General features: G+C 38.4%; 3 protein-coding genes across 3 annotated transcripts in view; 1 reads left to right on the top strand and 2 right to left on the bottom strand.

The window, feature by feature from the left end:
* The window catches only part of arl6ip5b (ADP-ribosylation factor-like 6 interacting protein 5b), a 4455-nt gene extending 2776 nt beyond the window's left edge, over nt 1-1679 (bottom strand). Inside the window, exons 1-2 of the mRNA XM_051659901.1 lie at nt 1433-1679; nt 637-854 (exon numbers count right to left, since the gene is read on the bottom strand). Of these exons, the coding sequence (XP_051515861.1) occupies nt 637-854; nt 1433-1611 (397 nt within the window). The 5' untranslated portion in view covers nt 1612-1679. The remainder of the gene's footprint in view (nt 1-636; nt 855-1432) is intronic.
* An 8079-nt stretch (nt 1680-9758) lies between these two features.
* Nucleotides 9759-59407, top strand: LOC127418958 (protein AAR2 homolog). Its single transcript, XM_051659907.1, has 3 exons — nt 9759-9775; nt 56277-56498; nt 58884-59407. Exons 2-3 carry the CDS (start codon nt 56322-56324, stop codon nt 59049-59051), a joined length of 345 nt encoding a protein of 114 aa, XP_051515867.1. The 5' UTR covers nt 9759-9775; nt 56277-56321; the 3' UTR covers nt 59052-59407.
* On the bottom strand, nt 20524-49814 carry zgc:113278 (Translocating chain-associated membrane protein 1-like 1-like). The gene is made up of 11 exons (XM_051659862.1): nt 49565-49814; nt 48881-48941; nt 46595-46719; nt 43356-43472; nt 43218-43276; nt 38843-38927; nt 38662-38732; nt 37846-37950; nt 31442-31585; nt 29351-29508; nt 20524-25142 (listed from the first exon to the last, which is right to left on the bottom strand). Exons 1-11 carry the CDS (start codon nt 49682-49684, stop codon nt 25069-25071), a joined length of 1119 nt encoding a protein of 372 aa, XP_051515822.1. The 5' UTR covers nt 49685-49814; the 3' UTR covers nt 20524-25068.
* Nucleotides 59408-72089: the final 12682 nt, after the last annotated feature.

The following is a 72089-nucleotide window of genomic DNA, read 5'->3' on the forward strand; positions in this document are numbered from 1 at the left end:
GTGTTTTAAGTGATAAAATGGCCTGCCATTTAGCGCTTCCCCACCGGTGGGTCCGCAGAGTGAAGAAAGAGGCACATAAATAATTATATTAAATGCCACGGATCAATATTTACTGAATGATCCATTATTTTGTATGGGGGGGGGGTCAAAATGATTGATTTTGGAGAAAAACTACAAGTCAAAAAATGAACTTAGAAAGGTGTCAGGTGTCTATTACTAAAGTTGACACTGACATTATATACCAATGGTGTGAGTCCAAACATTGGATAAAACAACAACACTCAAAGATATCTTAATATCCTTTTAGATTCTGGTTCAAAACTAAATTTTCTTATGGTATGTTGATATTTAAGGTCCTGTATGATTAAATCCCAGAGATATTGAGTTCTCAGAATGGCTCCATGCAAAAAATGTTTAAATGTTTACATTTTTGCTATCAAAACATTCCTCTGTTTGTTTAAATGGCCCATTTAGTCTTACATCAGCATTAGTTCAGCCAATGAACTAATGTGATTTTGGTGGAGGACAATCTTTTTATATGACCAATGGAAGACGGAGGGAGGGAAACAGCGATTATGTTAGAGGTCCATTTGGTGGCGCAGAAATGACACACTTCAGCCTTCAGAAGGTACTCACAGAGCATGGGGAACGTAATACCAAAGATGAACACCATCACTCCTCCACACAGGGACAGCAGGAAGTAGCTGACACCCATCACGCCCATCACAAACAGACTGGGATTCTTTTTTTTGAAGTTCTTGATCATGGCCTTGTTTTCTCCAGCCCACACAGAGCCCATGAAGACCAGAGCCACGACGGCCCCACCGAGAAACATGCCCAGGGGGTTCAGAAACCTGCAAGTCCAAAGACATTATGAAGAAGAGTTCATTTAATGCACAACGACTTTAATCACTATTTATTTCACATCACAAATTTGCAGCAATTCAATGTTAAGTATGTTTTTGAGTTATTAAACGGGCTCGGGGTCTCTCAGGGGTTTGTGGCATACGTGGAAAACACTTAGTATCATCCAAATGTATCACCACCACAGTCAAGTTAACAGTTCAGTTGCTCATATGGCATGTGACTCATTGATTCCACACAGCTAAAAAAAAAAAGGGGCAAACATCCAGCAAAAGCAGGGCGGGTCCACATGCCACACATGAACCATTATTACAAGACATACTTCATATGCACGGCTGAGAACAAGCATGCCGGATTTGTCAGCTGTGCTATATAATATCGATTTGAAATAATGCAGTGGAATAAACAAGCACTACATTAAATGGAGGATGAGTTTGCCCTGTCCACAGTGGAGGCGAAATCCACGCCAGCCTTACTAAAGCTAACAAACAGAGCTACAATGCAAGAGATCACTTGATGTGTACATTAATAAATGTAAATAATTCAGCAATGAAAGCGCTTTACATACCCGACGATGAGAAACACCACGATGGCCGCAGCAAAGTAATTGGTCTGATAATAGAGTAGATTGCTGATGACTCTGTTATTCCATTTGCTGAGATCAGACACATCAGGCTTCGAGAATCGATCAACACCAGGGAAAAAATCACCCCAGGGTCTCAGCGGCGCGATCTCCATCCCTGCCATGATGCTTCCCGATCACTGACAGCTGCCCAGACAAACACTGGAACACAACAAGCGGCTGGAGCGGCACTTCGCATGATAGCTGATACCGAAGTAGGCGGGGTTTAGCGGGCCTGCAACGGATGATGAAAAAAGTCCCAAACGAGCCAATCACCTTTAGATACAGACATCGCCTGTCAATCAACTTGAGAACGCGCATAGTTATACAAGCCGGGAGAATAGCGTTTTAATAGCGTTGAAGAAGCGCAATTAACGATACCAATGTTGTCAGAATTTACTGCTGATTTGAAATATGTTCTTTGATCGTAAACTTGACAAATCATTTTGGAGATTTCGGCCTTTCCCCATTCCCCAAGTAGATCGGAGTTGTACGTGTATGCCGCTTGTTTACATTGAAAAATAGCTGCCCAGCCTGCCCGAGAGCTTTAAAAAGATGGCCGCTGAGTGGACTGACTTGCATTGAAAGAAACTTTGGTGTGCTCAGCGAAGGAAGCGGCCTTCTGAGCTGTCGAGCGCCTGCTGGAGGAAGACTCGTGTAAAACAGTTATTAGAAAGCAACATTTGAACAGGTGAAGCCAGATACAGTGAGAGGGCTGGAGTTATTTATTTATTTAAAAAATTTAAGAGCAACAACAATTACAGTAATAATAACACATTGATATTATTATTATTATTATTACTATTATTATGATTATTATTAACCAATTAAAATAAACTGTCTGTCAGATATGCTAGCAAGTGAGATCAAAACTGCTATTTGAAAATATTTATTTTAGAGGCTACAGTATAAGCTATCAGTCATCTAAGACAGAAGAGAATCATCAAAAGCCATCAAAAATCAAAGCCATCAGTTTTTAGTATTTATTCACCAGACTACTTACCAGACTAATTTATTAATAATATACAAAATATAAGTATTTAATTATCAATAGCATAATCATTTTTAAATGATTATTTGTTTATTATTATGTTACATTATTAATAAATGTACCTGTAAATATGTACAAATAACTTTTACTTTGATAGAAACTAGTACATTTAGACTACATTTTCATATACATTGAAAATATGGAGGTCAAAACTTAGTTTAGTCCTAAGCCTGGAAATTGAGTATTTATTTACTTTTAATTATTTATATTACAAAGGAAGGTTCTGACTTACAATGAATTAGACATTTTTAAGATCCTGCACTATTTCAAGGTCACATTGCAGTTAACTTTGTACAGATGGTCAGGTTTTCTAAAAGTCAGTGGCGGGCTGTGCATTATAAGTCTAGGGCTTCAGTGTGATTCATGCCATTAAGAAAACACAGTTTCACAATGAATAAGACACCCTATGCCTTTGGGCATCATACATTATGTTGCAGCTAACTAGAAATACCAACTTTTAAAACACGTCCACGCATGAAAGTCAGAACTTGAAAGGACACTTAATGCTCAAGCAAGCCTAATTTTAACTGCAGCATGACTGTTTTGTGAAATGAATGTCTCCCTAACAGACATTCAAAAATCATAATTTTTCATATGAATCTACCAAGGAGGTCTATAATACCTGGAAAAATCTATCTAATAATATTTGCGATTTAAATGTTGCATGCAATAAATTTTGTCTCGTCAGGGTACACGGTTATGCTGTGTTTCATTCAAGTTGGATGTGGGATATTCCTACTTGATATCTCCGACCATAAATGCATTCCATTCCCCGATATTCGGAACTGCAACGCTCCCATTAGCTTAGCAGGGGTTTGACTCTCATTAGAGATGTCTCCTAGCAACCCAGCTGATAAACAATGCTGCAGCACTAGCATTTGTGCTTCAGGTGTACGATTATCAGAAGAGATTATAATGTTTATACACCTGTTTCTGCAGGCGTTTGTTAAACAAGCTTTAATATCATGTAATGTGGAAACAAACTCATTTATCGATATTACATAATAAAGTGAATGTTTATCACTTACTTTGTATATCTCCCTGAGTGTCAACATGTTTGTGTGACATCATGCCCCTGCATCTCGGTGAAATCAGAGTTGAGAATTTCTGCATGAGCCTATAAGTTTTAATTCTGACTTCAAGATGCACTCCACTGCACTTTTCCTAGTAGGAAGTTGTAAAATCCGACTTTCCGAGTTGAATGGAACGCAGCACTACTTTTCAAAACTTGATCCGACACTGAATGCTCAAGCAGCCTAATTTACACTTAGAAAACTCCTGATGTTGCTATAAAAATGCACTTACTAATTTACCTGAAGTGAAAATCAGTCCTCCTTTCCTGTTTAATAAATTAAGCAATCACACGGTCATGCAGAACATCTCATGTTTGTAAATCCATAAGGATCTCTTTCTCAATGGCAATACCAGCAGTGATGACAGCCGACTTGTCAGCAAGATCTCATGCTTTTTGCTCTTGAATTACGTACATCACTTAAAGCGTGATTGCATCACTCAAGGCCAGCTAGAAGGCCTGGACTGGGACATATCCTAAAGATCACACCCACCAAGAACAAATAAATCAATCTGATTGGCTGATGAATCTCACAATCTGACTTTAGATGCCTATTCACTTACACTGTTGAGAGATTCTGTAGAAATTCTGAAGACCTGACGTGGGTGGAACTCAGACTCACGCGCTGCTTCAGGCATGTGATTTGTGAAACAGTTGTCACACTTTGCTTGTAAGCATCAAGGAATAAATTCTGATTGGATAAACTTTTCATTTTTCTCTATTTGTTTGTAGATTAATGAAGAGTGGAAAGTGATTAAAAATACATAGGCAAAAAGGTGATTGAGAATGTAAAAATATTTATTTATTTGGCATGTTAGGCTAGCAGAGTAGGCTTTGCTAGCCCTGAGAATTCGCCACTTAAAGCTCAACACAAGAAGCTCTGTGGAATATTCTCAAATCATGCAAGAGAACATGAGCATCAGGTTTTGTCCATGTCAGCTCCAGTGCATGCTGTCATTAACCATTGAGCATTGTTCGTTTGTGAGTCAAACTTAAGTTGTTTGCGAGTAAAAATGAACCTGAACATACATGAGTGTATATATATATATATATACTACCGGTCAAAAGTTTTGAAACACTTTACTGAAATGTTTCTCATGATCTTAAAATTCTTTTGATCTGAACATAAAGATATATTTCTATTTCTAAATGATTACTATTACAATTTATGCAAAGATGACAAAATTGAAATGTATTAAACATATACTTAATAACATAATTGAAATATATGTTATCAATATCTTTAAAATAATTAAATTAGGCAGCTTTGCTTAATTAAAGGGTTGCAAAAATAAGTACACCCTTGAATAAATTCAAATAGTGTGCAGTATTTTAGTACTTAGAAAGTCCACCAAAACTTTTAAATATTGCTCTGTCCCTTCTTGACATCAAGTGTACAAGTTCATGACATATTGTCATGTCTATCCTGTTCCACTCCTGGAGGATGACCTCCTTGAGTTCTCTGATGTACCAGTGGCTTTCGAAAAAATGTTAGGGCTGTTGTTTTGTTAAAAAAAAAAAGTGCCTGACTTTGTGGTGGGAAGAGAGGGTGGCATCTTCTCTTTTAAGATTAAAAACAAAACAAAACAACAACAACAACAACAAAAAACATCTGTGAGTTCATTATGTCATTGAAGAAGTACAATTCCCCCACACCTTCAGCACACCTAACTCCCCATATAAGAACTTTACCACCACTGTACATCACTGTGGATACCATGCACTTTCCACTGTACTCCCGTGTCATGCCATGCATTTTGGATTCCATCAGATCCAAAAACAAAAAATGACTTTGGGCTCATGAGACAAGCTTATAGATTCTCAAAGATCTGCACCTTTATCAGTATGGGCCTTGGCAAAAGCTAAACAAGCTTTTTATGCTTTGGGTTCAGCATTGCCTTCCTGCGTGGATGACAACCATGCATTCCACTTCTTTGCAGAGTGTTCTTACTGTGTGAGATGAAACGGTCACTCTAGTTTGGTTTCCCACAGCTTTTGCAAGCTCTGAGGTGAGTGCTTGGCAATTCTTTGCAAAAATCGCTCATCATGAGGTGAAGCTTACAGCGACTGTCTGAACATTTCAGCAATATTGTCACAAGTCAATTCTTTTTGAATTTCTGTCACTTTTGCTAGTGTGTTTTGAGCCAGTAACAATGATTTGCTAATAATCTTGTACCATTGTCCCCTTTTGTGCAATTAAATCATTTTCTTTTTTCATTTACTTGACAGTTCTCTCCCATGTGGTCCATTTGTTGTCAGCATCGAGTCTGAGAGTGATTCAATGGGATAAGTAAAACTTTTACACTTAAACTAGCTATGTCTATTTGAGTGTGATAGTTCAAAAGAATAATCTGCTGATCAATGTCCCTCATCTAGCACCAGAAAATATTTTATTACATTTTATATTATATCTTTCAGGAATGTGTACTCATTTTTTGAACATGGCCTTTTATCATTTTTATAAGAAAGTCATTTTTTTCTTGTTTAGTATTGACATGTTTCATTAGAGCTGCTTAAAATTTACATTATAAATGAACACCAGATATGTCTTATTTTTAAAGAAAAAGAGCTGAATTTGTTAGGTTTCAGAGGGGGTGTACTCATTTATGCTGTGCACTGTATGTATACAGTGGATATAAAAAGTCTACACACCCCTGTTAAAACAGCAGGTTTTTGTGATGTAAAAAATTAAACAAAGATAATTCATATCAGACTTTTTGCACCTTTAGTGTAAAAATTACAACCTATGCAATGCGTATTATTTATCTATGTGGGCTATGGGGCAGGGTGGCAAGACGCAAGCCTTTTCTGATGAAAAAACCATCCAAGCCCAGCTAAACTATGCAAAAACCTATATCCAGTCTCCCAAAACCATGTGGAAAAATTTGTTATGGTCTGAATGAAGAACTTTTGCCCAGAATTGTAAAAGATATGTTTGGTGCGAAAACAACACAGCACATCAGCAAAAGAACACCATACCCACGGTGAAGCATGGTGGTGGCAGCATCATGCTTTGGGGCTGCTTTTCTTCAGCTGGAACTGGGGCTTTGGTGAAGGTGGAGGGAATCATGAATAGCTCCAAGTACCAGTCAATTTTGGCACAGAACCTTCTGGCATCTGCTAGACAGCTGAAAATGAAGAGATCTTTCACCTTTCAGCATGACAATGATCCAAAGCACACATCCAAATCAACAAAAGAATTGCTTCAGCAAAAAAAGATTAATGTTTTGGAATGGCCCAGCCAGAGCCAAGACCTGAATCCTATAGAAAATCTGTGGGGGGACCTGAAGAGGGCCGTACACAGGAGATGCCCTCGCAATTTGACAGATCTGGAACGTTTCTGCAAAGAAGAGTGGGAAAATATTCCCAAGTCAAGATGTGCCAAGCTAACAAACTTATCATTCTGGCTCAATATGCCACCACAATGGATTTGAAATGATAATCAATCAAGATGTGATTGAAGTACAGACTGTTAGTTTAGGGTATGTTTACATGACAACGATGTACTAAACATGCATTTTCACTGCCTCATGTTTTCAATACTGTACATGGCATCACATCTCTGTCTATAGGCTATATACATAAGTGGTGGGTGAATGAATTGCAGGGTAAAGGTACATCAAATAAAATTAAGTAAATAAATAACATTTAAAATACAAATATATTTTCCCCATCTGAATCCATACATTAATTTCAAGATTTTCAAATTGCAGGTTCTGCCTACTGTACAATGTTCACACTCCATACAAAACACTCCAAATTAATAAATTGTTGATTATTGTTATTTGCACAGACACCAGTATTCATATTGATAATTATACATCTCAAATTGATGCCTATTAATCCATCATTCTTTATATAACACATAATACGTGTGCGCATGACGTCATCGTTTTCACAAATTCGCGTTTTTATATGTTTACACGGAGACAATAACGGCATCATTTTCAAAAACTTGCACTTTGAAACCCGTTTTCAAAAGTTTGCGTTTTCAGGCCCCAAAATGCTGTTGTCATGTAAACGAACAGCCAAATCACATAAAAAGTTTTCCGTTTTTAGTTGAAAACGTTGTCATGTAAACGGCCCCTTAATTTGAAGGTATTTATCCCTTCAAATTAAAGCTGATAGTCTGTACTTCAGTTATATATTGATTGCTTCATTTCAAAATCCATTGTGATGGCATACAGAGCCAAAATTATGAAACTTATGAGAGATATATATACACTGGCGGCTAAAAATTTGGAACAATGTACAGATTTTGCTGTTTTGGAAGGAAATTGGTACTTTAATTCACCAAATTGGCATTCAACTGTTTACAAAGTATAGTCAGGATATTACTGATGTAAAAAACAGCACCATCACTATTTGAAAAAAGTCATTTTTGATCAAATCTAGACAGGCCCCATTTCCAGCAGCCATCACTCCAACACCTTATCCTTGAGTAATCATGCTAAATTGCTCATTTGGTACTAGAAAATCACTTGCCATTATATCAAACACCGCTGAAAGCTATTTGGTTCATTAAAAGAAGCTTAACATTGTCTTTGTGTTTGTTTTTGAGTTGCCACAGTATGCAATAGACTGGCATGTCTTAAGGTCAATATTAGGTCAAAAATGGCACAAAAGATCTGCTAGACTGTAAGGTGCGTGAGAAGAGCCCGACAAAACAGTCACATCTATGGCAAGTGCTACAGGAAGTGTGGGATGAAATGTCACCTGAGTATCTGGACAAACTGACAGCTAGAATGCCAAGGATCTGCAAAGCTGTCATTGCTGGATTTTTTGATGAGAACTCTTTGAAGTAGTTTAAGACATTCAGAATTTTTTTTTTTTTTCAAATTGTAATAGTAATTTTTCACGTTATTAATGTCCTGACTATACATTGTGATCAGTTGAATGCCACTTTGGTAAATAAAAGTACCAATTTCTTTCCATAAGAGCAAAATCTGTACATTATTCCAAACTTTTGGCCACCAGTGTATATACATTTAAACTAAATTTTTTCAAAATTACTGACATTTATTCGTAGAAAACATTCCTTGTCTTAGGTCAGTTAGGATCACTACTTTATTTTAAGAATGTGAAATGTCAGAATAATAGTAGAGAGAAAGATTTCTTTCAGCTTTTATTTCTTTCATCACATTCCCAGTGGGTCAGAAGTTTACAAACACTTTGTTAGTATTTGGTAGCATTGCCTTTAAATTGTTTAACTTGGATCAAACTTTTTGGGTAGCCTTCCACAAGCTTCTCACAAAAGTTGCTGGAAATTTGGCCCAATTCTCCAGACAGAACTGATGTAACTGAGTCAGGTTTGTAGGCCTCCTTGCTAGCACACGCTTTTTCAGTTCTGCCCACAAATTTTCTCTCGGATTGAGGTCAGGGCTTTGTGATGGCCACTCCAGTACCTTGACTTTGTTGTCCTTAAGCCATTTTGCCACAACTTTGGAGGTATGTTTGGGGTCATTGTCCATTTGGAAGACCCATTTGCGACCGAGCTTTAACTTCGTGGCTGATGTCTTAAGATGTTGCTTCAATATATCCACATAAATTTCCTTCCACATATGCCATCTATTTTGTGAAGTGCACCAGTCCCTCCTGCAGCAAAGCACCCCCACAACATGATGCTACCACCCCCATGCTTCACGGTTGGGATGGTGTTCTTCGGCTTGCAAGCCTCACCCTTTTTCCTCCAAACATATCGATGGTCATTATGGCCAAACAGTTTGATATTTGTTTCATCAGACCAGAGGACATTTCACCAAAAAGTAAAATTTTTGTCCCCATGTGCACTTGCAAACTGTAGTCTGGCTTTTTTATGGCGGTTATGGAGCAGTGGCTTCTTCCTTGCTGAGCAGCCTTTCAGGTTATGTCGATATAGATCTCGTTTTACTGTGGATATAGATACTAGTCTACCTGTTTGTTTCCTCGAGCATCTTCACAAGGTACTTTGCTGTTGTTCTGGGATTGCTTTGCACTTCTCGCACTAAACTACATTTGTCTCTAGGAGACAGAATGCGTCTCATTCCTGAGATGAGGGCTGCGCGGTCCCATGGTGTTTATACTTGCGTACTGTTGTTTTTACAGATGAACATGGTGCCTTCAGGCATTTGGAAATTACTCCCAAGGATGAACTAGACTTGTGGAGGTCCACAATTACTTTTCTGAGGTCTTGGCTGATTTCTTTTGATTTTACCATGATGTCAAGCAAAGAGGCAATAAGTTTGAAAGTAGGCCTTAAAATGCATCCACAGGTACACCTCCAATTCAGTACACCACCTATCAGAAGCTAATTGGCTAAAGACTTGACATAATTTTCTGGAATTTTCCAAGCTGCTTAAAGGCACAGTTAACTTAGTGTATGTAAACTTCTGACCCACTGGAATTGAGATATAGTCCATTAAATGTGAAACAATCTGTCTGTAAACAATTGTTGGAAAAATTACTTGTGTCATGCACAAAGAAGATGATTTGCCAAAACTATAGTTTGCTAATTTTAAATCTGTGAAGTGGTTAAAATTAGTTTTAATGACTTCATCCTAAGTGTATGTAAACTTTTGACTCAACTGTATAATTTTTCTAAAGTAAAACACTAAAGTTGTGCATTTTGGGAGGACTGTATGGTATTTAGACCTTATTTAGCTCTAAATTACACCATTCATTTTCATATAAAATACGCTCATTTTGTGTTACCTTCACTTATGTAAAAACCTTCATTTCAGTAAACTGAAAGTGTCAAATCATCACAATTTGTCATGCATTCGGGGTCTCTGGTGACAACTGCTAGAATAAAAATGTAAAAATTACATGAAATGACATGTCCAATAGATGGCTTCAGAGCTCCTTGCAATGGCTGATCTCTATAAGCTCATGTTGTAAAAAATGTAATTTCTAGATATTATCACAAGTTATGATTTGGATATATATTTAGACATTATAAAAAACTCTTATTTGTCAAATTCTAGCATTTTTTTTTTTATAAACCAGTTGTGTTGAAGTGTCAGATTTTGCAATGATGCTCCAATATGCTGTGAAACCTGACCATGCTGCCATAATCAAAGCTTATTGTATTTCAAAGAAAAGACAGATTTATTATTTTGTTACCTGTCATTTATTTCAAACATCAAAATTACAGCATAAACTTTGTCACAGAGGGGTCAGACTCAGACTTTGACCTGTGTGGTATGTTTGGTATATATAGACAGGTTTGTCTACACCTGTGAGGGCCAAATTTCCTCATCAGAAAAAAAAAAAAAAAAAAATTCTTAAATGGGTCAGATGATGATTTTGAAATCTAGTGATGTGCACATGTTTGTGTGATGGTTAGACTTAAGTTTAGAGGTAGAGTTTGGAAATAGATAATATAATTTAACCTGATATTAAATCAATGGAAGCCTAAGAGATGTCCTTGCTAATAATTAAACAAGCCTGTGTGTGTGCATGTGTTTTCTGCATTGTGGATGTTTTTTAGTCTCACCCCTTCAATTATGTGATTGTGTTCTGCATTACAGTGCTGTGAAAAAGTATTTGCCCCCATCTTGATTCCTTCCATTTCTGTGTATATCTCATACTAAATTGTTTCAAAAATTCAGACAAAATCTAACATAAAAAAAGCAATCTGAGTAAACACAAAATAGTTATTTTTGTAATTAACATTTTTTATTGATTCCTACAGAACATATACAAGAGCAAAACATATATGGAATCAACATTTAAACCCCACAACCACCCCCTCCCTCCCATCCCCATTCCCCAACCCCGCCCTGACCCCCAACAAACATCCCTGTGGTTACATATGAGTATATACACATGATTATAGACACACACAAAAATAAAAGGATAAAAAAATTATAATAATTACATGTCCAGCAAGGTCAGATATCTGCCCCATTTCTCCATAAACAAATTCAATTTTCCTAGTCTTCTAAAAAACCCTGCTTCAAAGGCCACCACCCTCCCCATCTCCGAGCACCACTCCTGAAATGAGGGCGCTTCAGGCGACCTCCAACCCCTTAAAAGAATTTGTCTGACAATCATGACGCTAGTTAGGACGCTCTTTATGTGTCTATTCTCAACGTCGATGACTGCCCCATTGCCCAGAATACAGAGTCTGGGGCAAAATGAAAGCCCAATACATCACACACAAGACTCTGAACCTTCAACCAAATCTCCTGGATCTTAACCCCCCCCCCCCCCCAAAAAAAGACATGGGATATGCCTCCATCCTCTGATTGTCATCGCCAGCAGGTGGGTGTGTCTTTAAGACCAAGCCTATACAATCTAGAGGGGATCCAATAAAATCAATGTAAAATCTTGAATGGCATAAGGCACACCCTTGCATCTCTAGATGCAGACTTGATGTTTTTTAGAATCCTAGCCCACTCTCCCTCCAATAGCAAGTTTAAATCTTTCTCCCATAATCTCTTGAGAGAAGTTAAAGCTCCGTCCCCCAGGCTCTGAATTTGCAGGGAGTAATACACTGATACATCATGACCTTTTCCAAAAGCAGTAATCACCCCTCTCAGAGTATCTGCTGCTTTAGGGGGTGTATGCTACACCCAAAAATAGAACAGAGCAGGTGGCGCAGCTGTAAATATCTAAAGAACTGCGATCTGGGAATCCCAAAATGTTGAACCAGATTTTCAAAGGATCTCAACACTCCGCACTCATACAGGTCACCGAGTGTATTAACTTCCCTCACAATCTACTCTGACCAGCAGAAAGGGGACTTATTAATACATAATTTGGGGTTAAGCCATAAGCTCGAGGCAACAATTAAATAAATGTCTGAATTAAACACTCTGGACTCTTTTGTCCATACCGAGTGTAAATGCGAGATAACGGGGTGTAATTTAACTTCTCCAGTTAGTTTGATAGAAAGGCTTTGCAATGGCGAAATAGGGGCAAGAACTTCCTGTTCAATACAAAACCAGGGAGGAGCTTTCTCAGGCAGAAGCATCCAATGAGCCAAATGTCTGAGACCTAACGCATAATAATAAAACAAAATCTTGGGCAGGCCTAGCCCACCTTTATCAATCGGCCTATGCAGCTTACTGAAATGTAATCTGGGACGTTTTCCATTCCAAATGAAGGACTTTGCTATGCTATCAAATTGTTTGAAGTAAGAGAGGGGGACATCTATAGGGAGTGACTGTAGCAGGTAGTTGAATTTTGGAATACAATTCATTTTAATAACATTAACCTTCCCAATCATTGATAAATATAATGAAGCCCAACTGCCCACATCGCTCGAAAACCTTTTACTAAAGGGTCAAAATTAACTCTAACTAAATCACACAAATTTGCTGGGAATAAAATCCCAAATACTTAATGCCCTGTTTGGGCCACTGGAAGGCACCTGGCTGAAAAGCCATTATCTGGCAGTACGCTGTCAGAGCCAAAGCTTCGGTTTAGACCTATAAACTCTGTATCCCGAGAACTTAGAAAATGAATTAATAATTCTGTGGAGGCAAGGCATAGATCTAAAAGGGACAGAGACGAATACTAAAATATCATCTGCGTAAAGCAAAAGCTTATGCGCCACACCTCCCGCCATCACCCCTGGAAAATCATCCTCCTTTCTTATCATGGCTGCTAATGGTTCCAGGGCAAGACAGAACAATAATGGGGAAAGAGGGCAACCCTGACGGGTGCCCCTATCCAGAGTAAAATAACTGAAATTAATCCATTTGTTTATACCGCCGCTACCGGGTGTCTATAAAGTAATTTAATCCATCCAATAAACATATTCCCAAACCTGTACATTTCCAAAATCTTAAAAAGATAATCCCATTCTACCATATCTAACGCCTTTTCGGCGTCAAGTGAGATGGCCGCGACCGGAGTCTGATCATTCGCCACTGCCCACATGATATTGATGAAACGCCTAATGTTATCAGAAGAGCTGTGGCATGGAGGCCTGGGTAGCTCAGTGGTAAAAGACGCTGGCTACCACCCCTGAGTGTGCTGAGTGACTCCAGCCAGGTCTCCTAAGCAACCAAATTGGCCTGGTTGCTAGGGAGGGTAGAGTCACATGGGGTAACCTCCTCGTGGTTGCTATAATGTGGTTCGTTCTCGGTGGGGCATGTGGTAAGTTGAGCATGGATGCTGCAGTGGATGGCTGGAAGCCTCCACACATGCTATGTCTCCGTGGCAACATGGTCAACAAGCCACGTGATAAGATGCGCGGATTGACGGTCTCAGATGCGGAGGCAACTGAGATTCGTCCTCCACCACCCGGATTGAGGCGAATCACTACACGACCACGAGGGTTTAAAAGCACATTGGGAATTGGACATTCCAAATAAAAAAATTAAAAAAGAAGAGATGTGGCTCCGAATAAACCCCGCCTGATCTGTATGTATAAGAGATGTCATAACTTAATCGGTTAGCCAGACTTTTTGACTATATTACATCTAGCTGGATCAGGGAAATTGGAGGGTATCTCTTACACTCACTTGGATCTTTGTCCTTTTTAAGAATTAGACTGATCTGGGCTTGTGTCATGGTTGGTGGAAGTTTCCATTCTTTAATGATTCCGTATGAACTTCTAACAAACGTGGAGCCAGTTCTGTAGCATAAGATCTAAAAAAATTCAGCGGCAAAACCATCTGGCCCCGGAGCCTTGCCTGTAGGCAAGGCCTTAATTACCTCACTGAGCTCCTACAAGGTTATCTCAGAATCAAGAGAATTTTTTTGCTCAGTCGTCAGTTTAGGGAGTTCTAATGGTTCCACAAATTTTCTAACATCATCATTGGTAGACGAAGATGTGGAACTATAAAGATAAGATAGAATTCTTTAAAAGTATTATTAATATCAATGGCTGAGGTAAATATTTAACCACCAGCAGATTTCACTAAGGGAATGCTTGAAAAAGACTCTCTCTGTTTTATATATCTAGCCAAATGCTTCCCTGCTTTGTCCCCCGATTCAAAGTAAGACTATCTTGCCCTGAATAGCCAAACTCCACCTTCTGCAACAAAATAGTATTATATCTGTATTTCAATCGGGTCAATTCTCTGAGGCCATCAGATGACATTTGGCGCTTCAGCTCTTTTAATATTCCCTTCCAACTCCATGAGTTCTCGTGCTTTGTATTTTTTTGATGAATGAGGCATACTGTATGATCCGACCCCTAAGAACCGCTTTAAGTGCCTCCCAAGCCACGCCCACAGAGGATACTGAGGACCAGTTGGTCTCCATATAAACACTGATTTCAGCCTTTAACATTTGTTGGAATTCATGATATTGCAAAAGGGATACATTAAAGTGCCAACTATATGATTTATTTTTCTCCATATGTGGCAACACCTCTAAACACACCAGGGCGTGATCTGAGACTAATATGAAAAAAAAATCTATTCTAGAATAAATATTATGGACTGATGAAAAGAATGTATAGTCCCTACCAGATGGGTTCAAAAGCCTCCAAATATCTGCAAGACCAAGATTTGTACACATCCTGTGAAGCATCAATTTTGCTCTAGGGGGGCTTACACACTTCTGCTTCACTGTGATCAAGGACTGAGTCCATCAAAAGATTAATGCCTCCTCCCAATATTATATCCTGAGGGGTGCCAGCGGCTTGCAACATCCCTTCAAGATCTATAAAAAAAGCTCTGATCATCAACGTTAGGTGCATAAATATTAGCCAAAATCAAACTTTGCCCCTGAATTTCTGCTAAAACAATAATGACTCTTCCTAATTTATCATTAATCTGTTTGAGACATTTGAATTGTAGATGTTTACTTATCAGTGTAATGACTCCCCTGCTCTTATTTGAGCCAGCACTAAAGAAACATGTACACCCCATATCTTCCCAAATGTTTCAGCTTCCTGCGGGGAAAGATGCTTTTCTTGAAGAAACACTATATCATATTTCTTATGTTTAAGAAAAGAAATAACCTTCCTTCTTTTTATGGGGTGCCCCAACCCATTCACATTCCACGTGGAGAGAGACAATCCACTCATATTAACATTTGACATTTTTACATATTAGAAAAAATAGATTGTGTGTCAAGAACAAAATTATAAAGACCACATTCCAACATTAGAGCAACAAACAAACGTCCCCCGAAAAAAAAACAAAAAAAAAAAACAGAAAAAAGAAAAACGTGCGCATTAACTCCACGCACGACAGTGCCAACCAGCGTCTATCCCTCTAAATTCAAACAGTCCATGTACGCCTACGAGAGTCCCCACGACATCTTTGCCGTCGGATCGCTCAAGTCCGTATCAAGTCTTTATACAAATTTTGTGAGATAGAATTACACAACAGAAAATAAACAAACTCCAGCCAATAAGCGGAAAAAACACAAAAAAACCTGTAAATTGCCCCGAAGGTGTGTTCCTCCACAAAACAAGCTCCAGCTGCTAGCGGAACCAGCACACACACACACACACACACACACACACAAAAGGAGGCCATTCAATTCCTCGGGCAGTCAAATGAATGTTCAGTAAGCCGGTCCATTCGGTCATAACACGAGTGCAACACATGCCCTAATCACTCCAATGTCCTGCAAGAAATATTCCACAAAACAAACTCCAGCTGCTTGGCGGAACCAGCACAAAAAGAAACAAAAAAAGGCACTCAGTTTCCTCAGACAGTCAAGTGAATGTTCAATGAGTTGGTCCACTAGGCAGCAACATGAAAATCACCAATTTGCTTACTCATTCAATTGTCTTTATGAAGGACATAGCTTGCTGTGGGCATGTAAATATTTTGCGGCCCTCCTTAGTATCTATTCTCAGTTTGGGTGGGAACATCAGTGCAAAAGCGACCTTTCTTGTATTCCTTGAATCGATAACGTTTCTCTCTTGTCGAATTCGCAAAGTCTGGGAACAAGAAAATGCTGTGGTTCTTCCAAGAAAGCTTTCCTTTACTCCTCGCCTCATGTAACACAAGATCTTTATCGGATGATCTCAGAAATTTGGCCAGAATTGAACGGGCCTGTCTCCCTCAGCGGATCTCCGAGCCAGAACATTGAGCTTGTTCGATTTCCAGCTTATGGCCTGTTATGTCGAGCAGACTCGGGAAGAGCCCATCCAAGAATTTTACCATATCTCGGCCTTCTTCATGCTCAGGAATCGATCCGTTTCTCGACGTCCTACAATCTTGTAAACATCTCAGAGAATTTCGTCTCCATGGAAGTGATCGATCGAATTATTACAGCAAGATCCTCCAAGTGTGCAACAACCTTCATCAGCATTGCCGACACATTCATCAATTCATGCCAGATTTCTTTCAGTTCACCATCCGAATTGAGTCCGGGGCTTTCGGCCTGTTTCTCAGGGGAATCAGCCTGAGCATGTAAGTGTCTTTTAATATCTCCAGAGTCTGAGGATTTTGAATTCTTTGACATATTGTCTTCCTAAAACAATTAAGGATTAGGATGTATCGAATCTCACCGGTTTGACACAAATATGATTAAAACTAGCAAAGTGCACAGAGCTCGCCATTCACACGTCCGACCCTCGCATGGCGCCCATGAGACCCCCAAAATAGAGTTTTTAAATGATAATGTTATTTATTGAAGCAAAAAAGTTTTCCAATACCAACTGGACCTGTGTGAAAAAAGTATTTGCCCCTTAGTTACTAAATCCCCAAATCTATGAAACTGCATTCATAATGGGGTTCAGCTGGACTAGACACACCCTATGTCAAGGTTGAAAGAAATTCCAGAAATTTTGAGGGAAAAAAGTGACTGAAATACATCAGTCTGGGTAGGGTTACAAAGCTATTTCAAAGGCTCTGGGACTCTAAAGAACCCCAGTGAGAGCCATTATCTCCAAATGGAGAAAATTTGGGACAGTAGTGAACATTCCCAGAAGTGGCTGACCTTCCAAAATTCCTCCAAGAGCACAGCAACAACTCATCCAGGAAGTCACAAAAAAGCCAAGCCTCACCCACACTAATAAAGGTCACTATTCATGACTCCACTATCAGAAAGTCACTGGCCAAAAATGCCATCCATGGAAGAGTGGTGAGGCGAAAACTACTGCTAACCCAGAAGGCTCATCTGAATTTTGCCAAAACACACCTTGATGATCCTCAAAGCTTTTGGGGGAATGTTCTGTGGACTGATGAGTCAGAAGTGGAACAAAAGAACATCATACCAAGGTCAAGCATGGTGGTGGTAGTGTGATGGTATGGGGATTCTTTGCTGCTTCAGGGCCAGGGCGACTTAAAATAATTGAGGAAAAAAATTAATTCTGCTCTCTACCAGAAAATCCTAAAGGTAAACGTAGGGTCATCAATCCGTGAGTTGAAGCTCAAGTGCAACTGGATTATGCAGCAAGACAATGATCCAAAGCATAGGAGTTAGTCCACCACTGAATGGCTCAAAAGAAGCTAAATTAAAAGTTTGGAGTGGCCTAGTCAAAGTCCTGACTTGAACCCGATTGAGATGCTGTGGCAGGACCTTAAACAATCAGTTCATGCTCGAAAACCCTCCAGTGTGGCTGAACTAAAGCAGTTCTGCAAAGAAGAGTGGGCCAAAATTCCACCGCAGCGTTGTGAAAGACTGACCTCCAGTTATCAGAAGTGTTTAGTTGCAGTTGTTGCTGCTAAAGGTGGCACAACCAGCTATTAAGTTTAAGGGGTCAGTTAGTTTTCACATGGGTGATATAGGTGTTGGATAACATTTTTGCTTCAATAATAACAACAACAAAAAAAAAAAGATTTGAAAATTGTATTTTGTGTTTACTCAGGTTGCCTTTGTTTTATGTTATATCTCGTTTGAATATCTAAAATAATTTAGTATGAAAAATACACAAAAATAGAAGAAATCAGGGTTTTCACATCACTGTATGTCTGAATTATTTATTTTTATTTGACAAATAAAAAAATGCTCTGTGTTTTAGTCTTTCCCATTCATTTCCTATGTTGGTTCAAATTTGACCCGGGACAACAAGAGTATTACCTCACTCATCGAATTCAGTCCAATTTTTTGTGTGTGTTCACATGACAAATGTAGGAAAAGTAACCAAGTCTTGGACCACAGATGAAACATACCATTTTTATTAAAGAAACAAAATAAAAAATGGGTCAGAAATCACCCTCACAATTTAGATGATGCATTTTTAAAGGTAAATGTCAATATTATAACGTATTTAATATTATTATGTTATATTGTAAGGCAATACATTTTTAAAAGGTTTATGTCATAAAAACATTTTAAAACATTGTTTTTAATGTGGATTGATGGCAGCAGGCATCCTTCGGATCATTTGTGAGTCACTCTTAGGGATTTAGGAGTCCTCAGGAGGACTAAGGTGCTGTGGGTTTAGGAGCTACTTTAAGCGTTAAAACGCTACATGAATTAATCTTAGATGAGTCCTAAAATTAGGAGTGACACACCCCTAATTTTTACGAGTTTCCACGTTAGGAGCTACTTTTAGCTTTAAGATGTTTTGTGAATACGGGCCATATGCATAAAACTGGTCAGAAATGCTCTTAAGAATAGTCATAAGCTTTGACTTCAGTGTCAAAACATTCTTAGCAAAGAGTAGGACTTGTGTAAGAGTAGGAGCTTTTTATAAAGATGATAAAAGCAACTTTCAGAAGAGTCTAAGACTGATTCGTAAGTGCTGACTGAGGTGACACTTAAGTGTTGTGAAATAAGGACTACAATGATGTCAACCCAAAATGGCCGCCCTCAAACACTGAATCAGCCAATAGTGAGCCTGCAAGGGTAATATGACCCAGCTGGTAGGACACCATTCATTCATGATTCAATACAACACATTATAAAAACAATGTTTTGATAATGGGTTATTTTCTGTTGATTAATTATTTGAATTATTGTTTGGCCTATTTGAAGTAATAATGACTTGCTAATAATGTTTTGCAAAATGGGAATTGAAACTTGCATGACTTTGAGTTTATAATATTACAAATAAGAATAAATCAGTAAAATGTAAGTTATGAGCTGGGGTTAAACATCTCTCAAGCACCTTAAACTGCTAAATCTGTTAAAACACCTGACACCACACAAAACTATGATCTTATTAAATGTTTTATGTAGTGCTTGGGCTGGGCTCTTCAGATGTAGATCTGTACCATTTTTCAAACCAAGCAATACAATCACATTTAGTGCAAAAAAGATAAATATTTAAGTACTTTTTAACTATGAACCATCGCTTCTGGTAAGCTTTACAAGAGGGTGAAGTTCAAGCGGTCTGTTGTGTGACGTATTCGCGTTGCCATGTTACAGATGTAATCTCACGTTCTCCTCTCGGTTGAGACACCCAAGATAAGCACACTAACCAAAAGTGATCGTATCGCTTTAGAAGACATTAAGTTAACCGCTGGAGTTGTATCAATGGCATTTGTGCTAACTGTCTGTGATTTTTGGAACTTCAAAAGAGAAATCTCCATTCACTTGCATTTTAAGGACCTGTTGAGCTAAGATATTTTTCTTCAAATGTGTTCTGCTGAAGAAAGAAAGTCATACACACCTGGGATAGCATGAGGGTGAGTTAATCATGAGAGAACTTTCATTTTTGGGTGAACTATCCCTTTAATATCATTCAAATGGTGTTTTAGTATTGATGCACATCTCAAACAATGTAACTGGTGAAACCTCAGCAAACTCAAACCTGGCAGTGATAAAGTATAAAATCCTCCCATGACAAAGTTTAACTGTTGGGACAGGACCACAAACCATAAAATGACTTCAACACTGTGCAACAGCTATAAAATGCTTGGAAGCATGTGTATAAATAGTGAAACAAGCCACTTTTGTTTCTACTGAAATGTTAACTGTTTTTATTTTGTTCTAGATCATTTATTTGTATTCTTTCAAACTGCATTTATTCTTTCCCTGTGCAGTTTGCAGTCTTTTAGAAAATCCAATGTGACCATCAGGTGTTGCATTGATGTATTATGAACAAATGAACACAAATGCTCACACTAGGGTTAAGGAAAAGGTTTAATTAAAGGACAAACATACAAAAAGCATTACACAGACTTGCATAAATAAATATATTAACATATCTGAACAAAGGCAAGCATAAGAAAAGAAACAGTGCATGTACTATGTAAAAGAATGGTGGAAAATAACTTAATTTGTTTTGTGTATCTGTTGTGATATTTGAGAAGGCTTTGGTGAATCTTTTAATTTCACAAATATCTGAATGTATATGCTGATCAGACTCCAAATACCACTGTAAAAACTGATGTATTTTGTGAATTTAACAACTTAAAGGATTTTATATATTTACACACACACACACACACACGATGAACAATTAAGCCACATCATAAACACCACAGTTGTCTGTTTGAGTGTCTTTAAAGAGGAAACAAATGGGAGGGTGTGAAAAGGTTTTCATTTTCACTGTGTTTTTATCCTTCAAGGTTCCACACCTAAAAATGAAAAACAAAAACTAATAATACAGATTATCCTTGTTTAAATTACTCTTGTTTTCACCCGATTTAAATGATACACCACTGCAAATTGAAGATGTATCCCACTACAAGCTTTTTTTTTTTAAATGGTGCTGATCATTTCATCATTTGTAGTTCCACTTAACAACACACAAAATGGTAGAAAGTTTCCCCAACACAGTATAAAAATAATAAACCAATAAAAGCAGGAAAATATTTATATGCTCTAAATAATGTTAATCTCTTAACAGTTTTTCCAACACTATAAAAATAGTTTAAAAATCTGACATATTCAGTAGTGAATTACTCATATAACCTTCTACACATTTTCTATTTGTCTTTAGTTTGCCGAACATCATATAAGATTCATAATAAGATTCTTCTGTAAATGTTTCATTTAAAAAAATCCTGAGCCATGTGTGGCAGGAATGAACATTAACTCTAGTTTGTTCCGGTTTGATAAAACAATTCATTTTGGAGGGAAAAAAAACGAATGTCCTCTCTACGTAAACATGGATGATTTTACTCTTAGCTGAGGGGAGAGTCGTTCATTCAAACGTCAAAGATAACATTTTACAGAAGAACCAGCACCAACTTGAATCTCAGGAATCAGTTTTGCAATAAAACCAAAGCACTATGTTTTTAAATACATGGAAGATGTATCCGTAAGGGCATATGGAGGCTTTTCCATCATTTCAAAACATTTCATGTACTTCCATCACTAAACAGCAATTAGGCTACAGATACTTTTAAAACCCTGAATTGAGAGCGACCAAGAGGGTGAATTTCACAAAACCTGCCACAAACATCTCCAGGCCATATTTCAAGTAAACAAATAACAAAGAAGAGGCCATTAAGAACTTTTGCAGTGACATATTTTTCATGACATTTTATTACTGTAATGAGCATCTAATGTGAAAAAAAAAGAAAAAAAATATTCTTGGCACAAATTTGTAGAAAATTATAGTATATTTAATTATCCAAATATTTATATGTCATGGAGGTATTTGTTGTACTGCCTTTGAATTTATGCTTATCTAAATAAAACATAGCATTATAGTATTTTTTCTGTAATACAGTAAATTACTGTATTACAGTAATGAGAATCTAATGTGAAAAAATAAAATAAAAACTAAATCTCATTACCACAGTGGGAAAAAATAATGAACATATTTGTGAACTGCCTTCAAATTCATGCTTATTTAAATAATCATTATCATTAAATCATTGCATTACTGTATTTTTTATTTAATACAGTAAACTACCATCTAAAAAATGTAATTATTATTCTTTATTTTTTTCTTTTGATTTGTTGTGTAAAATATGACCTAGACATGTTTTTGTGAGTTGAAGCATTACATTATTTCAGTTACTATGAAAACTGAAAACTTTGCTCCAAAACGACTCCGCTTCAAATTGGGGTTCTTCTTGTTGTTCCAATTGTACCGAACAAAAGCAAACAATTAATTTGGATTTACCCAGTACTGCAATCAGATTCAGGCACTGGACCCTGAAACTGTACTGATAATAATGCACGACATATATTATATACAGGCAATACCAAAAGCATTGGGAGAGTGCAACAAGTCTCTTTCATACAGTTTGGTAACTGATACAAACCATAACAGACAGGCTTCACAAAACAATAGAAACTGGCAGTTTGGGTCTTGCTCACAAAAGAAACTTAAAACCTGAACATTTTAATGGACTCCATGCCTATGGTTTTATTTCTGCTATTAAGCAACAAACCATACAGTGAGGGGATTCTTTCACAGATTGCAACAAGCACACATATACATGGCCAATTCAACAGGGCAAAGGAATATCAAAATTAATCTCTCATCACTCACAGGAAAATAAACTCATAACAGAGACAGAAAAAAATCAACAGTGCTTTAACTGAGATAGATTGCAGCTTCTACGGTTCTCATTTTAAGAACACTTAAAGAAGAGTTGACTGGTTTCATGTGAACTGCATACACTGCAGCGGCCCATCCATACTGACAGACACAGACAGGCATGGACATCAGAAGTATAGATGATACATAACCGAGAGCAAACCACTCAAACTAAGAAGAAAGGCCACAAAGAATTTGTAGTAAAAACAGCTTATGCTCCATTATTTTTCACATAGGAAGAGCTTTTCAGAGTTTCCTAAACATCTCTTTAACTGTCAGAAACAGCAAACACTCCATATAAATTCACACAATTGCTCTCCTCGGTTGAAAACTTCTGCAGAATTTTTGCTAATTTGAAAGATTCCTCTTTTCCTTAAAGAGCTTTTTTTTTCTTTTTCTTTTTCATTTTTTTGGCTAAAAGCCAGGCTTCCTTTGCATGAAAGATAAAATTGTGTACCATTACACAACAATTAGCTCCAATGCTCATCACAGATTTACAACTGAAACCAACAGTGATATCACCATCAATGCTTATGGATTATATCAATAAAAACATAAGCACCAAACCTGGCCACTTAGGCTCTCTAATGGTCCTCTGTTAGCATGTGAACCCCTTTTGGGGGTTAAAATGAGGCAAAAAAAGGCAAATCAGACTTAAGGAAATTCATCATGCACAGCATCATCCAGGCCTGCCGGGGGAGCCCTTATACAACAAAATCTACTGCCACCACTGTTGCTAAAGAAAATATTTTCCTCAAACAGCATTCAAATGCAAACACCTAAATTAAGTTGTCCAAAATTCAATCATGCAGGGGGATTAAAAATGATTTTGCCAAAAGGTTCTCCTAAACGGCATTCAAACGAAATCGAACACCACAACAATAACCTAAAATCAAGTTGTCGGCATCATCCAAACCTGCAGAGGGAGCACTTGTCCAATTAGCTTGACCGCGACCACTGTCACTAAACTAGGACGGCAAAAGATTATCCTCAAACGACCATAAAATGAGACCCTAAAATCATCTCTGCTTCATCCAAGCCTGCAGGGGGAGCCCACACAACCAGCAAACCTTAGACAATCACATAAAAAGATTTGCCTCGAACAGCATTCAGATGCAATCGAACACCAAAAACAAGACAAATCAAGTTGTCAGCATCATCCAAACCGGTCTTTATGGAATTAGCACTACCTCGTCCGATGTCGATAAAAACTATGCTGCCAAAAATGTTCCTCAAACAGCATTAGAAGGCAAACACTGAAATGAGACCCTTCACAACTATCTCTACATAGACCATTGTCGCAACAGTTGCATAAAGACGCTCCTCAAACAGCATTCAAATGCAGTTAAACACCAAAACGAGACACTAAATTAAGTTGCTGGCATAATCCAATCCTGCAGGGGGGCCCTCGTCCAATTAGCTCCATCATGACCACCGTCACTAAAAACTATGCCGGCAAAAGATTCTCCTCGATTCAAACACAATCGAACACTGAAACCATACCTTAAAATCTTTGCTCTAACTCTCAATTTCTAAATGTAAAATTACACTGATGAGGTAATTTAAAAGCTACATGAAAACAAAACAGTTGTATAGCAGGTTATAGCTGTCTTTCGCCACTTCAGCTTCTTTGTGTTGACGTAATAGATTCTCACAGAGCTTCATAGTAGCTTAAAGGACTGAGGACCAAAAGGTTAACAATTTAAAAAGAACACTTTTCAAATGCTTCCATCCACACTAAGTGTTTCATACGAAGCATGGTGAAAATGCCGGATGGGGTGTAATAAGCATCAGGGCAAGACTTCAGGGGATAAAATGCTTAATCTTTGTATCAAGATGAACATGTGTGATGCCTGTGTATCTGGCATATAAAGCAGAGCAATATCCTCTTTTGAGCAATGATTTCTTTGAAGCATTCTCTGCAAATCATAAAAGGTTCTGAAAACCCCTCATTCTTACTATAAGTCACGGGCAAATGGACATAAGGAACATAAATCTATAGTGCTTTTTTAAAACAGAAAAAAACAGGAGAAAATTAAAAGTTGAACCATGCCGTACACGTAGATCCTTAATTTGTTTCTGTGGTTCTTTTCATTGTAATCAAATCCGTTTCATTGAGTTCAGAGTTGAAACGGAGTATTACAATCTGGGCAACTGTTGTCTCTTTGCTTTTATGATGCTTTTGATTTTCTTGCTCTTGGTGATGTCTTGTCATCTGGTTTCATGACTCCATTGACTGAACCCCCTGTCAATAAGAAAAGCTTTGTTAAAGATAACTTTTTTTAATACATTTTTCTTTAGTGGAACAATTGTGAAAACAATGAGAACGAGGCATGTCTGAATGAGGCATGACGTAATCAACAAGCGAACCTTTTGCCCTTGCCAGTCATGACCGCAACATGGCATACTGTTGATCGCTTGGTTTCTATTGAGAGCAACTGTTGGGTTCTAGAAGTAAAAATCCCATTCATTTTCTCATTTCTCATTCATTTTTAATGATAATTTAGAAACCTTTAAAGCAGACCTACTGTGAGCTCCAAGTTTGTTAAAGGGTCATGAAACCCCAAAACACATTATTTGTAAAAAAATTTTTTAGATGTGAACAGATACTGTATGTAAGGTTGCACATCACTGAAAACAATGATAGCACTTACTATGTCTGTTGTTAAGGGAAAAGTGGTTATTTTTTCGTTTTATTGAGCCATTTCGTTCTTCCGGTTTCAAAACGAAAGTTGAAGCAATGTCACAACAAATAGGTATATGCGTAAACTCAAGAGTTATGATTGGTAAGACAGCAAGTATTTACATCACTAGATTTTGAGAGTTTTCCCACTTTTTTGATGAGAAGGAGCACTTCTATCCAATCTCAGCGCTGCCTCATGCATGAGCTGGCATTACAGCAGAGAACTCAAACTCATCATGGACTTAACAGCTGTTCCGCAGACGCAAGACTTCAACAGCACTTGGGGAACAGACATGAGAACGGACTTTTATACTAAACACGTGGTCTCCATGATCGAAGTCACTCCACAAAACACACTGCAGGCCATCACCGGACCAGCATGGGTGTTTCTTGGCTGCAGTTGTGCTCCAAAACTCGCTGGTAGTGAGGGAGGGCTGTTACGAGTGCAGATTACATCGCTTCTCAGTGTTTCAAATAATGGACATTATAAGATTGATATCAGACTTCAGAATGGACAGTCCACAGTCCATAACTGCACCGAAGCGAGCATATTTGTTGGTCGGTCGGTGTATTTCAAGTGAATTTGTGGAGGCTCTTCTGTTTAGGCGCCGACCGATTGAGTCCTCTCGCCATGCATCTAAACAGAACAGGATAACACGACAGCTTGTTCTTTTAAGAACATTTGTATATACATATTACAGTAGACATACACCGATCAGCCACAACATTAAAACCACCTGCCTAATATTGTGTAGCTCCCCCTCGTGCCACCAAAACAGCGCCAACCTGCATCTCAGAATAGCATTCTGAGATAATATTCTTCTCACCACAATTGTACAGAGCGGTTATCTGAGTTACCGTAGACTTGGTCAATTCGAACCTGTCTGGCCATTCTCTGTTGACTACTCTCATCAACAAGGCGTTTCTGTCCACAGAACTACTGCTCACTGAATTTTTTTTGTTTTTGGCACCATTCTGAGTAAATTCTAGAGACTATTGTGCATGAAAATCCCAGAAGGTCAGCAGTTACAGAAATACTCAAACCAGCCCATCTGGCATCAACAATCATGCCATGGTCGAAATCACTGAGATCACGTTTGTTTTCCCCCATTCTGATGGTTGATGTGAACATTTACTGAAGCTCCTGCCCCTTATCTGCAAGATTTTATGCACTGCAGCCACATGATTGGCTGATTAGATAATCGCATGGATGATTGTTGGTGCCAGATGGGCAGGTTTGAGTATTTCTGTAACTGCTGATCTCCTGGGATTTTTTTTTTTTTTTACACACAACAGTCTCTAGAATTTACTCTGAATGGTGCCAAAAACATCCAGTGAGGGGCAGTCCTGTGGACGGAAATACCTTGTTGATGAGAGAGGTCAACAGAGAATGGCCAGACTGGTTCAAACAAAGTCTACGGTAACTCAGATAACCGCTGAAAAGAACCGCATCTCAGAATGCTATTCTGAGATGCGGGTTGTCGCTGTTTTGACGGCATGAGGGGGAGCTACACAATATTAGGCAGCTGGTTTTAATGTTGTGGCTGACTGGTGTATATATACAGTTGAAGTCAGAAGTTTACATACACTTAGGTTGAAGTCATTAAAACTCATTTATTAACCACTCCACAGATTTCATATTAGCAAATTATAGTTTTGGTATTAATATCGATATTAATATATCGATTGTGACATCTACTTTGTGCATGACAAGTTATTTTTCAAACAATTGTTTACAGACAGATTGTTTTAAATTTAATTGACTATATCACAATTTCAGTGGGTCAGAAGTTTAACTGTGCCTTTAAGCAGTTTGGAAATTCCAGAAAACAATGTCAAGCATTTAAGTAATTAGCCAATTAGCTTCTGGTAGGATGTGTACTGAATTGGAGGTGTACCTGTGGATTTATTTTAAGGCCTACCTTCAAACTCAGTGCCTCTTTGCTTGACATCATGGTAAAATCAAAAGAAATCAGCCAAGACCTCAGAAAAAAAAAAAATTGTGGACCTCCACAAGTCTAGTTCATCCTTGGGAGCAATTTCCAAATGCCTGAAACAATAGTACGCAAGTATAAACACCATGGGACCATGCAGCCATCATACCGCTCAGGTAGGACGCATTCTGTTTTCTAGAGATGAATGTAGTTTGGTGAGAAAAGTTCAAATCAATCCCAGAACAACAGCAAAGGACCTTGTGAAGATGCTGGAGGAAGCAGGTAGACAAGTGCACTTCACAAAATAGATGGCATCATGAGGAAGGAAAATTCTCTGGATTGAAGCAACATCTCAAGACATCAGCCAGAAAGTTAAAGCTCGGTCGCAAATGGGTCTTCCAAATGGACAATGCATACCTCCAAAATTGTGGCAAAATGGCTTAAGGACAACAAAGTCAAGGTTAGAATGTATTTGACAGTGGCCATCACAAAGCCTTGACCTCAATCTGATAGAAGTTTGTGGGCAGAACTGAAAAAGCATTTGCGAGCAGGGAGGCCTACAAACCTGATTCAGTTACACCAGTTCTGTCTGGAGGAAAATTCAAGCAACTTTTTGTGAGAAGCTTGTGGAAGGCTACCCAAAAAGTTTGATCCAAGTTAAACAATTTAAAGGCAATACTAACAAATACTAACAAAGTGTATGTAAACTTCTGACCCACTGGGAATGTGGTGAAAGAAATAAAAACTGAAATAAATCATTCTCTCTACTATTATTCTGACATTTCACATTCTTAAAATAAAGTAGTGATCCTAACTGACCTAAGACAGGGAATGTTTTCTACGATTAAATGTCAGGAATTGTGAAAAACTGAGTTTAAATGTATTTGGCTAAGGTGTATGTAAACTTATGACTTCAACTGTGTGTGTGTGTGTGTATGTGTATATATATATATATATATATATATATTATATAAAAAATATTCAGATAATTGAAATGCATTACATTATTGTGGCAGAGGAGTTAGGCATGGATAAGACAATACAAAAGGCGGCATTAAAATCCAATGTATTGTTTATTTGCATATTATTGAACATAAGCCAATCATTTGCATAGTTCACAGCAATCTATTTTGCAACTGAATTTGTCATTCAGTCAGAGATTTATTATGAGGGCTTGTCTAAGAACCCATCAATGTACACCGGAGTTAGACGGATGCTTGTGGAGCATCTCACTTTGGTTGCAACGCATCATAAACATACCATTTTTAGGTTGCTGTGTCAAGTTAACGTAGTGTAATACTTAGAAGAACATGTCTTTATTTTGGGTTTGTGTTTTGAAGGCGTCCTCATGTTGTGCTCTCTGCTGAAAGGTTGTTTTGTTCTCCGTATAAGCTGTGCATTGCCTACACAGCTGAATTTTCACCTACTGCCCCCTGTAGACAACAGGTGGTACTTCAAGCTTGACATTTTCAGGAATCTTCCTTACCACGGTCCGGGGACATGACCAATTGCGTTAATTTTTTTTAACACATTATTTTTTTATAAAATTAATCGCATTGAATTAACGCGTAAGTGTATGTCATGACCCCTTTAAATCAAAAGTTTGTAATGTTTTGATTCACCTCAGCTGTGCGGTTTGGTTCATGCCTTACAACTAAATAATTTGGAAAATAAATGCGAAAAATACTTGTGATTGTGTCATGTCGCACAACAGTTTTGTGTCTTGTTGCATTGCATCTGGTTAGGATACTGTTAAACTGCACACACAGAGGATATAATCTTTCTAAAATGATTTACTTTTAAATGCCAAAACTAAGACGTTCTGAAGAGACTCACCCCGAGAGTCCTTCTTGCTAGGTCTGCTTTTTGGGCTGATGGCTTTCTTCTTGCTGGCCTGGATTTGCGTTTGTTCTCTCCACTTCTTCAGCTGGAAGTTGATGAATTTCCACATCATCCAGGCCTGGGTCAGGCAGATGGCTGATAGACAGGTCATCCTAAGAGAGGAGGGCCCAGCAATCACAAATATTACTATTTAGTATTTGTCTACGTGGGGATGTCAAAAGTACAGCTTCTTTGGTACCAAGTCAGGACTAAAATAAAAAAAGATTTAAAGATATTTGGTTACTAACGAATATCCTTAGTAACCATCACCACAGTGCTGAACATGCCTGCTTTCTATACAGTGAATCACCAAATCCTCCTTTCTACCCTCTCTGTACTGGGAATCACTGGAACTGCACTTCGCAGGTTTGAGTTGTACCTCACTGGTAGATTCTTCAAGGTATCTTGAAGGGAACAAGTGTTTTAGGTCACATCAGCTAACCACTGGGTTGCTTCAGTGCTCAGCCCTCTTTCTTTCTCAATATACATTCATATACACAGCCTTTCCTACCACTTGTTTGCTGGTGACATGCAGCTCTACCTGCTACACACGTCTTGAGATCGCCAAGTTCTGTTGCACTCTGTTGTTTTTGTCATTTTATTTTTTTTCTTAAGATTTGAGAATATATAATGGCTAAACCTTTAGATTGTTTAATTTGAATTTAAAATGGAAAGCACTTTAGTTATAGGAATAGTTCACCTAAAAATGAAAATTCCCTCATGATTTACTCACCCTCATGCCATCCCAGATGTGTGTGACTTTCTGTCTTCAGCAGAAAACAAATGAAGATTTTTTAGAAGAATATTTCAGCTTCAGTGTGGACTGTAGGTCCATACAATGCAAGTGAATGGGTGCCAACATTTTGAAGCTCTAAAAATTAACAAGTCAGCATAAAAGTAATCTATATGACTCCAGTGGTTAAATCAATGTTTTCAGAAGTGATTTGATAGGTGTGGGTCAATTTTTACTATAAATTCTCCTCACTGATCAATGTCCACTTTAACTTTCACATTCGTGTTTTTGGTGATTCACATTCTTCATGGATACGCCCCCCTACCGGGCAGGGAGAAGAATTTCTAGCAAAAATTGACTTAAATATTGACCTGTTTTCTCACTCAGACCTATCATTTCACTACTGAAGATATGGATTTAACCACTGGAGTCTTATGGATTACTTTTATGCAGCCTTTGTGATTTTTGGAGCGGCAACATTTTGGCACCCATTCACTTGCATTGTATGGACCTACAGAGCTGAAATATTCTTCTTAAAATCTTAATTTATGTCCTGCAGAAGAACATCATACATATCTGATGGGATGAGGGTGAGTAAATGATGAGAGAATTTTCAATTTTGGGTGAACTATTCCTTTAAGAGCCAGGTATGTTCTTTGCAATAAACAAAGTAACATGGGGCTATTTGGTTTAGATTTATTCATGGCACCCTCATGGACTTAGGAGACAACATCAATTTAAAAGTCCGGTGACCAGTGAGGTCTTGTTGCTTTTTTCCCCTAATTGAAATAATGTCTTTAAAGTGCAAATATAACTCTAATAGCATTTAAGTGCACATTCAAAATTAGTTTCACAGCCCTGTTGACAGCCCTACTGGGAATGGTGTTTGATAACCAGCTTGACTTCACAGACCACATCATAGCAACAACATAGAGCACAGTGAGGTATACACATTCAAAAACAGAAATAATATATAATATAATAAAAGAAAAACAGAGAGTTCAGGTATTGAAGTCAATATTGGGAGAGAAAAGTGGAATTGGTGCATCGCAACATCTGAAAACGTAAAACTTCTGTAAGGGCTGTACTATATACACACTACAATATTGCCAAAGCTAAGAATCCATGTCACACTTACACCTCTGTACTAAGCTCTTATTTTTCTTACAAAGTTTGGAAGTCTGTTTGACTCTCTCTTAAGGATTAATTGCTGGTATTGCAGCATTCCTCATTTGTAAGTGGCTTTAGGCTTCTGATAAACGAATAAAATTTCATAACGCAACCAAAAATGTAAGTGTTCCAGGCTGACTTACCTGACGGTAAGCACGTTAAAGTTTCCTTCAGCTAAGGAGAATCCCTGATTATCTGTGCGGGACAGGCCGAAACCGAACGTCAGGACAGAGATGGTGAGCGTCAGGAGACGAGTGATAACAAACAGAAGAGCCCACAACGTGAACCTGAGAGAGAAACACAGGGCCATTTACTCATCACCTCAAAAATGGTCTCTGCTGGGGAAGTCCAAGAGAGTGGGGAGATGAACTGGGCTAAATTTACAAGAATTCATGATAAGAAAAAGTTTGAAAAACACTCAAGCAGAGTGGAATACACCATATGACCAAAACGTATGTGGACACCCCCTTCTAATTAACAGATTTGGCTATTTCAGTGAGGAGAAATCTTGATGCTAAAGAATACAGCAACATTCTAGACAATTGTGTACTTCAACTAAACTTTGAAGCAGCAGTTTGTAGAGGCCCTTTTCTGTTCCAGCACAACGTCTGTGCATCAAGGTGCATATACACTTGGTCACTTCATGTGTTTTTACTGATGGGATTGCTGTCCAATTAAATAAGCTCATTCCACTTACACTTGGCCACATCAATGTGTCTCTGGCAAACGGAAATAAATCCGGTCTTCAATTCCCGTGCTTTATGCAAATAAAACAGAATTCACGCCCGTGATTTTGCAAAAGCATGGCAACGAATTTAAAAGATGTGATTTATTATTTGATTACAAGTGACTTTGTGTGTGTGTGTGCGCGTGCACTGTATTTTTCCTCTCTGGGCTTGTCGTAGGTAAGATGTGTCTATGCACGTCAGCTGCGCTCATAATGACAGTGATTAGTTTCAGTTTCTTCAGCGATCTGCATCAAATAAATGAAGAAAAAAGGACCGTCTCTCCTATAACGTGCAGCCATTTCTTAATTTGCTAAAAATATAACTTCAATATTCAATACAACCAGTAAATAAAAGTAACATCAAACAGAAGTTACATATTAAAGAAAAATCATCACTTTGTAATTACAATTTTGGTCAGTTAACATGCTGGAAAATAAAGTCTGACAATGTTAATTACTTACCTTAGTGAATGTTGTCAACTTGAACAGGTGGGCAATAATTAAATGGTTCAGTCCTGACTTGGTTCAAAGCTATTCAATAGTACATTTTTTTTTTTTTTTTAACTTTTGACAGGTAATTAAAATCCAACATGTTGACATGTTTGTTTTAGGGAGGACCTGAAACAGTGTTCATCTCATCAACAAAATTACTGGCAAAAATTTTGTATTTGTTTCTTTCCCCGTCAATGAAAACGAGATGAAAATAATGCATCATGAAGATAATGAAACAAATTTAAAGCATACTGTTGATGAAAATGACAAGAAATAAATAACACTGCAAGATATGCACTACCAATGTTTTACAAGAAGAAAAATAGGTTTACTACCCTTTTTGACCAATGAATTTCCGTGAATTTTTCAGGCTTTTTTTTTTTTTTTTTTTTTTTTACTGGACACAGACTTTTAAAAATCACTTTAACAACGGTTTTGACTAATTAATTGAAAAGAACAGACTCAAAAGAACAATTCTGACAAATGGGACATCACTATGGCTTGAGAGCAAGTTTTACTCTACACAAGAGCAATATCTAGCTAATAAAATATTTTAGAGCAGAAAAAAAGTTGAAAACAAAACATTTTAATCTCACAATAGAAATTTCCACATCTTTTGAGATTATTAATTTCCATGATTTTTACAGGGCTGGAAAACACTATTTCATGATTTTAAATGTCTCTGATATTTCCAGCTTTTCCATGACTGTGGGAACCCTGAAAAACCTTGTTGAATAAAACCTTATTTATTCAAATGACCCAGTCATAGTGATGTGGGGATTGCCCCATCTGAGCTGCATGAGTTTAAAGAGCTGAACGCCGGTAAACTAAAGCAAGGTAGCTGGTTAATCACCCTGCTCCAACGCATCCTAATTATATCTATTCATATCTATCTATATACATGTTAATCAATCTATCCATCCATCCACAGTGTGTGTGTGTGTGTGTGTGTATATATATATATATATATATACACACACACACACACACACACACATCGATCAGCCACAACATTAAAACCACCTGTCTAATATTGTGTAGCTCCCCCTCGTGCCGCCAAAACAGCGCCAACCCGCATCTCAGAATAGCATTCTGAGATGATATTCTTCTCACCACAATTGTACAGAGTGGTTATCTGAGTTACTGTAGACTTTGTCAGTTCGAACCAGTCTGGCCATTCTCTGTTGACCTCTCTCATCAACAATGCATTTCCGTCCACAGAACTGCCGCTCACTGGATGTTTTTTGTTTTTGGCACCATTCTGAGTAAATTCTAGAGACTGTTGTGCATGAAAATCCCAGGAGATCAACAGTTACAGAAATACTCAAACCATTTTTCCCCATTCTGATGGTTGTTGTGAACATTAACTGAAGCTTAAATTCACATTGGTTTTGACCAAATGTGTGGCTGCACTACTTTTTCTCTCTGTCTGATTTATAACAGGCGGAGCAGCAGATCTAACAGCCCTTAGATAAAATTAACCGGCATTTTAAATGCACTTCACGTCAGGTGGTTCTTCGCCTCCACGTTGTGCATTTAAAATAGTTTAACGCACACCTAGCCGTGGATTATCCCTTACATAATATACTTAAGCAATATCACGAGCAAGAGTGCGATATGGCCCTACATCAGCACTGCTGTGATTCGGCCGCAGGCACGAGGCCGAAGGCCACCTGCCGTAGGTAATCACAGCAGTGCTGATTTAGGGCCATATAGCATGATTGCGAGTGCGATATTGCTTATTTACAACAGTTCAATGAACAAGTAAAATTTAAAACATTATGAAAAACTGAGTACAGTCACAAAAAATGCATTTGTGCATGGAACTACTTTCTTACGAGACGGATCAGAATCTGCCATTGCTGGTTCAAACCAAATGATGCGTCCAAGCCTCTCAAAAACATCACTTCAGAACTACTAGTATCAAAGCTTGGGCTGTTACTAACATGTTATTGGAGAAACAAGGGTCTCTGTGTGTGTGTGTGTGTGTGTGTGTGTGTGTGTGTGTGTGTGTGTGTGTGAGAGAGAGAGAGAGAGAGAGAGAGAGAAGAGAAAGAGAGAGAGAGAGAGAGAGAGGGAGCGTGTGCGATCACCTGTTGATGATGCTGTAGACTGTTAGTCAGCTTTCTGAAGGTAATGTCATTTTGGTGAAATTCATCCTATTTTCTTAGTGGGGAAAATAGCTATCCAAGCGTGGGTATTCCTCTCTATTTCGTAGAAGCTGGTGTGCAAGAGTCTTTCACTATAGAAACCGCAATCTCCTCCACCATTTTGAACAGTATTTTCTCTCCAATGTGGAAAGTCCAGATACAGGTAAGCAAGCGCCTTGCGTTTGTGTAATTAATCAGTCTGTTGTGTCTCTCAACTGTGATGAACCGTAATGCTGAAGTTAAGTTTAAAGCCGTTTAAAGCTATTTCCTAGCTTTAGTAGTGTAGTAGTAATGCGAGCGATCACAGAATGCTGTTGAATATAAACAATGAGTGAAGCTGATTCACTTCACATCACCAGCTGGCTCATATTACTCACAAAAATGTTCTTTTGCTTTCACCTGCTGGCTAAAATATGTAATGTCACAAAATTAAATGTAAAGAGACGGCTCTCAACACATCTGCACTGCCCTTACACTTTAGTTTAGAATGGCACGAACACAAGCGGACTGATACACACAGTGAAGCTTCCGAGTGCTGATGGTGTGAGACCATCAGTACTCATGGAACGTCTCTCGTCCAATCAGATTCGAGGACCAGAACTAATGGTACTTTTCCACTGCACGTTACGGTTCGACTCGACTTGACTCTGCTCGCTTTACATTTCTGAGCTTGCTTTTCCACTGCAGTTTAGTGCCGCCTCAACGTGGGTGGGATTATAGGCTGATCGTCATAGTTGCGCCAGCCTCTACTGCAGTGACATCATCTTAAACGCGACACAAACATTACTGACCATAAACAATAACACAACTGCTAGCTGTTAGCTACTAGCTCATTGTGCTGCATAAAGCAGTTGTTGCATGGTGATTTTACACAAGTGTAACAGTTAAATTGGCTTGGTTGTTTTAGAAGCAAGCTTTCCAGTAGCTGGTCAACTAAATCAAGTGAAGCTTTCAAGCAGAATATAGAGTTAACGTAACAAAATGTACCATCCTCCATCATGGACTCCAACAACGCCATGGCCGAATCCACGGCACTCTCCCTCCCATTGCTCGCCAGTCTACTGCCATAGATAGCGTCCATTTGGTCGAACCACTTCCACTTTCTTCTGTTTGAACCACTCTGGCTGTTGTGGTCCTTGATGGTTCTGTAGTCACTTAAGTTTTTTTTTTTTTTTTTACTTTTCCCTACACTGTTGGTAGGTCCGGTGGTAACCGTGTGCAGCCAACAGCTGATACACTTCCTGTCACGTGAACAAATGATACTGCTATCGCTGTTGCTAACTTTAAAACTAGCGGGTTGATGTCCCGTGTCACAAATCCAGTGACGCTGGTAGTGATGATTCTCTCTGACCAATCAGTGATCTGCAGGGTTTTGACATCACATTTAGTATCGGCTCGGCTTGCTTGGAACCTCGACCGAGGTGGTACTAAAAAAAAATTACCAGGTACTATCCACAGTGGAAAACCTTGCTTTGGATAAACTTGCTTTCTCTTTGAATTAGGTTTATTTTTCTTACCCCATTGGCAAACAGTTTTTCTTGTTTTAAGCATTTATCTTACTAGATTCGGTTAGATTTCTCTCAAAACAAGACTTAAAATATTAAGGAAGTTTGCTTGTCAAGTAAATAAATCACATTTTAAGAATATTTAGATAATTTTACTAGAAAACAAGTCAAAAATACTTTTCTTGCATTTCATTATTTTTCTAATTAAAGTGCCAAATATCACACATTACTATCGCGCTGTTTGTTCAAGTAATACAATACCCATATTTTCTACATGAATATGTCCATAGAAATCAGTCGACGCACTGAAGCCATGATTCAATGGAAGTCTATGACAGATACCTGTACCATTCAAATCCATGGCACAAAAGCTCTGGCCTGATTGGACGCGAGGCTCTAAACACATCATTTCATGTCCCGTTCGGATGCTGTGCTTCTTCGAGAGTCTACGAGAGCTTCATGCGCACTATTTGCATTGGACAGGCACTACTGGATACTATTTGGATAGGTTGAAGGCACAATGTCCAGTAGACACTCAGATGCAGATCCAATGCAAATAGCTCACATGAAGCTCCAATAGAAAATGACAACAAGCCTGTGAGGGGTAGACGTACCATCTCTTCAATGGGCTGTACTGCAGTTTAAAGTGTTTTTGGATCATTCCGTGGACAAAACATTGAAAAAAATACACTGCCTGGCCCAAAAAAAAGATTAATCGGGCTCAAATTGTGAGAGTGTTTCAGTGAGCACGAGGAATCATTTTAACACATGAATTGGCCACCAGAGAGTCCTGACCTTAACCCCATTGAAAGTCTTTGGGATGTGCTGGAGAAGACTTTATGGAGCGGTTCAACTCTCCCGTTGTCAATACAAGAGCTCACCTAAACATTTATGCAACTCTGGACAGAAATAAATGTTGCAATGTTGCATAAGGTTGTCAAAACAGTGCCACAACGAATGCATGCTGTAATCAAAGCTAACGGCAGTCCAACGAAATATTAGAGTATGCACATTTTTTTTTTTTTTGGCCAGGCAGTGTATCTTTCAAGAACATTCAATAGACAAAAAACTCCAGACAACATGAGTTGTGGAAAATCAGATGTGATCTAAGAGCTTTATACCGTTCGTGCCATTGAAGTCATTCCCGTTAAAAATCAAAGATGCACTACTGTGAATATTGACTGACAGCCCAATATCCTATGGACAATCAATGTATTTTTGTCCCGCCTGTAAGCCTGGCTTCTCTATATGATGACTGGTATAGCTATTAAATGGGCAGGACTTTGCAACAAATGGCCAGTAATTGAAATGCTGATGTCCATGATTGACAGCACATGAAATGTAAAAATCAGCTGTCAAGAGCAGTGTTCGGCGGCACGGAGATACAGGTGCAGTTATAACGCAACATTTCAGTTTTTATTATCAGATCTGTTGCCTAATTTTTTGCAAAAACAGTTTTAAGCTTAGTTCGTTTAGAAAATATGTTGCTGTTTGAGTAGCAGTCTGAGCAGCTTTTGTAGCCACATTGCAGGTACCAAATACAATAGTCTGTTTCCCCATTTTTGATAAGCACCAGTCGCCACTGATATGGGTGTGGTGTTCAGGTGTCCACATACTTTTGGCCATGTAGTGTATATGCAGAATGACTTGGACTGAAGACTGGAAGAACAAACCCCTTCTGCTTGTTTTCATCACTGAAGTAGAAGAGTCGTGAGGCGTGAAACAGCAGCTCCACTAGGTAATGTGGCACCAGAAGAACTAGACCTAGACGGTGGAGACTAAGAGAAAACACACACAAAATGAGTTAGGGTCACTCTTTTAGAATTCATACATACATGTCCATAAAAGTATTACTCATGATTTAGGTCCTCTACGGAGATGGAGTCATTATTGCTGCACTTATTTGCCAACTATTAATGATCAAAACTGTGAATGAATCATACATTGTGGTATACCAACTAAAGTGTCAGACGTAAGGTCAATTCTTGCTATCAAACATTTAAAGTTCAAATTAAACCAGCAGTTTTATTTATTTATTTATTTTCATTTTGCCAGTTCTGAGACCACTACTGAAAATACTTCCATCCTATATTTTTCTTACTTTATACAAAAATATGAATTGCAAATTATAATATAATCTTAATTTAAGTGAAAAGATAAACTGACAAATTAGTGTGAATTCGAGAATTCCTTTACGGGATGTCGCCCTTTTGCTTTAATGACCACATTCACTGAAAAATACCAAACAGTACAAAATCAAATTTCAGAATTTAAATACAGGTAACTCTTTCTTTTTTTTTTTTTACACAACATTGACTCAATTTACAGAAAAATATGTGCAAAAAAATTTCCATTATTCATCGACAAAGCGGTCTGAAGATTTCGGCAATCATCTGATAATCTCAAAATATGAGCTGATTAATTGGCCTTGCTGATTTATTGGTCAAATCATTCACCCTGAAACAAAAAATAAAAAATAAAATACTCACTTGAGAACGTAGGCACCAGCGATGTGAAAGGTATAAAGGCAAATGTAGTACAGTTGACGTGGAATATCTTCCTAAAATCAAGAACAAGAAATCTTGTTTTTAATTATATTTAAAACAAGAATCATATAGTATTAAACAATAAATCTTTCCATTTCAAATACATGTGGCATGATAGCATTACCTTTCGTACTTTCTGAAAATAAAGTTCAGGAAGAGCATGGAACCAGTAAGCAATCTGACAGATATAGAAAAACTTCACCTGGAAACTGGACAGAGACAGAAGGAGTGTTGTCGATCAGTATTTGAGTATAGCTAGGTGCATATAATGTGTTGTGAAAAATATTTTAACAGACCACTGCAAGAAGTAAAATGTACAATTTGTTCCCGGGTAATCTGGTCACATGCGGTCAGTAAGGATGCACTGAAATTTCAGCCCCCCAAAAATGCCAAAATGTTTGCTGAAACTTTTTACAGAAATGGTTTCTTTGAATGACAAAAACATGGTGATGACAAATACATTAACATGGTGAAAAAGCAGAGTTCATGTGAAATGATCCTGGTTTAATTACATTTAATGTAACTTAAAGGAATAGTTCACCCAAAAATGAAAATTCTCTCAACATTTACTCATGTCATCCCAGATGTGTATGACTTTCTTTCTACTACTGAACACAAATGAGGATTTTTAGAAGAATATTTCAGCTCTGTAGGTCCATGCAATGCAAGTGAATGGGTACCAGAACTTTGAAGTCTCAAAAGGCAGTATAAAAGTAATCCATACAACTCCAGTGGTTAAATCAATATCTTCAGAAGCAATATGATAGGTGTGGGTGAGAAACAGATCAATATTTAAAGGTGTACTCAGCGATTCCTGAGAAATATATATATTTTTTTCTCCCCAATTTGGAATTCCCATTTCCAATGCACTCTAAGTCCTCGTGGTGGTGTATCGACTCGCCTCAATCCGGGTGGCGGAGGATGAATCTCAGTTGCCTCCGCATCTGAGACCGTCAACCCATGCATCTTATCACGTGACTTGAGCGCGTTACCATGGAGACATGGCGCGTGTGGAGGCTTCACGCCATCCACCGCGGCATCCACGCACAACTCACCACGTGCCCCACCGAGAGCGAACCACATTATAGCGACTACGAGGAGGTTACGTCATGTGACTCTACCCTCCCTAGCAACCGGGCCAATTTGGTTGCTTAGGAGACCTGGCTGGAGTCACTCGAACTTATGAACTCCAGGGGTGGTAGTCAGCGTCTTTACTCATTGACCTACACAGCCACCCCCCCCCCCCGAGAAACATTGTTGATATTCGAACTCAAACCACCACCACTGTGTCCTTGAGCAAGGCACTTAGCTCCAGGTTGCTCCGGGGGGATTGTCCCTGTAATAAGTGCACTGTAAGTTGCTTTGGATGAAAGCATCTGCCAAATGCATAAATGTAAAAAAAAAAAAAATTCATTTGTGGGTGAACTATCCCTTTAAATGGAAAATATGCATTTGTACTTTGTTGTGTAGAATGAATTACACCTCAAAATCCCAGAGATATGCTATTACTTTACCAAACAATCAGGCTACAATTTTCACCTGGTAGATGATAGAGATCAACCGATAATCGGATTTTCCTATATTCAAGCATTTTTCTTTAATCGTTTATAGTTTTTGTAACATCAATCATCTTCACATTAATCAACTCGAAGAGCATTGGATGAGGGCATGTTGGAAATATGACGGTTTAATTTAACTCTCAGTTTGCTGTGTGTTTATTGGTCTTGTAAAGTTGCCATTCAGGTACAGTGCATTCATAAAGTATTCAGACACCTTCATTTTTCTCACATTGTTATGTTGCAGCCTTATGCTAAAATGCTTTACTTTATTTCCTCTCACATCAATCTACACTCCATATCCAATAATGACAAAGCAAAAACCAGATTTTTGATAACTTTTTTGAAAAAACTTAAATATATCACATTGACATAAGTATTCAGACCCTTTGCTATGACACTTGAAATTTAGCTCTGGTGCATCCCATTTCTCTGGATCATCTTTGAAATGTTTCTACACTTTGATTGGGGACCACCTGTGCCAAATTAAATTGGACATGATTTGGAAAGGCACACAACTGTCTATATAAGGTCTCACAGCTGAAAATGCATATCAGAGAAAAACCAAGCCATGAGGTTTGGAACTGCCTGCAGAGCTCAGAGACAAGATTGTATCAAGGCACAGATCTGGGGAAGGCTACAAAATTTTTTGGGCTGCACTGAAGTTTAACAAGAATACAGTGGCCTCCAAAATTCTTAAATGGAAGCAGCTTGGAACAACCAGGACTCTTCCTAGAGCTGGCCGCCGGCTAAACTGAGCAATCAGGGGAGAAGGGCTTTGGTAAGAGAGGGGACCAAGAACCCGATGGTTAATCTGGTTGAGCTCCAGAGATCATGTGTGGAGATGGGAGAAACTTGCAGAAGGACAACCATCACTACAACACTCCACCGATCTGGGCTTTATGGCAGAGTGGCCAGACGGAAGCCTCTCCTCAGTGCAAGACACATAAAAAAAGCACCTAAAGGACTCTCAGACTGTGAGAAACAAGATTCAATGGTCTGATGAAATGTAGATTGAACTGTTTGGCCTCAATTCCAAGAGTCATATCTGAAGGAAGCCAGGCACTGCTCATCACCTGTGCAACACAATCCCAACGTTGAAGCATGGTGGTGGTAGCAACGTGCTGTGGGGGTGTTTTTCAGTGGCAGGGACTGGTCAGGGTTGAAGGAAAGCTGAATGCAGAAAATAGAGATATCCTTAATGAAAACCTGGTCCAGAGTGCTCAGGACCTCAGACTGGGCCGAAGGTTCACCTTCCAACAGGACAATGACCCTAAGCACACAGCCAAGAAAACGCAAGAGTGGCTTAGGGACAACTCTGTGAATGTCCTTGAGTGGCCCAGCCAGAGCCCAGACTTGAACCCAATCGAACATCTCTGGAGAGACCTGAAAATGTCTGTCCACCAACAATCCCATCCAACCTGACAGAGCTTGAGAGGATCTGCAGAGAAGAATGGCAGAAAATCACCAAATCCAGGTGTGCAAAGCTTGTCGCATCATATCCAAAAAGACTTGAGGCTCTAATCGCTGCCAAAGGTGCTTCAACGAAGTACTGAGTTAAGGGTCTGAATACTTATGTCAGTGTGATATTTCAGTTTTTTCTTTTTAATAAATTTGCAAAGTTATCATAACTTTGATAACTTTGGCTTTTGCTTTGTCATTATGGGGTATGGAGTGTAGACTGATGTGAAAAAATAAATACATAATTTAAAGCATTTTAGCATAAGGCTGCAACATAAAACTTAAAAAAAAAAAAACTAAGGGGTCTGAATACTTTCTGAATGCACTGTAGATGCTCATGTTCCAATGGAATGACACACACAACTGGCACTATACCAGAACGGCCACCGTAAGCCAGCTCAGCTTTTAACGAGATCCACTTAATTAAATTAAATGTTAATTATATTAACATTTACTATTAAACTTCATATTTTGCTATGAATCATCATCTACGTGATTACAGCTCTGTGGAAATTAATTGTCCCGTGACACCGTTCGAGTAAAAAATTTTTGTGTAAACGCATAAACATTCATGGGCCAAAATACTCGTGTCACAATAAACGTGTCTAAAATAGCTTTGTGTCGGGTGACAATGAGAGCATTGATAAGATTTGCGTTTAATTTGCAGCAAGATAAGCTGCAGATGTGCTGCTCACTGTAAAACACAAAAATGGCAGCTCTGCAGCAGGTGTTTCGTGAGGCAGCTGCTGTAATCTAGAGACAGACGAAACATTATTAATAATCCTGATTCCGTTAGGGATGGACTCTGTAATTGCAGCGATGCATTTATTGTTTTTCACTTTCTTGAGAATGAATACTTATTCCAGCGAACTATTTGCCTTTTGCCTATTAAGCAACACCTAATCCTTTCACAACTGTAGTTTAAAATGGAAGATTACATTCATGCAATACTGGTAGACTCCCTTGTCGTTTATGTTCTCTGTTTGAAATCAGATGTTGTCAAATTATTTTGCCCATTATATTATTGTTGTTATTATATAATATATTATTGCCATAAATTGTTGCACTTTTTTTCTCTGTTGAATATTGTCTCTGTAAAATAAAGATGAAATAAAAAAAAATTACATCTATAAAAAAAAAAAAAAAAAACAGTTCTGCAAATCGGTTATCGGATATGTAAACATACAAATAATCAGTATCGTATCGATTGAAAAAAAAAATCAATACTGGTCGATTTCTAGACGATACAGTGACAAAAAATCCTTACAGGCTTACACTGAAGGAGGGACCCGAGTCTTTTGACTTGGGTCAGTAAGCGACGACTCACAAAACCCTAGCAATGTGGTCGCGACTTTTGAACAGCAAGCACCAGTCATATTTCTTCAGAAGATGTAAAAATTTTGTTCTACATGCAACTACAACATATGAAAAGTTAAGACTTTGCTGTAAGAGTGAGTGAGTGTCACATGAACCCTCACTTACGCCATGTGGGTATGAGGGTAGCCTTCCCAAAGAAATGTCGGATTTGTCACAAATTCCTCCTGTGAAAAAAGAAACAGAGTTATTTTGTGCACAAATGAGGAAAGGAGACATGTGAGCTCTCATGCAGAGTTGTCTTACATTGGTGAGGATGCTGCAGCCCCAGATGAAGGAGAACAAGTAGAAGGCAGCCAGCTGTCCCGACTCATTAAACTTACTGTGCTTTGTTTTGGACAAGTGTAGTCGACGATTGATTTTCTATAGAGACAGAATCAGGTTACTGCCTTGGGCTGGTAATGAAAGACAGTTTAAAGACAGATTCTCCAATCAAATGTGAATGCTTTTATTTATTATTTACCATATGATGAAAACTGGCACACACATACACAACTGTATGGGAGGAGATATTGATAGGGGATTTTCGAAATTTAGATGCCCTTTCACATATTTAGACCCATTTCTTCTGTGTGATGTTATAAATAAAACATTTGAAAAATTAAATTATTGGATTTAATTTGTTATTTCACTAAAGCAAAGGCATATAAGTAATTTTTTGAATATGTCATCTTGGACACTGATACCTAGCGCCGTTGATGCAGCATTATTCAAAATCAATATTTTTCAGTTACTGATTCCATTGTTGAAATTCACAATGATGTCACTATTCCCAAACAGCCATGATTAATTTAATCCATGAGTGAAAGTGTCCAATAACAGGGCGGTTACTGAGATTAAGAGAGCAGTTTTTAGCTGGTCATGTGATCCTAACATGGCAGCCCCATGTGGGGACCCTCTCAGTGTGAAATAAATCTGCTTTATTAATGTTACGGGTCTTCATCTCATGTGAGTGCTCATGATGTTATACACATGATTCAAAATTACTATACATTTCTTTAGAAGTAACACTTTAAATAAGGAAAACCATTATTTTGAGTGCACTTTTAAGAAATACAATGAAATGGTAATAATGTCAAATGAAAGTAAATAAATAGTAAAATCTTTTTTCTTTCAAATTTTCCACTGGCCACCCTAGGTCCTCTTTGCTCCCCCAGACCTCAGTTTGAAATTGACTGGATATAACTAGGAGAAGATTGCAGATGTAAACCTATTTACAGTGGTGCAAATCTCCACTAAAAAACAATATTTTGATAATTGATTAATCTTTCCAGTATTTTATGAAAATATATTTATTTAAACACATTAAAGATTGCATGCTATAAATTGTGTGCAAAAAGGTTTAAAATATAAACTATACTATATTTAAAGTTATAGTAACCCTTTCAAGTTATTCTAACAAAGAAAATGTAGAACATTTTACCAAACAATTTGGGTAAATTAGCTACAAAAAGGTGACTAGCTGAAAGGTGAGTAGTTTGCATCCCTGATTTTGAAAATATGTTCCAAGGAAAAGTAACACATAAGTGATGTGGTTGACAACAGCATAGTGGAGCGTTTGAGTCTTTACATACAGTAAACACCAATAACCAGGGAGACAACATTGTCTGTGCAACTTTGTTGTCAAGTTTGCCAATCTGAATTTGTGGGAATTTTTTGCAAGCTCTCAGTTCATGAATGAGGATTGCATTAGTACAGGAGTTTTCAACCTGTGGGCACCTCTCAAGTAGGGCTGGGTATTGATCGAGATTTCCTGATTCGATTCCGGTTCACAAGCTCTCGTTTTGATTCTGATTTCGAATCGATATCGGTTCATATGGGTTTATTTCAGTTATAATGTCCATTTTGCTGACATATGAAAGAGTTTCTTTCACAGCTAATGCTGTTGATTATACAGGGGACCTTCTAACTAGGTACATTAGGAAAATATAAATCTACTAATTATATTTTATTAGTTTTTCATCATGTCAAATTTTGGCATTAAAAAATCAATTTATTCAATCAATAAATAAGATATTAAATTTCATATATAATTTGTTACATGTTTATTGTTTAATTGCATAATTTGTACTATTTACAAGTATTTACATTTATTTGTTGAACGTGCTAAAACCGGTACTGTCTCTTTAAGAAAACCGGCAGTTCTTTAAAGAGTGTCTGTAAATGAGCGCAATTTAATGAGAGACTCGAATGGCAAATGAAGATGGTGATGCATCGGAAAAATCTATATTTTTACCCACTCCTACTGTCAAGTGAGGTGCGAGATGCTTACACAAGTGAAGCGAAAAATAACTGGAACTGCTGTGAATTATATAGGCCCATTAATAGCTGTCTCTCACTTTGAAGACTGGTGCCATGTAGGATGCGTCCTCTGTAGGCAGCGGTATACAGAGCAACCTCAACTTCAAATTAGCTTTGTTTAAATGAGATGGACTTTGTAGGACAAATGGAAACAGAACGTATCATGGTTGCTATGACAGCACGCATCGCTCTCAACCTGCACGAGAGCTCAGAGTATGACGGGAACCTCAGAGGTAAACTTTAGAAGATTAATAACGATGTAGAGAGAAAAGAAAATGGATTTTGCGGCTGTAATTTACTTAATATTACTTCATTTTACATAAAATATTATTATAATTTCAAATATTATATATTTTGCTTCTGTCTACTGAAGTACTTCAACTTGGGAATCAACGTTACTTGCATTTGAATATCATATTTTCCGGAAAATCTGCATTGTTTTTTTCGTTTTTTTTTTTTTTTTTTTTAAGAGAAATTATGTACGTTTCCGTTGAAGCAAAGAATTGTGGGTTGCGAGTGCCAATGAAGGCAACACCTCGTTCCTGTGAAAGGAGGTCACATTCGAAGGCTGCATTCAGAGTGTCCTACTCGCTTTTCTGAAACGAGCCTCTGTGACGTATGCAGCCGACAAATGAGACCTCCAGAGCACACAGCCTTCGAAACGAGAAACAGCCATTGTATGTGGTAAAATCCCCTCAGTTATACTATTGTCTTGAGAGGAAAAACCATTGTTGTGATTGACGCACTGTTTAATATTGTGATTTTTTTTCCTTCAAAATATTTTTGCTCTATTCATGTAATAACTACTTTATGCTCATAATGCTACGACTTTACTTTTGAAACGTTATGACTTTATTCTTGTAAAAAGCAAGTTATGAGATTATTATTCTCATAATGCTACGACTTTATTCTTGAAACGTTTCGACTTTACTCTCATAAAAAGCAAGTTATGAGATTATTCTCAAAACAATGTTTTTCAGATTTCTCTGTGCATGATGCACACAACCGATTGATTGGTTATCGAAATTATCATGTTGTTAAAATGAATCATTGCATACCTATAAACTGCGTCACACCAAAAGCGAAAATCATGATTTCCATGTGAAAAGGTTTGAACAAGTTTTCATGCACAGATAGTGAATGAGACCCATTGACTCATACAAAGAAAATAAGACATTACTCACATCAAGTATGTACTCTTGAATCAGGGCATGAAGAATTATAGCGATGAGCAGGTAAAAGAACACAGTAGCAATGTCTTTGGGACCGTACTTGTAGTAATTCACCGGCTCAGTCTTGTCCTCGGCATCTAAACAAAATCAAAAAGCCACATTTCAACTCCAAATCTCAGCACATTGTGCACTCATTAGGGGTCCAAGCACTGCAGCTCTTTTAATTAATACATTTTAACAAATTGTCTAAAATTGTTAAATGCCAGATCGTCTCCATCATCAGTTCACAACAGCTGACTAGAATCAACCTTGCCTACAGTATCACCTAGAGACGCTCCTGTATTCTAAAAATGATTTGAGCTTATTTAAGATTTAAGCATTTCAACTTCGTTAAAAAAAATTCCATCAAATTAAATTGTGTAATGTTTAACAAATTAACCCTTGTATGGTATTGGGGTAAAAATGACCCCTTTTTAACTTTGCTTCTTTAAAAAACATGGTTTCCTTCATCTCAGTGGCATGAGATTTTGTGACTGACATTACGTATCTATATACACACACAAAAAAACTGGGATGGATTCTGTTGATGCAGTGGTGTGAAATAAAAAGTACCTTACATGGTGTTTGGGGTCAAATTTGACCCCACATTAGAAATGAATAGGAAAGACGATAAAACAGAGTTTTGTTTTTATTTGTCAAATAAAATCAGTAAATCCGCCACAATGCAGAACACACACACGCACGTAAGGGGTGGTACTATAACACAACCACATTGTGGAACGCATGTGCTTGCTCACTCACACACACACACAGGAATGAATAGATGAGACTTCAACAGAAAGCATTTTTTTTTTATAGAACATTACACATCCACACAGAGAGACAGAGAGAGAGAGAGAGAGAGAGAGAGAGAGAGAGATAAAAGGATGAGACCATTACACATCCACAATGAACACACACACACACACACACACAGAGATCAAAGGCTGATATATATGTTCTTCAGAAGATGACGAAGCTGCAGGCCCCTCCTCAGCAGCTCCGCCTCACAAAAAGAAAAGGTGTCAGGTGTGTCCCCGTAAAAAGGATGTGAAAGGCAGCATGATATGCACAAACTGTAAAAAAAAAACATTTGTAAGGCTCTAGTATTGTCAAAGGATCCAGTACTTCGAGACCAAGTCGATACTAAAGTAAAAAAGATGTAACAATACCAGTGTTTCTGCAGTACCGGTAGTAACGAGCACCGACTCAATCCGGTACCAGCGCGCAGTATGACTGACACACGACTGCTTTAAAATGCTCATTTTTAGTGTGCTCGTTACTCCTTGTACACTGAAATGGACAATTAATCAAATTAAAATCCCCCATACCTTCTGAGAGCAACACTTAAAAAGTTCACAAAACGAAAAAAATAAAAATAAATTGGATACCAGGACAATCCAAGGACACACCACAGATTTAATAAATTTCTGGTCCTTGGTGGCGCTACAACTAAAAAAAATCCTAATAACTGCAAAACAGTGTAATAATGAACATCTGTATCCACTGAATCTATTCTTTAAATTTGGCAGTTGGTCATTTTCTCTATTTTCTCATCTGCTGTACTCCGAAGATTGCTGCTTGCAATGGGTTTCTTTTAGTATCAGCAAAATTGAAGGGACAGTTCACCAAAAATGAAAATTCTCTCATCATTTTCTCACCATCATTCAATCCCAGATGTGTAGGACTTTCTTTCTTCTGCAGAACACAAATGAAGATTTTTAGAAAATATTTCCGCTCTGTAGGTCCATACAATGCAAGTGAATGGTGACCAGAACTTTGAAGCTAAAAAAAAAAAAAAAAAATCACTAAGGCAGCATAAAAGTAATCCATAAGACTCCAGTGGTTAAATCCATGTCTTCTGAAGCGAATAGAATGTAACTCCTTTTTCTCTACAAATCTTTACATCAAGCGTAATCCATCTTTAACTCACGATCTTGCCTAGAGATTCCAATGGAAAGATGTACAGTGAAAACAGATCACTTGGATCGCTTCACAAAACAAAGATTTAACCACTGGAGTGGTATGGATTACTTTTATGCTGTATTTATGATCTTTTAGGTGCTTCAAAGTTCTGGCCACCATTCACTTGAATTGTATGCTCCTACAGAGCTGAAATATTCTTCTAAAAATCTTCATTTGTGTTCTGAAAGACAGTCAGACACATCAGGGATGGCATGAGGGTGAGGAAATGATGAGAGAATTTTCATTTTTTGGGTGAACTATCCCTTTAACAGATGCTGAGGTGGACAAACTTACCCAGGTTTAGAGTGACATTGTACTGGACAGTGATGAACATGATCGCAAATTTTGCTGTCACCTGCAATTGAGAAAATGAGTATTATATTAATACATACAAGCATACTGCAACATACGAGATGCAAAAACCACAACAGTACAGCATAATAATTTCCTGCAATTCCGGTAGAAGATGTGCTCAAATGCAATCAGTGCAGGATAGTTATAAAGCACAGTTTTTAGATTATATACATGATCGGAATAATGATTGTTTAACCGATCATGTATCTCTTCTCTGCTTATCCGACAGGCTGGCACAGACTCATGATCAAATGCAATTGCAGCAAAGAGAAAGCAAAACAAGGGCACGTGATCGAGCTGATTAGGGTTTCTCTATTTAAAGTTGATTTCTAGATAATTCTGCACGTTTAGTTTCATTATCATGCTCCATCAGCTTTCTCACCCTAAAATTGGTGCTGCTTTAAGCACAGCTAATAACACACTTGTCTTATTTCGGTACATAATTCAACAATATGATTAAGATGTTTCTAAGGGACATACAGTATAGTGTTGTGTTTAGTCATCTTAGTTTATATATGAAATAATAATAACCTCAATCATGAGTCCCAGCAGGATGAGCATGTTATTATATAAAGCTTTAATATGAAAAATGCTATTCAATTGCATATTTTATCTTGTAACAACCTCAAACATGAGTCCCAGCAGGATGATCATGGCCACACACGACACCATATCCGCGTGATTCTGGATGACAAACTCGTGGCTGAGCACCGGAGGACTCTTGTTCTTCTTTCTGAAGCCCATCGCTACTCTCTCTCAGGTGATCAATACTCGTGTTTACTGCAGATACTCGCAGGCAACGCACTCAGACCAGCAGATCTCCAGTAAATTCACACTGTTCAGTCATGAAAACCTCACTACACTCGCACCCGTTTACGATGTGTGCCGGAAGCGGTGAAGTACCATATGAAAGGCGCGAGTGGTGCAATAAAAGTCCTTAATAAAACTCACTGCAACTCGATTTTTGCTTTTTTTCTTCTTCTTCTTTTAAGAAAAGGAGGGTCAAGGCAAAATTTAATTGTGTGGAAATCAATATTTTGCCACAAATGCTGTCGATTGAGCTTAACTTGTATTGAACTCGAAATATTCCTTTAAGGCTTAACTTCCAGAATGGTTTGTTGGCTATTAATTTTATCCATAATCATGTTCAAATATTTTACATTGAATTACAGCCACCTGGGGACTAATTAATCGTTTTTTAAATTTCAGGATCCACATTTTATATGATCAAAATTTGCTTATATAAGCAAAATCTATGCCCTTGCTTGAAAATTATTTTTATACATTAAGCTTGTAAGATAACACATTACATTGTCCAGCAAGAGATGTACGGCACATATGGCAAATAAATCATTGAACATGGGACTTTTATTTTGATGTCAGTTAAGTCATGTACCGGAAGTTTGTTTCGTGATTCACACAGGCATGGCCTTAAAATTTTGGAATTGTGTCTGAGCACAAAGTACAACTTAATAGAGTTGACAAAACTTTTTGTGACAGAAACAAGTGATAATATCAAATATGCTTGCATTAATTCCTTCATTTACATCTTACTGTAATGCTGTTTAAAACTGACAAAGAGGAGATATGTCACGTGATGCCATGCGAGGTTCGGACGTGTTAACGTCAAGCTCTGCGTACTTTGCTGGTTTTAATACTTTTTATGTCATAAACCGGTGAGATTCGATACACCCTGATCCTTAACTGTTCTAGGAAGACAATATGTCAAAGAATTCAAAATCCTCGGGCTCTGGAGACATTAAAACCAGGGACTCAATTTGGCCTGAGAAGTGCGGGAAATTTGGCGAGAATTGTTGAACTTGTCAGCAATGCTGACGAAGGTCGTTGCTGACTTGGAGGATCTTGCTGTAATACGTTGATCGATCACTGCCATGGAGACGAAATTCACTGAGGCGGTTACAAGAGTGGGGGATGTCAAGAAACGGATAGATTATCTGGAGTCATCGGAGAGGGAATTAGCTGCTAATCCGCTAGCGACCAAGATAGATTTGGAGCACATCTGGGAAAAGTTGGAGGACATGGAAAATCATAGTCGGTGGAATAATGTCTGGATTGTTGGAATTCCTGACGCCGAAGAAGGTCGGGATATGGTGAAATTCCGGGACGGGCTCCTTCTGAGTCTGCTCGACATAACATAAACTGGAAATTGAGTGAGCTCACAGGGTTCCAGCTCGGCGATCCCCTGAGGGAGACAGGCCCCGATCAATTCTGGCCAAATTTCTGAGATCATCTGATAAAGATCTCGTGTTACGTGAGGCGAGGAGTAAAGGAAGGCTTTCTTGGAAGAACCACAGCATTTTCTTGTTCCCAGACTTTGCGAATTTGACAAGAGAGAAACGTGATCATTTCAAGGAATGAAAGAAAATCTTACATCAACGGAAGGTCACTTTTGCACTGATGTTACCAGCCAAATTGAGAATAGATGCTAAAGATGGCCGCAAAATATTTACATGTCCCCAACAAGCGATGTCCTTCATAAAGTCAATGGATTGAGTAAGTTATTTTGTGGTACTCACGTTGCAGCCAAGTGAGCCGGACTCACTGAACATTCACTTGACCGTCCGAAGAAACTGAGCACCTTTTTCGTTTCTTTTTGTGCTGGTTCCGCCTAGCGGCTGGAGTTTGTTTTGTGTAGCAACACTCCTTCGGGACAGTGTTGTGGATGAATCTGCAAGTTCTTTGTGCTTATGCCTCCTATTGGTTGGAGTTTGTTTTGTGGAGTATTTCTTGCAAGACACTGGAGTGATTAGGTCATTTGTTGCACTCATGTAACAGCTGAATGGGCCGGCTTACTGAACATTCGTTTGACTGTCCGAGGAAACTGAATGGCCTTTTTTTTTATGTATGTATTTATTTATGTCTTTTTTTATTGTATTTTTTCTTTTGCTGGTTCTGCTAGAGACACCATTTGGCACTGTCATGTGCGGGGTTAATGCGCACATTAATATGATATAGTGTTTCTTCAAGAAACACATCTTTCCCCGCAGGAAGCTGAAAAATTTGGGGAGATATGTGGTGGACATTTTTTCTTTAGTGCTGGCTCAAGTAAGAGCAGGGGAGTCATTACACTTATAAGTAAGCATCTACAATTCAAAATTAATATCTCAAACAGATTAAAGATCTGGAAGAGTCATTATTTTAGCAGAAATTCAGGGGCAAAGGTTGATTTTGGCTAATATTTACACACCTAACGCTGATGATCAGGGCTTTTTTATAGATCTTGAAGGGATGTTGCAAGCCGCTGGCACCCCTCATGAAATAATATTGAGAGGAGACTTTAATCTTTTGATGGATTCAGTCCTTGATCATAGTGAAGCAAAAGTGTGTAAGCCCCCTAGAGCAACACTGACGATTCACAGGATGTGTAAAAATCTTGGTCTACAGATATTTGGAGACTTTTGAACCCATCTGGTAGGGACTATAAATTGTTTTCATCAGTCCATAAGTTTTATTCTAGAATAGATTTTTTTAAAAATATATCTTAGTCCCTCATTTCATCTGTTGTTGACTGTTCAATTGGAAACATTTTAGTCTCAGATCACGCCCTGGTGTTGCCAGGTATGGAGAAAAATAAATCGTTGGTGCTTTAATGTATCCCTTTTGCAAAATCCTGATTTACAACAAATGTTAAAGGCTGAAATCAGTGTTTATATGGAGACCAACTGGTCCTCAGTGTCCTCTGTGGGCGTGGGTCGGGAGGCACTTAAAGTGGTTCTTAGGTGCCGGATCATACAGTATGCCTCATTCACCAAAACATCCAAAGCAAGAGAACTCGTGGAGTTGGAAGGGAATATTAAAAGTGCCGAGGCAGAGCTGAAGTGCCAAATGTCATCTGATGGCTTCCGAGAATTGACCCGATTGAAATACAGATATAATACTATTTTGTTGCGGAAGGTGGAGTTTTGGTTATTCAGGGCAAGACAGTCATACTTTGAGTCGGGAGACAAAGCAGGAAAACTTCTGGCTAGATATATAAAACAGAGAGAGTCTTTTTCTACCATTCCCTCAGTGAAATCTGCTGGTGGTGAAATATTTACATCAGCCGTTGATATTAGTAATGCTTTTAAAGATTTCTATCTTGATCTTTATAGTTCCTCATCTTCGTCCACCTGTGAAGATATAAGAAACTTTGTGGTAATGAGGTAATTAAGGCCTTGCCTACAGGCAAGGCTCCGGGGCCAGATGGCTTTGCCGCTGAGCTTTTTAGATCTTATGTTACAGAACTGGCTCCACTTTTGCTAGAAGTTTATACGGAATCATTAAAGAATGGAAAGCTTCCGCCAACCATGACGCAAGCCCGGATCAGTCTGATTCTTAAAAAGGACAAAGATCCAAGCGAGTGCAAAACTTACCATCCAATTTCCCTGATCCAGCTAGACGTTAAAATATTGTCAAAAATTTTGGCTAACCGATTAAGTAAAGTTATGACATCTCTTATACATATAGATCAGGTGGGGTTTATTTGGGGCTGTAACTCTTCTGATAACATTAGGCGTTTCATCAATATCATGTGAGCAGTGGCGAATGATCAGACTCCGGTCACTGCCATCTCACTTGATGCCAAAAAGGCATTTAATATGGTAGAATGGGATTATCTTTTTAAGATTTTGGAAATGTACAGGTTTGGGAATACGTTTATTGGATGGATTAAGTTACTTTATAGACACTCGGTAGCAGTGGTACAAACAAATGGATTAATTTCAGATTACTCTGGATAGGGGCACCCGGCAGGGTTGCCCTCTTTCCCCATTATTGTTCTGCCTTGCCCTGGAACCATTAGCAGCCGTGATAAGAAAGGAGGATCATTTTCCAGGGGTGATGGCGGGAGGTGTGATGATATTTTATTATTGAGCTTTGGCTCTGACAGTGTACTGCCCGGTAACGGCTTTTCAGCCGGGCACCTTTCAGTGGCCCAAACAGGGCATTAAGTATTTGGATATTTTATTCCCAGCAAATTTGTGTGATTTAGTTAATTAATTCTGACCCTTTAATAAAAAGGTTTTCGAGCAATGTGGGCTTTATTACATTTATCAATGATTGGTAAGGTTAATGTTATCAAAATGAATTGTATTTCAAAATTCAACTAACTGCTACAGTCTCTCCCTATAGATGTCCCCCTCTACTTCAAGCAATTTGATAGCATAGTGAAGTCCTTCATTTGGAATGGTAAACGTCCCAGATAACATTTTAGTAAGCTGCATAGGCCGATTGACAAAGGTGGGCTAGGCCTACCCAAGATTTTGTTTTATTATTATGCATTCGGTCTCAGACATTTGGCTCATTGGTCACTTGCACCTGAGAGAGCCCCTCCGTGGTTTTGTATTGAACAGGAAGTTCTTGCCCTTATTTCGCCATTACAAAGCCTTTCTATCAAACTAACCGGAGAAGTTAAGTTACACCCCGTTATCTCGCATTTGCACTCAGTATGGACAGAAGTGTCCAGAGTGTTTAATTCGGACATTTATTTAAATGTTGCCTCAAGCATATGGCTGAACCCAAAATTATGTATTATTAAGTCCACTTTCTGCTGGTCAGAGTGGATTGTGAGGGGGGTTACTACACTCGGTGACCTATATGAGAGTGGAGTGTTGAGATCCCCAGATTCCCAGATCTCAGTTCTTTAGGTATTTACAGCTGTGCTACCTGCTCTGTACTATTTTAGGGAGTAGCATACACCCCCCTAGAGTGGCAGACACTCTGGGAGGGGTGATTACTGCTTTTGGAAAAGGTCATGAGGCATCAGTGTATTACTCCCTGCTAATTCAGAGTCTGGGGGACGGAGCTTTATCTTCTATCAAGAGATTATGGGAGAAAGATTTAAACTTGGTATTGGAGGAGGGAGAGTGGGCTAGGATTCTAAAAAACATCAAGTCTGCATCTAGAGACGCAAGGGTGCACCTTATGCAATTCAAGATTTTACATCGATTCTATTGGACCCCCTCTAGATTGTATAGGCATGGTCTTAAAGACACACCCACCTGCTGGCAATGCCAGTCAGAGGATGGAGACACAACCCATGTCTTTTGGTGGTGTGTTAAGATCCAAGAATTTTGGTTGAAGGTTCAGAGTTTGTGTGTGCTAATTGGGATTCATTTTGCCCCAGACTCTGTATTTTGGGCGATGGGGCGGTCATCGATGTAGAGAATAGACACATAAAGAGTTGGGTCCTAACCAGTGTCTTAATCGCCAGACAGATAGTTTTAAGGGGATGGAGGTCGGCTGGAGCACCCTCATTTTGGGAGTGGTGCACAGAGATGGGCAGGGTGGTAGCTTTTGAAGAAATGTCAGATAGAAGGCTAGGCAACCTGGGGGTATTTAATAGGAAGTGGGGCATGTTTTTGACCTTTTTGGAAGGCTCTCGGGGAGGGGCAGTGGAGAGGGATTTATAGTTTTAAATGTGTGTGATTATTATTTTATTTTATTTTTATTTTATATATATATATATTGTTTTTTTTTTGCTTCTTTGTGTGTGTATTTTAGCTGTTGGGGGTCAGGGTAGGGATGGTGATTGGGGGGGGAGGGAATATTGAGGGTTAAAAATGTATTCTGTACATATATGTTTTGTTTTTCTGTTTCATGAGTCAATAAAAAGTGTTAATCGAAGAAAAGAAAAAAGCAACAAAAAGCATCTTCTTTGCACTAAGTGCAAATAGTGGCAGATACTCTAACACCCATGTTTAAATACGGGACGCATCATTTTATCTTTAAATACGGGACGATCCCATATTTTATGGGACAGGTGGCAACCCTAGTTAACTGAATGGACATTTGACAGAGTGATTACTGGCAGCGGAGGTTTGTTTCCTCTGCATTTGACACATTGTTTCACTCTTCCTCATGCTAAAAACCACATAGAACACCCTAACAACCCCATAGCAACATGATAAAACCACTCAGAACCCCCTAGCAACCACATAGCAACAAGCTACCAATCACTTAAAACACCCTAGCAACCTCATAGCAATGTGATATAACCACTCAGAACCCCCGAGCAACCACATAGCAACAAGCTACAAATCACATAGAACATCCTAGCAACCTCATAGCAACGTGCTATAAACATTCAGAACACAACAGCAACCATATAGCAATGCAACACCCATAACACAGCAACACACTCAAAAACATAACACCTTAGCAACAAATGCCATGGCAACCACCTACAAAACCCTAGCATTATGGTGGCTACTTTTGTCGAATTTTGGCAAGCAACACTCACATTTTCTTCAGGAAATATACAAATGTAGTCACAATGACTGTAATGAATGATTTAATGACAGAACATTATGATGGAGTAATTGTGTTTCTTGTGTAGGAGAGCTGCAGTTTGTGTTCGTGTGTTTCCTCATTGGTAACGTGTATGAGGCGTTTGAGCTCTGGAAGACATTGTTGGCTCTACTCTGAGGACGCCATGAGAGAGAGGAAGGATCTGTATCTGGGACTCATCGCTGTGCTCTATCATCTGCTGGGAGAAATCCCTCCTGACTTCTTTCTGGATATCATGTCCCAGAACAACTTCCTGACCTCCACACTGCAGGTACAGTTCACTGCTCAGTCCTTGTCTTGACTAAAGAGAAAGTATCAGGCATTTGGATTTGAGCGTGTTTACACACTGTCACACTTGCTCACTGGGGGGCGATGTTAGCTTGTTGATGATGTGTTACAGAGAGTTCTTCTAAAGATGAAGTCCTGAACAGTCATTGTTACATATCACTCAAACATCTGCCCAAAAAGTATTTAGACACTTAATGTCTATGTTTTATATAACAAAATAATAAAGTAAGTGTCATCTAAAAAAAAAAAAAAAAAGCTTTTTTTTTGATGCTAGAGCTTTTCTCAGAATTCTCATGACTTTCATTTCCATTAACAGTTTCCAAATGAGCATTCTTTCACCAATGCAGATGGAACATTGTACTAAAATACTTGAATTATTCCCAGACTTATGAGCTGAAATGACTCTATTGAGCCGACTCTTTTGAATCTATAGCTAATAAACATATAGCATGATTGGTGTATTCTGATTCTCGACCAAATTACTCTAATGAGCCGATTCTTTTGAATCTACATCGCGAAACATACAGTACAGCTTGTCCAGTGTAATTCAATTCCCAAACAAATGACTCTAATGAGCTGATTCTTTTGAATCTACAGCGCAAAACATACAGCACATCCAGTGTAGTCCAGTTCCCAAATAAACGACTCTTAAGAGCTGGTTCTTTTTAGTGTATTGTAAACATACAGAATGACCAGTATAGTGCGGTTCCTTAACAAATTACTCTTATTACTTAATTCTTTGAATTTACTGTGTGACCAGTGTAGTCTGACTCCTGAACAAATGACTCTTGTTAGCTGGTTCTTTTGAATCTACAGTGTTTTTAAATCTACAGCGTGAAAAACGTACAGCGTGACCAGTGTAGTCTGACTCCTGATCAAATGACTCTTTTGAGCTTGCTCTTTTAATTGAATCAAATTCTGTACTAAGTTGCTAAGAGGAATCGGAATAAGAATCGTTACAAATTCTTTTACGATTCCCATCCCTAAACTTCACCTTTCTGTGCCATTTTACAATCACTTCTAAGTAACTGGTGTTCTGGTGATTTCAGTGGATGTATGAACACAGGTGTCCTAGCAGTATAACCACAGGTGGAGTTCAGCACATTCACTATCAACGACTGACAACCACAAAGTGTCAATAATTTATGTCTTTACTTTGAACACTTGTTTTATCATTTCAACCAGAACAAACTTTTTATAAAATGTCTTGAAAAGTGTAAAAAATAAACACCACTTGCTTTGATATTTTGTTATCTTATGGAATGACATTTGTGCATTTGAAAGTATGACTTAAGTATCCAAAAACATTAGTGGCCTCTGTATTTCCTACGCTTGGATTAGTCTGACCTCATTCTGTTGATAAGCGGAGAGTACTTGTGTCTGGGCAATTGGATTTGACCAATTGCCCAATTTATTTATTTATTTATTTATTTTTTATACCAATTTGTCTCCTAGGGCTGGGTATTGATACAGATTTCCTGATTCGATTTGACTCTGACTCACAAGCTCTCGATTCGGTTCGATTAAATATTGATTCATATTGGTTTATTTATTTTATAATGTCCCCTTTGCTTACATATAAAATAAATGATCTCCCAGCTAATGCTTTTAATTATACAGGGAACCTTTTAACTAGGTACATTAGGAAAATATTAATTTTACGAATTATTTTTTAGTATATTTCATCATTTTAGTCACATTTTGGCTTTTTAAAAATAAACAAATAAATGTATTCAATCAATAAATAAGATATTATATTTCATATATTATTATTGTTACATACTTATTGTTAAATTGCATAATTTGTACTGTTTACAAGTGTTTACACTGATTTGTTGAACACGTGCTAAAACCGGTACTGTCTCTTTAACAAAAAAAAAAGGGCATTTCTGTAACCAGTGCTTTTAAATGAGTGCATGTTAACTAGAGAGGACTCGAATGGCTTTACCTCATCTGTCATTGTTTTTGATCAACAACTGACTGTAAAGAACAGAAAGGTATTAAAGGAGACAGTATTCAATGACAAATGGTTTGCGTGGATCTCGTCCTTGGACACACATTACACGGAACAACTTTTACTCTCAAAACACCGTGAAAGGATCTCGCTGATGAACACTTCACGACTAAACTAAACAATTACTGGTGAGTCAAATGTAAACATTTACCAGCCAGTTGCCAAATATATTCACTTTAGTGGCATAGCTTGCAAATGCGAGTGATTTCCTTTAATTGTAGTAAAGGGCTGCACATTGAGTGAAAGATCTTGGGATTTAAGAATCGGTATCGAGATCATTCAAATAAAGATCGCGATTAATCGGAAAAACAATATTTTTACCCACCCCTATTGCCTATCCTTGTTGCTTTTTAGGACTTTTTCCAGTTTGCCAGCTGTCCTGGGGTGGACAGCACATTAACGAAAAGAGCTGAAAAATTTAAAGTCCACCTGATAAAGAAGTTTTGGTGGGACTTTGATGCAGATCTTGATGACTGTGCTCCAGTGATGGTGGAGCTTCCAGAGGGAGTCACTGTGGACTAAACCTGAATGTTGGATCCACTCCCATACTGTGCTTGAATCTGCATACTTCAAAAATACCATACAGTGCAGTATGTAGATTTTACATTGCTTTCTTTTCACATGAACACAGCCAATGACTTTTCATGCAGCTTTCATTAGTGACAATCCAGCAACAGAATATTCTCCCATCACATTCCACTTTTTTTTTTTATAACATTCCGTTTTATTAAAGTTGATTGTTTCAATACTTTATTGTCTGTTGTTTATTTAGCCATTTTTGTGGTCCTGAATACCAAATATCACCACTAGAAATAATATATAATACAAAACTATTTGCAGCTAACTTGTGGGTAACTTGTGGCAGCTGGAACACTATATTTTTGTAATGGGACTGCAGTTCAGTTACATTAATTAAACTGATGTGCAGTTAGAATATTGTGTTTTCAGTTTATTATTTGTTAATTTGTGGGATTGAATCAATTATTGGATAAATGCTAGTTATATACATGTATACATTTTATAAGACAGATGTGCTGTTTCACCTGTTGCAAAAAGATGTTTCATTCTACTGATTTTTGTAATTTTTTAATATTACAATTATTTCTTGTATCCCAGCTGAATATGCAGAATTAATCATAAGAAAGCTACTTGTAGGTTGATTTCACCTAGAAGTGTAACACTGTGGCGCATTCAAAACATTGCTATTCAGTTGAGCGGCCCATCCAGACCAACACAGCAACATTGGCGCGACTGATGGCATGAGTTTGGTGTAGGACTTTCTGTACCCAACCAATGGAAAACGGGGAGATTTTCTTTTAGAACCTTTTGAAAACGGATTATTTTTGCAATTGCATGTGGTGATGCTATAGTGGCACATAAATTGCAATGTTAAAGTATCTTAATTGCTGTACTGCACTTTTACTCATTGATTGTCATGTCTGTTCACACAGATGTTGTCAATCTATTCAGTGTTTGTATTAATGGAGGAGCCAAAGCAAACTCAGACCCTCAAAATCACACCCGGCCTAAACTCCCACTTTAATTACAAACTAATCAAAAGCAGTGATAAATAAAGAAGAGAAAGAAACTGATTTATTTGAAACTCGAAATTAATGTGACATTGCTTTATGCTAATTGAATAAATACCTACATTTGCACATTGTCTTGATCAATGAAAGCTAGATATCTTTTGGGGTAAGTATGTACTACTATTAAACCTGCTCAGGTGTGATTTTGGCCCATTCTTCCTCACAGATTTATTCCAGGTGGCTCAGGATAGTCTGACTACATCTGTGCATCACAGTTTTATTGAAAACAGTGCCAAAGATTCTCAAACTGGATTGAGATCAGAGCTTAGACTGGCCCATTGGAGGATATTCACCTTTTTGTTCATTTGCCCTGAACAAAGATTAACCCAAGCTTCAGTTTTGTACATTGAAACTTAGGAAAGAAAAATGAGATCATAACCAAGGAGATTAAATAAAGAGCAAATGGAAACTTTTGCTTGGGTCTCCTGCTTCATAGATATTTCTCCTGAGAAAAAGATCCCAGTAATCCCACGTGTCTCCACTAGAGTTTCAGAAGGGTCTCAACCATGTCTCACACTGTCCTCAGATTGGCTGAAATTCAAGTCTTCAATCAAAATTGTCTGTTTTTGTAGTGTTGGGAAAGTTACTCAAAAAGGTCATCCAAATTACTAAAAACTTTTCAAAATTTGTAATCATACTGCTTTGCTGATTACGTCATGGTAATCAAATTACTAGTTACTTTCTGTAATACTTTTCATACAAAACAAATGCAAAATAATTCAAAATGATGTCTGCACGGTATTTTCTCCTGTCACAGATAAGCAAACAGACATACTTCATGTTTTAAATGTATATATTCTCCATAAATAATATTATTTTAGAAATATTTGTAACCCAAGTAGTGTATTTAAAGGAGTATTCTGGGTTCAATACAAGTTAAGCTCAATCAACAGCATTTGTGGCACAAAAATTAATTAGACTCAACCCTCCTTTAATTTAAAAAAAAAAAAAAAAAAAAAAAAAAAATCGAGATTACAGTGAGGCACTTACAATGGAAGTGAATGGTGGCCAATCCATAAAACTTAAAATACTCACTCTTTCAAAAGTACAGACACAAGACGTAAACAATATGTGCATAAACAACATGATTTTACTGTGATAAAATCGCATACTAACTTTTCTGTGTTAAGTTATATCCAATTTTTCAACTTTGTTGCCATGACTGTAAAAACAGCGATTTAAACATCTTTACAGCTCAAATAATACATCAAATCAAATCAAATCACTTTTATTGTCACACAACCATATACACAAGTGAAATAGTGTGTGAAATTCTTGGGTGCAGTTCCGAGCAACATAGTAGTCGTGACAGTGATGAGACATATACCAGTATACAATAAACATCAGATTTACACAACATAATTTAAAATCTAATATACACATAATTACACATAACACAATATACAAATAATAACATACAATGTACAGTATACAATACACACAATATAGATACACATTATTCATAAAAAAAATATATATAGTATATATAGAATGTACAGTAGGTTGTATTGTACTGTATTGACATTCAGGCTGTCGGTTGATAGTCAGTTGTTAAGAGAGAATATAATATAATAATATTATCATTTATGACAGTCCGGTGTGAGACATAAGAGTAAAAGTAATAAAGTGCAGTGCTGATGTATTTTGATCATGGGAGATCAAGAGTTCAAAAGTCTGATTGCTTGGGGGAAGACGCTATCATGAATTCGGCTGGTGCGGGTCCTTATGCTGCGATACCGCCTGCCTGATGGTTGCAGTGAGAATAGCCCATGGCTCGGGTGGCTGGAGTCTCTGATGATCCTCCGAGCTTTTTTCACACACCGCCTGGTATATATGTCCTGGAGGGAGATGATGTGTCTGGCAGTTCGTACCACCTTTTGCAGTGCTTTGCGGTTGTGGGCGATGCTATTGCCGTACCAGGTGGAGATGCAGCCAGTCAGGATGCTCTCTACAGTGCAGGTGTAGAACTGTGTGAGGATGTGGCGGTTCATTCCAAACTTCCTCAGCCGTCTCAGGAAGAAGAGGCGCTGATGAGCCTTATTCACAATGACTTCAGTTTGGATGGACCATGTGATTTTCTCAGTGATGTGGACACCCAGGAACTTGAAGCTGCTGACTCTCTCCACTGATGCTCCATTGATGGTGATGGGACTGTGTTCTCTGTCTTTTCTTCTGAAGTCCACCACAAGCTCCTTTGTCTTACTGATGATGAGGGAGAGGTTGTGCTCCTGACACCAGTGTGTCAGAGTGTGCACCTCCTCTCTGTAGGCTGTTTCATCATTGTCAGTGATCAGACCTACCACCGTCGTGTCATCAGCAAACTTAATGATGGCATTGGAGCTATATGTTGCCACACAGTCATGTGTGTACAAGGAATACAAGAGTGGGCTGAGAACACAGCCCTGCGGGGCTCCAGTGTTAAGGGTCAGTGATGAGGAGATGTTGCTGCCTATTCTAACCACCTGGCATCTGCTTGACAGGAAGTCCAGGATCCAGCTGCACAGCGAGCTGTTTAAGCCCAGAGCCCGGAGTTTCTCATCAAGCTTGGAGGGCACTATGGTGTTGAATGCTGAGCTGTAGTCTACAAATAACATTCTTACATAAGTGTTCTTTTTTTCCAGGTGGGAGAGAGCAGTGTGTATTGTAGATGCAATGGCATCATCAGTGGAGTGGTTGTTGCGGTAAGCAAACTGCAATGGGTCTAGAGAGAGAGGCAGCACAGAGCAGATGTAATCTCTGATTAGTCTCTCAAAGCATTTGCTGATGATTGGGGTCAGAGCAACAAGACGCCAGTCATTTAAGCAAGTGATTTTGGATTGCTTTGGAACAGGCACAATGGTGGACCTTTTAAAGCATGTGGGGACTACAGACAAAGAGAGGGAAAGGTTGAAAATGTCTGTAAAAACAGCAGCCAGTTGGTTCGCGCACGCTCTGATGACGCGGCCCGGAATGCCGTCTGGACCCGTGGCTTTGCGGATATTCACCCGTCGGAAGGATTGCGTTACATCTGCTACAGAGACAGAGCGTGAACTAACCTCTGTAGCTTCGGCCGCGAGAGCTCTCTCTGTGAGGGCGGTGTTATTTCCCTCAAAACGCGCATAAAGAGAGGCAGCGGTGTTCATGGCGGAGTTTTTATTCCCTTTAAAGTCCGTGATGATGTTAATTCCCTGCCACATGCTTCTAGAGTTGGTGGTGTTAAACTGTCCTTCAATCTTGTTCCTGTACTGACGTTTTGCTGTTTTTCGGAGTGCATAACTGGCTTGTTAATGCTCCTCCGTGTTCCCGGAGTTAAAAGCGGAGGTCTGCACATTAAGTGACGTGTGAACATCGCTATTAATCCATGGCTTCTGGTTCGGATAGATCCGTATTGTTCTGGTCGGAACGACATGCTCTACGCACTTTCTAATGAAACACATTACGCTATCAGCGTAAAGCTCGATGTCGTCATCAGAGGCGGACCGGAACATCTCCCAGTCCGTGTGATCAAAACAGTCTTGTAGCGTCATGAGTTTTAACAGAAGAATTAATGTTAGTGCTTTTATAAAATTATAAGCTTCACATTTCTGCCTTTAAACCCTCCAAAATTTAACCACATTAATTTCCATTGTAAGTGACTTACTGTAACCCCTTTTCTCTTTTTTTAAAGTTCATTTATATTATGCCACAAATGCTGTCGATTGAGCTTAACTTGTAAGGAACCCAGAATATTCCTTCAAAAATAATTACCTTAATTGAATATCAGTAACTATAATCTGATTACAAGAATTTAAAATGAAATGTGTTACACTACTTTTTGACTAAAATTACTCAAATTACAGTAACTAATTACTTTGCAATTAGATTACCTTGAACACTGCATTTAATACTAGGATAGGAGAAACTATTTCAAACTTTAAATCTCCATTAAACTAAGAAAATGTTAACACTGAGCTAAAAACAATACCTCTGGGGTATTGCCACATCATTTCGTACATTGCAGCTGGGTTACTATTATGCTTTTTGGCGAACAGACATGCTTTCAAATGGTTCTTTTTCAGTCATAGAGCTTTTGTGAAGGCCAGTTATTCAGTCAAATGAGAGAAAAGGTTAAGGATGTGAAATGTGTCAGTCAGCATTAACTAGTCTTTCTTCAGCCCTGTCTCTCTGACACATTCAGATAAAGCTTGTTACTGCCTGCAGAGTTCAACTTGTAATCTAAATGAGCGGCGGCTCAGAATGAACTCTGTACCACTCATTTCTCATAATGCCTGTGATTATTATGGGGTGGGGTTAAATTGCTGTTTCTTTCTATAGCTTTGCATTTCGTTGGAGGAAGCTATAGTGCAAACCACATGCCTTTCCTGCAATAAACCTCTTTTAGATTGCTAGCTTTCTGGATATTCCTTATAGGTTGTGTGTTGTGTACCTAAACTTACCTAGAGAAGCACACACAGCATAAATGCTTGTGCAGTGTGCGAGAGGATGAATATACTGGAGGTTTAACATGAACGTTTTGAGCTGGGTCCCTTTATTCACATAAATATGATGACTTAACGACACCTAAACGACAGTACCATAAAAGGAAAATGTAAGATGAAAAACACAATTGTTGAAGCAACCACGTTATTTTGTGGAGCTTCTATGACACTTCCGGATCACATGTCGACTCACATGCTGTTCAGGACTCGTACCCTGGTCTTTTACATGGCAAGTGCAACTTTCCATCAGTTGTGCTACAGCACAGTTAGATCAAGCTCAAACAATCTTTTAAATGTAGTTGGTTATTTAATGCAAACATTAAAATGTATTTCCTTACAAGTCATGCACTACAGTAAAAGTGTTTAGATGTCATAAGATAGCATTGTGTGAGGAACAGGGTGAAAAGTAAATGTTTATAAACTAATAATCTACTGTGATACATACAACAAGTCATGCAAAAAATAATTTTGCAAAAATCTAGGTATAATAACGTAATTCTGTAAGATCAGGTTGGTTTAATTTTGTCGTCTGCATGAATGACAAGTATGTAGGACTTTGAGACAGAAGAGAATCTAACAATTCTACACAGAATGACTTAAATCCAGAATAAAAAACTGACATTCCCCTGAGATATAAAGAAACGGGTGCCAGCAAGTCTGAGTTTGATGCATCTGGCAAATCTTAACTGTGGGGGAAGCACAGCGAAAGTCCTTGGTCTTTGATGTTATTCAGATAAACCCCCAACTCATCACATGACTGACCAGACCATTTGCTGAGGGACAACTCTTTTTATGATCACCATGGAAACCCGTGAAATCACAGAACGAAGGTCTCCATTGTTACACTTAAAATGATTATACTAATCATGAGGCATGTTTCTGGCTTACCATCTCACATGAAGCTTAATTCATGAACATTTGACATGGACTTTGGACTTTTCTTTTTTCACTACAATCCAAATGCACAGCCATGTATAGGATTATACTAAAAATAGGGACAAATGCATCCTACGCAGATGATAACCCTGACAATTATGTTTTTCATAATGTGTCATGTATTATCCATGTTTAAAACTAACAAACGATATCATAACGAATCATAACTGGAATTTAATATGAAAGTACAAGTGTTTTGTATGAATGATGGTGTGAAGTATTTTTTCAGACTTTTGCTGAAATCTGGTGCTTTATTAATATATATAATTTGAGTAGGACGGCAGTACCTGGAAGACCTCCTTTTAGAGCCTCGTCGCAATATTGGAAAAATACAGACGGTGAGCAAGAATTGACAGTTGTTTTGATAGCATTTGCAATGACACCATGAACAGAGATGGGCTGTCATGATACCCTTGTGGCAATCTCGTCCAGGTGTATTGTTGTCTATAGCAGGTGAACACAAATTGATGATCTAATCGGACATGACCAAAAACCATTGGTTACATCAATTGTGCTGAAGTAACGATGATCAGGAGAAATGTTGTTCAAAATCATTGTTGGATTTGCAACGATAGGAATCATTTTTGGTGTCACAGAATTTGTCGCAGCATAATCGATCATCAATCGATAACCACCATCAGGCTTTCATACAGACCACAATTGGTGAGTGTGTAGGCGAAGAGCATTTCACAACAATGCCATCAGCGTGCAATTGGCTAACAATTTCCTGTGCAGCTTTTTCAGCATCACGTCTGAGAGGATATTGAAACACGGGAGGATGATGTGGCCTGAAACGTTCAATGGTTAAATTTTGCATAGGCCCACATCAAGTTTTGATTTTGACCACAATTTAGGGAAAAGCATGGAAAAATATTGCATTATTGCCTGATCAGCTTGATCTGTTTTCTTTGGTGAAACAGTAGCGATGGTCAAATTTGAGATGCCATATTTGTTATAAAGGGCAATAGTCATGGCAAATGGATGTCCAGTAATTTTACCTTGAGTCAGTAAAATGTCTGCTTCAATTTGATTCAAAATATCCATGCCCAATATAGTACCGACCTGGTTCACTCCAACCCAAATTTGAATAAAAAATTTTGATTGTGAGGGTAAAATTTTAAAATTACAGGTAGTGAAAGTGCAAAAGTACAAGAGCCAGATAACCCATGAAGAGTTAATGTATTCTCTGTTGCAGGAAATGAGATGTCAGTGACCGAGAATGTCGCATCAGTGTCTATCAAAATAATGCTATCCTGGCCTCCAAGGTTAGCTGATATAAATGTGTGAGAGTCTGTTTGGTCATCTTCGACAGAGGCCATGACCCATCAATATGACTGTCCCTTTGGTCAGAGCATCAACCTTTTCGAGCAACTCATTCATGTTGTGATCAGTAGAGGATGGTGTGGGTTCAGTCTTGCTCTGAGCAGGCGGTACCTGTCTTTGTTTAAATTGGGTGTAGAGTATCTCGGATTACGTGTAAAGGGGCGGAGAATCCTTCTATGCTCAGGACATTTATCAGCCCAATGCCCCACCTTCCAACAGTTGTCTTTTAGTTTCTCACCAGTCTGCTGAGCAGCTGCAACATCCGCAATGAGTACTGGTTTCCTCTGTGAATCAACCACATCTTGCTCACGTGATCCCCATTCAATTAATGCAGCCCAATTTGCGATTGTGGGGATTGAAGATCACAGTGAGAAACTGAGAAATGTTTGCATTCAGATTGCTTTGCACAGTGGGTAAAGTGATAGACAAATCTAAGTCAAGGCCCCCTCAAGCAGCCACAAATTCTTTGAGTGCTTTTGCGAAACGTTCTGTAAAAGAGACAGAAGTCTTGTTCATGCCCTGCTTAATGGTGGTCACGTTAGAGAACATCTGTATGCCCATTCTGACAGTTTACTGAACGTCCTTCCGCATATTGTTGAATTGCACTGCAAATTCGGTCCCGTTGGTGGACGCATTAGCTGGTTGATCTAACCCCACTAGGCATCCAGCATAATTTGGAGGAGACATTTGCTCACAGATGAGATACAGATCTTTAATTGTGAGATGATAGGCTCGTGAATTTACCCATAATCTGTCTCAAAAATCAGAATTTGGGTCTTTAGCTTTCATTGTTGGGAGAGATGAGATCATACTGCCTAAATCTCATATGGACTGTGTTTACATCACCCGTGACTGTGGACTCGGGGTTACTGGGTACCAGCTGTCCTGCCATAGGGATAAACACTGGTGCCATAGTCGCTGGTGCTGATGGTGCAGCAGGAGCATCACAGATTTTGGTTTCCTCATAGCGGGGAGGAGACGGCACAGTGCCTTTGCATCTCAGATATAATTTCACATATTCGCCACATTCATTGTCTTCATAATTTTCATTATTTTCAGGAATTTGTTTTAATTTCGTTCCTGAACAGGCAGAAATCTGTATTTGTCCATTGGTGGTGATTTGATTAACATCTCGGCCAGAATTTGTTATGGCAAGTTTTAATTTGGATGCATACATTTGCCAATCTAAAATATCCTCAGCCATTGGAGTTTTATCCGGAGCCAATTTCAGGTCATCAGTAACCCACATATCAGCAGTGGGTTCCTTTGCAACTCTAGCGACTTCATCAAGTCTTATACCACTGCGATCTGTCAGAACTCCTTAGACTGTTCTGTTCACATATCACACTGTATAGCGGCACATTTCCGCTGTTTCATAACATCCTTAATTTCTTTCAAAACCCATTCACTTTGCCTTCGTGGGCCCCACTTTTCCTGAAAACAGGAACAATTATAACAATTATAACTTAAAATTATAACATAAAAAAATAAACAAATTAAAAAAAATAAAAAATACGTTCAAAAAAACAAGAGTGCACATACACATCAAACTAATAAGTAAAAATCCCTCTCAACTGCCCCTCCCTGAGAACCCTGCAAAAAAGCTAAATATCCACCCCACTTCCTATTAAACAAATCCCATTTTACCAACCTTTTATAAATCGCCTCCTCAAGTGCTGCCACCTCACTCATCTCCCCACACCACTCCTGAAATGAGGGTGCCCCAGCCATCTTCCACCCCCTAAGAATGATTCGCCTGGCAACCGTAACTCCGGCCAGGACCCAACCTTTCAAGTGGCTATTCCCAAAATGAATGACCACCCCATCATCCAAAATGCAGAGTCTGGGGCAAAATGAAAATTGTGTGTCCAAAACGTCACACTCTGAATCTTCAACCAAAATTTTTGTATCTTAACACACCCCCCAAAAACATGGATTGTGTCCCCGTCTTCTGATTGGCATCGCCAGCAGGTGGGTTTGTTTTTAAGACCAAGACAATCTAGAGGGTGTCCAATATAATTGATGCAAAATCATAAATTGCATCATATGCACCCTTGAATCTCTAGATGTAGACTTGACATTTTTTAGAATCCTAGCCCACACTCCCTACTCCAATACCAAGTTTAAATCTCTCTCCCATAATCTCTTGATAGAAGTTGAAGCTCCGTCCTCCAGACTCGGAATTAGCAGGGAGTAATATATTGATGCCTATATTGATGACCTTTTCCAAAAGCAATAATCACCACTTCTAGAGTATCTGCCCCTTTAGGGGGGTGTATGCTACTCCCAAAAATAGTACAGAGCAGGTGGCGCAGCTGTAAGTACCTAAAGAACTGAGATCTGGGAATCCTGAAATGTTGGACCAAATTTTCAAACAATCTCAACAGTTCACTCTCATATATGTCATCAAACGTGTTAACCTCCCTCACAATCCACTCTGACCAGCAGAAAGGGGACTTATTAATATGTAATTTTGGGTTTAGCCATATGCTCGAGGCAACATTTAAATAAATGTCCAAATTAAACACTCTGGACACTTTTGTCCATACCGTGTGCAAATGCGAGATAATGGGGTGCGACTTAACTTCTCCGGTTAGTTTAATAGAAAGGCTTTGCAATGGCAAAATTGATGGCAAGAACTTCCTGTTCAATACCAAACCAGGGAGGGGTTCTCTCAGGTGGAAGCGACCAATGATCCAAATGTCTGAGACTGAATGCATATTAATAAAACAAAATCTTGGGTAGGCCTAGCCCACCTTTGTCAACCGGCCTATGTAACTTATTGAATTGTAATCTGGGATGCTTATCATTCCAAATGAAGGACTTCGCTATGTTATCAGATTGCTTGAAATAAGAGAGGGGGACATCTACAAGGAGAGACTGTAGCAGGTAGTTGAATTTTGGAATACAATTCATTTTAATAACATTAACCTTCCCAGTCATAGATAAATGTAATGAAGCCCACCTGCCCATATCTCTTGAAAACCTTTTTATTAAGGGGTCAAAATTAACTCTAATCACACAAATTTTCTGGGAATAAAATGCCCAAATATTTAATGCCCTGTTTGGGCCACTGGAAAGCGCCCGGCTGAAAAGCTGTTACTGGGCAGTGCGCTGTCAGAGCCAAAGCTTCGGATTAAGACCAACTGACTCTGTATCCTGAGAATTTAGAAAAGGAATTAAAAATTCTGTGTAGCCAAGGCATAGCTCTAGTGGGGTCGGAGACGAATAATAAAATATTATCTAGGTAAAGCAAATGCTTATGTGCCACACCTCCCACCATCACCCCTGGAAAATCATCCTCCTATCTTATCGCGGCTGCTAATGGTTCTAGGGCAAGACAGAACAATAATGGGGAAAGAGTGCAACCCTGCTGGGTGCCCCTGTCCAGAGTAGAATAATCTTAAATTAATCCATTTGTTTGTACCGCCGCTACCAAGTGTCTATAAAGTAACTTAATCCATCCAATAAAAGTCTTTCCGAACCCGTATATTTCCGACATCTTTAAAAGATAATCCCATTCTACCATATCAAACGCCTTTTCAGCGTCAAGTGAGATGGCAGGGACCGGAGTCTAATCATTCACCACTGACCACATAATATTGATGAAACGCCTAATGTTATCAGAAGAGCTGCAGCCCCAAATAAACCCCACTTGATCTATATGTACAAGAGGTGTCATAACTTTACTTAATCGTTTAGCCAAAGTTTTTGCCAAAATTTTAACGTCTAGCTGGTTCAGGGAAATTGGATGGTAACTCTTACACTCACTTGGATCTTTGACCTTTTTAAGATTCAGACTGATCCAGGCTTGTGTCATGGTTGGCGGAAGCTTCCCATTCTTTAATGATTCCGTATAAACTTCTAACAAAAGTGGAGCCAGTTCTGTAGCATAAGATCTAAAAAAACACAGCGGCAAAGCCATCTGGCCCCGGAGCTTTGCCTGTAGGCAAGGCCTTAATTACCTCATTACCACAAAGTTTCTTATATCTTCACAGGTGGACGAAGATGAGGAACTATAAAGATCAAGATAGAAATCTTTAAAAGCATTATTAATATCAACGGCTGATGTAAATATTTCACCACCAGCAGATTTCACTGAGGGAATGGTAGAAAAAGACTCTCTCTGCTTTATATATCTAGCCAAAAGTTTCCCTGCTTTGTCCCCCGACTCAAAGTATGACTGTCTTGCCCTGAATAACCAAAACTCCACTTTCCTCGACAAAATAGTATTATATCTGTATTTCAGTTGGGTCAATTCTCTGAGGCCATCAGACGACATTCGGTGCTTCACCTCTGCCTCTGTATTTTTAATATTCCATTTCAACTCCACGAGTTCTCTTGCTTTGAATTTTTTTATGAATGAGGCATGCTGTATGATCCAACCCCTAAGAACCACCTTAAGTGCCTCCGAAGCCACGCCCAAAGAGGATACTGAGGACCAGTTGGTCTCCATATAGACATTGATTTCAGCCTTTAACATTTGTTTGAAATCAGGATTTTGTAAAAGGGATACATTAAAGCTCCAACTATATGATTTCTTTTTCTCCGTATGTGGCAACACCTCTAAACTCACCAGGGCGTGATTTGAGACTAAGATGTTTAAAATTGAGCAGTCAACAACAGATGAAATGAGAGACTTAGATATCAAGAAAAATCCATTCTAGAATAAATCTTATGGACTAATGAAAAAATGTATAGTCCCTCCCAGATGGGTTTAAAAGTCTCCAAATATCTGTAAGACCAAGATTTGTACAAATCCTGTGAAGCGTCAATTTTGCTCTGGGAGGCTTGCACACTTTTGCTTCATTATTATCAAAAACTGAATCCATCAAAAGATTAAAGTCTCCTATCATGAGGGGTGCCAGTGGCTTGCAACATCCCTTCAAGATCTATAAAAAAGCCTTGATCATCAGCGTTAGGTGCATAAATATTAGCCAAAATCAACCTTTGCCCCTGAATTTCTGATAAAACAATAATGACTATTCCTAATTTATCTTTAATCTGTTTGAGACATTTGAATTGTATATGCTTACTTATCAATGTAATGACTCCCCTGCTCTTAATTGAGCCAGCACTAAAGAAAACATGTCCACCCCATATCTTCCCAAATTTTTCAGCTTCCTGTGGGGAAAAATGTGTTTCTTGAAGAAACACTATATCAAATTTCTTACATTTAAGAAAAGAAATAACCTTCCTTCTTTTTATGGGGTGCCCCAACCCATTCACATTCCACATGGAGAGAGATAATCCAC

This window comes from Myxocyprinus asiaticus, chromosome 28 (assembly GCF_019703515.2).
Source record: "Myxocyprinus asiaticus isolate MX2 ecotype Aquarium Trade chromosome 28, UBuf_Myxa_2, whole genome shotgun sequence".
NCBI classification, from domain to species: domain Eukaryota; kingdom Metazoa; phylum Chordata; class Actinopteri; order Cypriniformes; family Catostomidae; genus Myxocyprinus; species Myxocyprinus asiaticus.

What these genes read in the sequence shown, in the direction of transcription:
- LOC127418958 (XM_051659907.1), top strand. Translation starts at nt 56,322, where the DNA reads ATGAGGCGTTTGAGCTCTGGAAGACATTGTTGGCTCTACTCTGAGGAC. An exon ending in TCCTGACCTCCACACTGCAG is followed by an intron (nt 56,499 to 58,883) that starts GTACAGTTCACT and finishes GTTGCTTTTTAG; the next exon opens with GACTTTTTCCAGTTTGCCAG.
- zgc:113278 (XM_051659862.1), bottom strand. Translation starts at nt 49,684, where the DNA reads ATGGGCTTCAGAAAGAAGAACAAGAGTCCTCCGGTGCTCAGCCACGAG. An exon ending in TACCCTCATACCCACATGGC is followed by an intron (nt 38,928 to 43,217) that starts GTAAGTGAGGGT and finishes GTCTCTGTCCAG; the next exon opens with TTTCCAGGTGAAGTTTTTCT. An exon ending in TTTAACGTGCTTACCGTCAG is followed by an intron (nt 29,509 to 31,441) that starts GTAAGTCAGCCT and finishes CTCCTCTCTTAG; the next exon opens with GATGACCTGTCTATCAGCCA.